Below are 53,277 nucleotides of genomic sequence, written 5' to 3'. Positions count from 1 at the left end.
AAGGGGAAGTGAGTTTCGGTTTTGGAAGAGGGAGGCACCACCTGTAAAAAAGGGTATTTTTAGTTCCTAACACGATCAAATGATGAGTTATAGGAAGAGGTCATAGGGCTACATGCCACTTGGCATCCATGCATGAGCTTGATGCATGCAAGAAGCTTTCTGAGTGTCTATAAAAGATAGCTCATATCCTTGGAAGATTTTCACATGAATCCACAACCTCACATACACGACTAGGTTAGGGTTTTCTTCAAAGAAAGATAAATGTAACCCTACTTGTTTTAAGCCTTAAAGCATAGTGTTTGTGAGGTAAGAGAGTCACAACACTAGTGTTTCTTTAAGCTAGGGTTTTGTTGAAGATGAGTTTCGGATTTAAGGGGGAAGGGTTTAAAAATTTGGAGTCTTTTTCATGGAAAGAAAAAGGTGTAAAGAGCACTACACTTAAACATTTCTTGAATAATGATCATAACTAGTATTACATGTGATTTTTCAACTTGCTTGCTATAGATATATTTCATATTTTTGTAAGTACACTTCTAACTTGTATTTGGATATTTTATGCATATGGCTTGTGAACTTGTTGTTTGTTTTGATTTTGTATGGTCATTTGTGATATTGTTGTTCTTTTATGTGCTATGAACATCTCTTAATACAATTATTTTTAAAGTATGATTAAAATAGTTTATGAAATATGTGTATGTTATGAAAAATGGAGTATGAAGTCATGCTAGGGTTTCAGTTTGCACTATGTTGATTTGAACATGGATATTTGTCAATTCACCATTTGGTATGGGGCTAAGTTCATGAAAATGTCATTCATAACCGCAAGAAAATATTTCGACCATTTATGAGAATTCTTTATTAAAGACTTTGCTCAATATATTAGAAGATTTCAAGTTCATGAAAATTGGTTGGAATGCATGTTTCCTTATATAAGAGTTTTTGGCCAACCCAATGTATGAAGTAAGGTCATTGGTGTTTTAAGATTATTGTGTTAAGGATGATTCTTGGTTATGTTAGGGTTTCTATGTTTCGGCCCTTACATGAAAAGTGTTGAATGTTTGTCTTTTTGGTTGATGTTCGATGCACTAGAATTGTTATGAAAAAACATGTTCGCATGTTCTAATATTTTCAAGCCGTAATGCGATATGTATTGTATGCATGAATGTCTCATGGTTATGACGAAACATTTTGGCATTTCATGTGTCTCATGAGAGTTTTAAGATTATTGTCATGTCACATGCATTAGGATTGTAAAAACCCTTTTTGAAAAGAAAATAGTCTTTTTTTAAAAGTAAAGTTTTTATCACAACCCGAAATGCTGGGATGAGGGAATGTCCTAGTAGAACTCATCTGTCATCTCACGAGTGTTTAAAATGGAGGGATACCCCTTTGTTGACGAAATACTGTCGGCAAATCTCGAATTGTTCCTAAAAAAAAAAAGATACCGGAGCGGGATCACACCTAAAGCTAGTGTGTACACCTAGGTGAAGGTGAAATGCTGTCGTATACGAAAGATAAGATGTAGTCACCTTGGTCAAAGTGGTCAATGGTTTATGTGGTAACTAGCGGGGAATACACGGTACATAGGGAGCCGTAAGATATCCAATTATATGTTATAAGTCAAGAAAGACCACGAGCTCATAAGTATGTTAATGAACAAGTCTGAAATGAAGAAAGAATGTTTACGAAAGCAAAAGTTATGAAATGTCATGATTTTACACATTGGCTTTTGAAAGGTCAAGTGCATAAGTATAAGTTCATGTCCATGCATTCATTGTTAAGTTTGCTTCATATGTTTATGATATCATTTCCTACTCAGAATGATAGAAGTTTTGCCAGGTACATGAGACTATTAAGTGTGGATGAAATCTGTGAAATAATAGAGGACAAGTTCACCATGGAGGCTCATCGTCAATCTACCCTAGAATTGCTTAAGGTGTCAGCTCAATGACTCAAGAAGATTGTAGCTATTATCAATGAGTCTGATGCCACTTTTTCAACACTAAACTCTCAGAAGATGTTAAGACTTAAGCAAGATATGAGTTTTGTGTCAAGACATTTGGAGTAAGCTAAGAACTCTGTTGTATAGGCTAAGGAAAGAGCCACAGAGTTGGGTTTGGATATAGACGTTCAATCGTTTAGGAGAATATTCTTGAGTTTGATTGAGAATGGGACCTTAGTTCTGACCCAGTCTACTTTTGAGAAAGGACTTTCTATTTAGCTTTAATGTTTTGGTCCTGTGTTTTTTAGAGTTCTTTGGAAACTCGTATCAATTATGATGTCACTTATGGATTATGAAGTACTATTGCAATTTTATGTTTTTGGTACCACGACTAAAGTTCCTTTAATTGATTTAAGTTGACTTTCTGTTACGATATACTGCATATTGTTAGTTATATTTAGGTGCATTGCATCTTATCTGTTATACACGAGGGGCAGGTAACCCTAGTGTTGCATGTCTTTGCATTTCAGTTTTCGTCAAATCCCAAGTGGAAGCTGGAGGCGCCACACCAATAGTTGTCCAATCACTTGATGTGAAAAGGGACTCATTTCGCCCTTAAGAAGATGACGAAGAAATGTTTTGTCCTAAAGTACCATATCTAAGTGCGATTGATGCTTTGATGTATCCTGCAAATTCAGTTAATATACAAGCAAAATATAGTTTTGCACCAATCCGAAGTCATTGAAATGAGGTCAAATATATTCTATGCTACCTTCTGGAACAGATGACATGAGATTATTTTATCTAAAAGGGTAGAATCCTCAATTACTTCGTTATGCAGACTCGGGTTACTTTTCTGATCCATATAAAAAAAGATCACAAACATGATACCTATTCACTTATAGAGGTATTACTTTTTCATGGAAAATTGTCAAACAAACATTAGTTGCTATTTCTTCCAGTCACTCATAGATTACTACAATTCATGAAGCAAGCAAATAATGCATTTGCTTAAGATCAGTAATTTAACACATTTGAGAAAAGTGTAGTTTATCCACAATCAAAGAGAGCTCAACAACATCATATGAAGAAAATGTTGCTCGTATCACACAAATTAGGGGAGGTTAAATCAAATGCAATAGAACCAAACATATTTTTATCAAAAGTTCCTTTATACACATGAGTTTCAGAAGAGCGATGATAATAATGTTAAGAAATACAATCATGTAATAATATGACAGATCTATTTACTAAAGCATTACAAACTGAAACATTTAAGAAGTTGGTACACAATATTGAAATACGTCAACTCAAGGATATTCCATTATAAATGATTGAACCACTACATACTTTTGAGGGGGAGAAAATAATTAAAAGGATTGGACTCTTTTTCCTTCGCCTAGGTTTTTTCTCCATTGGGTTTTCCTTTACAAAGTTTTAACAAGGCAATCTTACAACTTTACAGGTACACGAGAATATTGTACTCGTTTTTCTTTTCAATTGATTTTTTTCCCATCGAGGTTTCCTTGACAAAGTTTGAATGAGATATGTTCTTTGTGTATGATCATCCAAAGGAGAGTATTATAAATGTATATATAAACTTGGTGGATGACCATTTATATTCTACCTCTTAGCATTCTAGCCTATTCATATATCAACTCTTAGAATTTCTAAATTCATGAACGTATCTTATGAATACATGTATCACCATTATATTCTTTGTCCTTTTATGCCTATAAAATGGTGTCTTGAAAATCATTTGTACAATATAAGAAATTAAAAGTGAATGATATTGAGCACTTGAAGAGCAAGTCTATATTGCAACCTTTCTATTCTCTTACTACTTCTTCTTAATTTCACAATAGCATTATTTTTTTATTTGAATTAAAGAAATCTCAGAAGCTCCAAAAATTTAAAATTATAAGTACGTTTTGAAGCTCATTTAAATAAAATTTGGAAAAATAAATTTTGCATGTGTTCATGAAAATTGTGTGAGTGGCTAACCATGATATAATTATTACTATTATTTAATTTCTGTTACAAATAGAATGGATGTTTTTTGGAAAAAAAAATGCTCATATATTGTAGAAATTTTAATCTAGTTCCCATCAATACATAATGCATTAACAACAGTGAATAAGAATGCTCATTCCACATATTAAATATATCTTTGGAGTGTTAAGCTGACAAAAAAATCGATGAAACATAAACATTATTGTAAGGGATTTTCCTCTCTTATTGGTCCGTATATTGAGCCCATAAGGGATCTCTGTGGGAGGGAGAAAGAGCTCGATCAGGTCTAACATCCCTGCTTTAAAAGGAGTCAATGAGCCTCTACGAAGTAGCCCATGAGCAAAACCAACCTATGAAGCAACCCTGATGTGGAAAAAATGGACGGTAGGGTAGATGAGACTCGCCACCCTAATACCCCCCCAATGACACCTAGCCCTCGGGAACCTGTGCAGGCAGGTGGGCGAGAGATGCAGATGACCTTCGATCTCCTAACAGCATGTATGGAGGGGCTTGACAATGAGCATACGCCAGATAAAGTAAGTCAGGGAGCCACGCCGCATTAATGGCGTCACCCCAAAAGCCACGTCGTATTAAAAGATTCTGACTAGGTGAACAGTTGAAGTGACATGAACTCTCTGAGGCAAGGTATGGATTGTCTCCACCCAGAAACCTAGTATAAAAGTCGACCCTCAGGTACGAAGAAATCTCTATAATCCCTTAAGCTCTCGCATAGACTACTAAGGAGATATATTGACTTAAGCATTGGAGACTCCCCAACCTCCTCTAACCCCCACTCTCTATGTTTTCTTAAGTGTGCAGGTGCGAGAACCAAGACCCGAGTTGTTGGAATCGGCCCAAAGGTGTACGAAACACAACGTTTACAGTTGCGCCGTCTGTGGGATCCATATAGACTTCACGTATCTTTCGTATGCCTGCGACAACCCATTCTCAAACAACTCTGAGACAAAAAGAAGCAACATCAACAAACATAGAAGCAAGGCTTGCGGCGATGGAGCAATTGGTAAGAAAGCTAACTACCGAAGTGGAGACCCTCCGAAAAGAGAACGAGACACTTAGAGCAGCCACCAATGGACCAGAGAATGATGCGGGACTAAGCAATAGCGAGCATGTAGAATCCAGAAATCCAAGAGGGGGAGGTAATGTGGAGGAAGAAAGAATAAACATGCAGAACGAGTTACATAACCTCAAAGGCAAATACGAAGATATGGCGAAAAAGATGGGCAAGTTGTCATCAGTAGACCAATTGCTCATTAGCACAAACCTACCCTACAGTGAGGAGGTGATGGTTGTGCCCCTACTACTAAAATTCTGAGTTCCCCTCATAGATATGTATGATGGGGCCAGAGGTCCCCTCGAACACCTAGAAACCTTTAGAGCCCAAATGAACCTGTATGGTTTCCCTGAAGAAGTGGCTTGTAGAGCTTTCCCACTGACCTTGAAGGGACCAACGAGAGTATGGTTCAGTTCTTTGGCACCCTGGTCCATAGACAATTTTGGAGAGTTGGCTCGTCTGTTCCTCACACAGCTTATGGCGAGCAAAAGAAGAGAGTGCCCCGCGGCGTATCTCTTTATCATCAGGCAGGGGGAAGACGAAGGTTTGAAAGCATGCCTATCCATGTTTAATAAATAGCACATGACTGCAGACGACCAAGACGAAAAGATAACTTTGGCAGAGCTTTTAAAAGGGGTACGGCCCCGATCCCAATTCATGATAGAATAGGCGAGGAGAACTCTTGCCACGCTGCGGGAGTTCGTGGATCAAGTCAACGACTTCATCAATGCCAAATATACACTTCGAGCCCTGGCTGAACCAAGGAAAAAAGAATTGAAACAAGCAGACAGGAAAGGGAAGGCACCAACCAAGAGCAAGGCTCGCAAGAAGTTGGAAAAAGGACCACATGAAAACAAGAGGGAGGAAGCCCCTACGAGAGGCCTGGGGTTTTGATTTGACCGGACGACGCTCATCATCCAAAAAAAACGACTAGCCAGCCTTCCAAGAAGACGACTACAGGAGCACTAGTCGCCGCTATTGAACCTACCATCAGTCCACCACTCATAACACAAAAGACTGTGTTTCCTAGAAAGTGGAAAGAGAGTAGGTTGGGCGACCAAGGTCGCCGTATCCTCTCACCTGGAGACCATAGCGGGAGTGGAGGAAGAGATCACTAGAAAAAAGTGCAGAAAGGGTTGACAGGCCAAGGAGGGAAAGGAGCTCGAGGCAAAGGGTAGCTATGGGGGGACCCCCACACGATCGATCCTGCGCACCACATTAGGAATGACTGTCGCTGGGAGAAATCAGGACTATCGCAGGAGGATTCATTGACAGGGGCACGATTTCATCCAGTCAGAAGGCGTATGCCAGGCAAGCATGATATCAAGAAGTGTATTTGGCCGAATATCGCCCCCACCAAATACAGGAAAGATGAATCGACCCCTGTCATCTCCTTTGGAGAACAGGAGAAAGGGGTCCTCTATCCAAATGATGACGCCCTAGGGGTGAGTATGTTGGTCGCCAACTTTACTACTACGAGGATCCTTGTTGACAACAGTAGCTTCACTGATATCCTCTTCTGGGAAGCCTTCACTGGATGGGAATAGATACCATCAAACTCCAACCAGCCCCATGCCACTGAAGAATTTCTCTAGGAACATGGTTCAGCCAATCAGAACCATCATACTAACTGTCTTGGCAGGCAAAGCCCCTTGTACGGCTTCCATCATGGTTGACTTCTTGGTGGTAAATGCTTCTTCATCGTACAACGCCATACTTGGCAGACCTACCCTCAACAACCTAAGGATAGTGACATCGATCTACCACTTGAAGATGAAGTTCCCGACCCCTCAGGGAGTGGGCGAAATCCTGGGAGAGCAGCTCCAGCACGAGAGTGTTACGTAAGAGAATTAAAGCCAAGGAATGGCGGGGTGCATGTCATCCACAGCCCAGACAACGACCACATTCTCACGCCCCCGCTCGAACACACCACAACAGATGGAGAAATTCGAGATGAACAGGCACTCTGGAAGGTGGAGGCGAATGAGCCATTAGAGTTAATCCCTCTAAACCCAAGTCGCCCGAAAGCCATAGCCATGATTGGTAGTGGGATGACACTCACAACAGCTCCTCACTGAACACAAGGATTTCTTTGACTGGAATCACGAGGACATGCCTGGAATCGACCCAGAGATCATGCAACACCACCTGAGCGTGGTCCCGGAAGCCAAAGGAGTAAGGCAGAAATGCGGAAACTTTAGTGCTGATAAGAATACCTTCATCGCCGAAGAAGTCGACCGATTACTCGCAGCGGGCTTCATACGGGAGGGCCAGGAGGCACATTACCAGGGCTGGCAGTCCAAAGTGGTGTTGGTGAAGAAGCAAAACGGCAAGTGGAGAATGTGTGTTGACTTCACCAACTTAAATAAGGCTTGCCAAAAAGACAGCTTCTTGCTACCTTGCAGTGATCTGATCTTTGATTTCACGGCAGGTCATTGCATGCTCAGTTTTATGGATGCATACTCCGGGTACAAATAAATCCGCATGAACTCGGACAATGAGGAGAGGACTTCTTTAATCACCAATCGAATATTATACTGCTACTCTACCATGCCATTTGGATTAAAAAACACAGGGGCCACCTAACAACAGCTGATCAACCCCATGTTCAAGAATCAGATCAGGAAAAACATGGAGGGCTACGTGCATGATTTGCTGGTCAAAAGCAGAGCTCTCGAGCAACACCTCGACCTCCTCCGTGAAGCCTTTAAAGTATTAAGTTAGTACCAAATGAAGCTGAACCCCACAAAGTGTACCTTTAGTGTAGGCTCTGGGAAATTCTTAGGTTTCATGGTTTTCAGAACTGGGGATAAAAGCTAACTCGGAGAAACTGAAAGCCATACTCCACTTGGCCCCTCCTTAAAGCATAAACAAAGTGCAGAAACTTCCCAGACGGATAACGGCCCTTAACAGGTTCATGCCGAGGTCCACCAACAAGTGCCTACCATTTTTTAAGGTATTGCAAAAAGTGCGAGCATGGGATGAAGATTGCAACCAAGCGTTCGAGGCTCTCAAGAAATATCTCACTAGCCCCTGCTACTTAGCCAACCCAGATGCGTAGAAACTTTGGTCCTATACCTATCAGTCTCCCTGCAAGCAGCTTCCTCGGCCCTAGTACGAGACAAAGTGGGAATCCAAAAGCCTGTGTACTACACCAGCTAGACTTACTGAGGAGCAGAGGCTAGATACCCATGCATTGAGCAGCTCGCCTTCACCTTAGTGGTGACCACCTGAAGGCTCCGCACGTATTTGTAGGCTCACCTAGTAAGGGTCCTCATCGAGACCCCCTAAAGAAGATACTACAAAGACCGGGCGCCTCAGGCTGCCTTACAAAATGGGCTGTGGAACTGAGTGAGTTCAACATCGAGTACACACCACGAAATTTTGTTAAAAGGCAAGTGTTGGCAGATTTTGTGGCAAAATTCATCGGCTTCCCGAAAGGGCCCCAAATCAATGAGTTACGCCTACAGGTTGCTTTATCCATCTCATGGTGAAGTGCAGGCCAGGCCTCGGCTGCCCAACATTTACCTTCATTGTGAGTGTCAACACGCAGGAGCGGGTACTACCCGATAACTTACCTCCTCGCGAGGCCCTAAAGGGCGAGATGCGCCTTAAGGCCATATTAACCCTCTTGCGACAGAGAGTGGGTCTAGCCCCTTGACTGCCTTAACAACTTACCTCGACCTCTGTCACGACGAAGAGTGGAATCAACACCAGCCTGACCTAACACTTACCTTCCCCATGATGTTAATAGGCGGAAGAGGGTCTAGTCCCAAACTGCCCAACAACTTACCTCCCTGTGAGGGTTAATAGATGGGTAGATGGCTCAACCTCCCTCACGTGGAAAAGCAGGTCTTGCCTCTCGGGTGCCTGACAACTTACCCCGCTCCTGTCACAACGAAGAGCAGACCAGCAAACTACCTCCTCAGTGGGGATCAAAGGGGCGAGCTTACGCTGAGCAGGTTTAGTCCTTCGACTGCCTGACATTACTCCTGAGATGCCATCTCTAACAACGAAACTTCAAACGAGTAACATCTAAGATCCTCGCCGCGCTCCTCCTCCACCAAATGAGACACCGAAAGAATAAAGCCTCACTTCTCCAGCAAAACAACTCAGGTTTGCAAATTTCGCACTCGTAGTTGAAGATGAGTCACATTACCTTGTTTAGTTTTTCCAACGTTATTAAACATCTCCTACTTGCCTTATGGCAAAGAGTGGAACGACTTCTCAACTATGCAGTGACTCACCCCCTACGGGTAGACCAAAGAGGAGCCTAAGGTATCCTGGCTTCTCTCCCTGGTGAATATGGGCCCAGTCTCTACACTACACAGTGTTAACTCCCTAAGAGCCCCACCCCCCAAACTGACAGCAACAAATCGAGACAATGGCATCGCCCTTACACCCTCGCCCGGTACACTCCCCAAAGCACACAAATGGAAAGCTAATAGCAAAAAGAAGAAGAAGAAGAAGAAGAAGAAGAGAAGAATGTAAGAAGAAAGAAAAGCATGAACAAGGAATTCCATTAATGTCATTACAAAGTACAAGCACAAACAAAGAAAAATAGAAACACATTGATATAAGAGAGAAGTATTAAGTTGGTGAGGTTGTCGCTGCCAGGGTTGTCTAAGAGTACGCTCGGGATTAGTTTCTTCCCTATCGAGACACGTCGCTTCAACACTGCCAGGTCCGGAGGGAGGTCTTGTGCTTTCAATGCCCTCAAATTGCTCCGGAGATTTAGGAGTACATGGTCCCTCATTCTCTCCAAGCCCTCTAGGTAGCTGTAATTTCAAGCGTCATCGCGGACCAAACGGACGCGTGACAACTCCTCGAGCAGCCGGGGAACGATGATTTCGGCATTATCAAGGCGAGAGCGTAGGTCCTAGATAGTAGCCTCATGGGCGGCTATCACGCGGTCGGCCTCAGCAAGCCAGGTCTCCAACCTTACGGCCCAACGCTTCTTGCTGGACTCACCAGCACGGGCCAAAACATTCTCGGCCTCCAAGTCCTTCACTCTCGGGGATTTGGATTTGAGAAAGTCCTTTTCCTACAGAGACTTGGAGACCTCATCGAATCTCCTTTCCAACCATTGTATGACTGGGTATCGAAATTGTGCTATTTGCCCAACTTCAAGTTGTCAGCTCAGAACCGCTCCAACTCCTTTTGCTTTCCTAATGGTTGTCCCTCGCTTCCTTAGTGAGTGCCGCTTCAAGACGATACAAACCGGCCTCCTCCCAGGACCTCGCCAAGTCAGACTTAAGTTGGGACTTTCGTTGACAAAGCTAGAGTATCCTCTTCTACTTCCGCCACAGGCTGAATTGCACCTTGACGATGATTTCCTCTAACTCCTATTTTCTATCCCTCTCTTCCTTGGCATGACTCAAGGTCAACCGCGCCAAAGATTGGAGTGCCCGATTCTTGCCTTCCAACCCGTCCCTATCATCCACGATGAAGGCCACCAACCGCTCTATGCCCTGCCATGGAAATTTCAAGTCAATATCAAAGGAAAATGCGCCAAGAAAACTTAAGAATGAATGTAACAAGTTGATAGCTAACCTTGGAGAAGACCCCCCTGAGCTTCCTAGCCATTTCTTGGACAGGATCAGGACAGTCCCCGCCTACCGCCAACCTTGGAGCAGCATCCCCCCTCTCCTCAAAAGAATTCTTGATCAAAATGCCATCACCCTCCGATGCTTCAACGCCCCCCCCCCCCCCCCACGAACTCCGTCTGGGACTCCCTGGCCTTCACCCTCACCTTCACCTTCCGCAGCACGCTCAAGAACCTCTTCGACCTTTGGGCCCATGGGAACTATTGGAGCCTCACCAGCCGCCGACGCGTCTATACCAGGACCAACAAGGGGACCCCGGTCTCCCTCGCCGCTCTCATCCCTGCCTCGGCACTAGCCCTAGTCGACATCAAGACCAGGATGGTGTCAGTGAAGGATAAAGGGGCCCCAGCGTCCATCAAAGTAGCTGGGACCTCGCCACCGTCACCAACTTCGACCCCAGCTCCAACTTCCTCCGAGGCCAAGGCCGGAATGGTGCCAATGAAGGGCAATGGAGCCCTGGTGTCGACAGCAACAACCGAAGCTTCGTTGACCTCCACTGACACCGCCGCGATCACAGTATCGAGTGCATCCACCAAAACACCCATAGCCCATGACACAACCCTCGCTATTTCCTTCTTGGACACGACGTCGTCACCTCTACTGCCCTTCGAAACGACCTCAGTCGAGACAACCTCGACTTCGGGGGAATAAGCAATGGGAGACTCCGGGATAGAAACTCGGTCAAGAATATCCTCACCTTCAGTAAGACACTTCTCTAACAAGGGTGAGGGAACCCTCTAGAGGTCAATCTAGCACATCGCAAACTGGATGCAGAAAGGTAGCCTAAGGCCACTGGAAAACATGCTAGGGTACAAAGCCACCTTCAAGGCATACGCTTCAAAATCTATGGCGCCTTCGTTGGGGGAAGACACCTTAAACTCAACAATGTCAGGCACCTTGAAGTCCAACTTCAGCAACTCCAACTCACCAAAAGTCACCACCAACTGCCAGGAGAACCCATCAAATCTTTATGACTCCATACGGACCAGGAGGGTCTAGGCCCCTGGAAGTCGAGGAACCAAAAGGCTTGGCATGCTTAGGGCTTTTAGGAGCAGGGCGTGCAGAATTCTTGGGAGCCATGTGAATGGAAAGGTGGAAGAAGGGGAGGCAGTTACACATAGAAGGAAGATTTGAAGAGAAGGAAGGGAAGCACGTAGGACTCTGAGAAAGAAGGAGAAAGCAAAGTAGGCTCCCAACGATGATGGGGTGAGATTTAAATAGTCCCCAGTGACGGTTAGCACCCCAAATTGTGGGAACACACACGCACCCCATGAAGCTAGCAAGACAAGCACGAATCCCGCATCGTGTACTGTGCGATGTGACATGGGGAGAAAGAGCCGCCTGACACCATCAATGCTAAGGGAACTGGACAGATGCAATCAAGTGCCAAATCCAACTATAAGAAAACATGCCAATAAAGTCGGGAGAGGAACCGTCGCCTGGCACCATCAAATGGCGAAAAAGCCATACGTGTATAACCAAAAGCCCAGAGCCTAACACGTAGTAGAATCGGGAAGAGTAATTACCGTCCATTTCAAGGGCAGAGGAGCTCAACAGTTGAGACCACAGGAAGATAATAACAAGAAAATAGGGGCAAGAATAGTCCAATGGGAATTCGCGGGATATTTGTAAAGGGATTTTCCCCCTATTGGTCCGTATAGTGAGCCCATAAGGGATCTTTGGGGAAGGAGGAGAGAGAGCCTGATCAGGCCCAACAACCCTCCTCTAAAAGGAGTCAATGGGCCTTTATAGAGTAGCTCATGAGCAAAACCAACTCATGAAGCAAACCTCACATAGGAAAAATGGACAGTAGGGGCAGATGAGACTCACTGCCCTGACACCCCCAATGACACCCAGCCCTCGGGAACCTGTGTAGACAGGTGGGCGAGAGATACAAAGGACCCTCGATCTCCTGACAGTAGGCATAAAGGGGCTTGATAATGAACATATGGGGATAAAGTGAGTCAGGGAGCCACACCGCATTAATGGCGTCACTCCCCGGACTCTACGCAGCACTAATGGAGCCGCCCCAGGAGCCACGCCACATTAAAAAATTCTGACTAGGTAAACAGTTGAAGTAACATGAACTCCCTGAGGCAATGTATGTGCTATCTCCACCTATAAATCCAGTATAAAAGTCGACCTCCAAGTACGAAGAATTCTATCTGATCCCTCTAAGCTCTCGCACAAACTATTAAGGATATATACTGACTTAAGTATCGGAGACTTCCCGACCTCCACCAAGGCCCTCCACTCTCTGTGTTTTTTTAAGTGTACAAATGTGAGAACCAAGACCCGAGTTGCTGGAACTCGATCCCAATGTGTGTGAAACTCGACATTAACAATTATAATATAATCATGATCATTGAAGTTTTACACTAGTTATTCGAAAGTAAACGATAGTTGAAAAGTTCAAGCATAAATTTGTCAATTTTAAGAATTTGGGGTGTAAAATATAAAATACTCAATAATTTAAGAGAGAAATTCAGTTGGCCGTAATTAAAACTATTAAAGGCTCTTTATTGCTCCTCTGCTCTCTTTCTATGATCTTTCTAAGGCCCCATTTGGATAGTAAAAATATTTTATCTTATCTCATCTTATCTCATCACTATAATTTTCTTAAATTTTCACACAAAATATAATAAACAATTCAACTTGTTAAATCCCAAAACAATAATAATATTAAAAAATAATATTCTAATAACATTTTATTCAACTATTAACTTTAATCTCAATTCATCTCATCTAAACTCACTATCCAAACCGCACCTAACTTTACACTCTTGAAGACAATCGAGACGGCAATACATCCCTTCTGTGTGAACTCGCTAAGTTTGTTTCTTGAAATGTAGGGTTGGAATTGTTTTACACAACCCGTGAACAAAAACAATATAAAGATTATACGAGGTTAGAGAGTGAGAAATTAGTGTAATAAACGAGTAAATTTTATTCCAACCACCTTAAACCACATTGATCTACATCAATTCAAGGTTAATATTTAGTCAAAAGGCTTTTGCCATTTTATTTGTCTGAGTGTAATAACTAATATTACTGCATAGTAGGAGACTCTATCGATGTAATCTTACTTTCTTATTGTTGTAAGTTTTTGTGTAAAGAATCAAGATATCACATATGCTTATAGGATATGAAATTGTATTAACCATATTGGACTGAGCACTTGTTTTTCAACAAACTTGCGTTGAAATTAAAAAAGAGAATACAAGAGTTTAGGCCGGGAGACCCTGACAAAAACCTCTTTATAAAAATTGCAGTGCAAACGACAGATAGTCGACCTGATTATATGGTGTGAAGAAGGCTACTTCAGTTTTTTAAAAAAAAAAAAAGGGGGGCAATGGGACTAATAAATTGGACCCAAGCCCTTGTTCCTTGGCCAAGCCAAGGAGGGGACCACTACAATAGCAGTTATAAAATCCAACTAATAGATTTGTCGAATGCGGTGATGATCTGCATTCGCTCAAGAGGCACTGCAATCATCTATTCTGAGTCGTTTACAAAGATTTTTACGTCCATTTTCCCCAGATTATCTGTTAGGGAAAACATAAACATAACCAAATAAGTAGAATCGGATTGCTAGTCGCATATCAAAGGAATGCACGGTGGAGGCAACGTTTGAGCTAAATGCACCAACACGAGGCAAATGAATCGAGATCCAAAGGATCTTGAGGTGGGGAATCCAATTATGCCCTTGCATGGTGGCAATGCATGCATGTTACATGACGCCCGTTTGGTGATTCCTCCACTAGGATTTTGAAGATTGGTGACTGGCAAGCACAACGGTGGGGCGCGTGTGGCAGTCCGAAGATTGGAATACGATAGATAGGGCAGGGCAGAGGAGGAGAGGGAGGAGGGGCTCCTCTGTCCACCCTTGAGGCAAAAGCGCTTAGCAAACTCAAATGCACCAGTGTTGGAAATCAGAGATTTATTTCCAAAGATATTGGAAATAAACTTAAGCAACTTGCGCTACAGCAATCACATCATCACTGACCGGCTTAAGTGCTGCCGGCGAATGAACTCATACATATGTTGGACTAAACACTCGGGTCTAATTAACTCGTACATATTAAAGAAATTAAAACAAGTTAAATGGATCAGATCAACCCAATACGATCTATTTATTAAACAAATTATGCATGCCATATTGCATCACCGGTTCATTTAAACAAGTTGGATTGAACTGGCCTGTATAAATATATATATATATATATATATATATATATATATATATACACACACACACACACACTCTAAGAACTTGACAGAATATGAATACAATCCATCATCCCACTTTGTAAAAGATTTTCTATTCTTTCGTAAATGTTTTCTGGGTATTTTATTTTTGTAACCATTTGTGGTCTTTCGATCTCACCCAAGTTGTAAGCTATAGATTTATCGCCTATTATTCCTAATCTGATTCTGTTTCTGTTTCCATTGACCCGTATGAGGTGAGATTTATTAATGCTGAGGTTTAATTATGAGCGAGGCACGATTTTGATGCAAACGATGAAACGAATATCATGAAGACAGGAATACAATGTATTGATTCCACTTAAATTCTTATTCCGAGCAGAAATTTGGGCAGATCTCCCATACAAGTTCAGTAAACATCACAAATGTATTGATTCCACTTAAATTCTTATTCCAAGCAGAACTTGGGCAGATCTCCCATACAAGTTAGGTAAACATCACAAAGATGTGTTCTACAGAGTAAAATCTATCCAACCGAACGCCTTAAAGACTGCCGCCTCATACTTAAATGAACTCCTCTAGGGATGGTGACGCCAAAGTCACTTAATATAGTTTGATGGAGGATCGAAGACAATGGGGAGGGGAAAAACTGAATAAAATAACGCACTAACTTTCCCACACAAGACCAAGATTTGGCTGGTGACTTGATGCTCCCAAGTCTCTCCTATATTTGAAGTGCACCAGCTATAGAACCAGCAAGGCTAAGAACTTCAAATGGTGGTTTGTTCTTCACCGCCTTTACTGTCTTTGGACACGAGTCTGTTATCCAGAAGTAGGTCAGCCCATTCTCAGGATTCCCTGTTTAGAACATGAAAATAACAGAACAAATGGATTATACCATTACCCTCTAGAGATGATGTCATTTCTATCATCTCAATTTCAAAGGAAAGAGTAAAATAAAATATGATCAATTGAATTTAAACGGATTAGGATGAAAAGAAAAAGGATGGAAACAAAAGGAACCATGTCAGTTTTTTTCATTAAAATATCAGTTTTAAAATTTCTTGCTATGAGACATGTTTGGATTCCAAGAATATTTGGGAGTATTTGAGAATTGTGAGAATTTGTTTGAGATTAGGTTTTGGGAAAGGATAGAGTAAAAGTTGAATAAAAATATTTTTTAAAATAAGTATTTTATTGGAGTTTGTAAAAGTAAATAGATCAAGTTAAAAAGCTGTTTGAATATAATTTTTTAATATTATTTTGGTTTTAAAGTTTGTAAAAGTAGTATTGATTTTTGTGTTTATACATGAAATGTTCAAAATTTAAAATAGAAAAGTATTTTGTTTAAGTGATGTTAGGGAATGAAGTTAAGAGAAATTTTGGAAATTTTGGTGCTTTTGGGAGCTTATTTTCGATAAATAGGTATTTTTATGGAGTTGGTTCTCTTTACCAAGCACGGTTACAAAGTATGTAACATCCCTAACCTATGGGAAAGAGGTGTTACAATTTGGTATCAGAGTCAAGATTGAGAGATTCTATAGACTTTTTGAAAAGAGAAGCACTGTTTTTGTTTAGATTAAAGCATTTTTCAGAAAGAGAATCACATCCAGATGCAAATTTAATAAGCTTTAAAAGTTTGGACAATGGGCCCAATTTTGTTCAGGTTGAAAAGAAGATTATTTTATTGGGCCCATTAACCCGTATGTATTATATGAGGATCTAGCAGTGAGGAGATAGGATTGAATATGAAATTATGGACCTAGATTAAAAATGGAGTTGGTTTGGCCCTTTAGGCCAAGATATGGATGTATAGGCCCAAGTATTTTCGGGCCAAAGCCGATTTTATTTTTTGGCTGTTAAATTCGTGATAATTAGATATCAGCCCCATTTATGACTCCTAAATGGATCCAAAGAATAGCAACATATTTACCCTAGAACTCCTAGCCATTAGGATTCTTAGAACCCCTTTATCAAAACAAAAGGTGTTAAATTCGTACAGCCCTATTATTAGGTTTTTCAGGTCTCATTAAAAGGACTGTATGGCCTGAAAACTTGAAAAAACAGAGGCTGCTGTGACTCTGGAAAGCTTTTATAGCAATCCCATGTGATGTTCTTCAAGAAGACCAATACCTAACCCTAGATAACTACTGCAATTTCTGGAGGCACGGACCTAAGCGTGATCCACCAAAATATGTTATGATAAGTTAAACGGTTTCCCTTGTGGCCACAGGCAGTGAAACCAGTGCATAACCCTACACGGGGGTTAAGGTGTGCTGGCCATTAAATAAATGAAAAGACAAGTTTAATGAGTTATGCATAGTACATTACATGTTTATGTTAGTATAAGTATTGAGTATGCACGCTATTCAATAAAATCCTATGTTTATTATATTTATTGTATGATGTACTACTTATTGAGTATTCGACTCATTTTATTTGTTTGTTTTTATGTTTTACAATGTCCAGGTAAAGAAGATGGTGTTGACAAGCTCACAGCCAGGCATAGTTCAAGTGTCAAGGAATTTTCAGACTTAGGCCTCGTTTGATTTCACAAACCTTTCAAACCATCTCATCTCATCTTATCTCATCTCAATATCCAAACACCATTCAAATATAAAAAAATTTCAATCTCAAATTTTCAACTTTTCAACTTTTCATCTAATCATTACCTAATCATTACAAATTTCTCAAACTTCTATACAAAACACAAAAAACAATTCAACTTTTTCAAATCTCAAAACAAAAATAATATTAAAAAAATTATATTCTAACAATATTTTAACTTTATAATTTTTTATTCAAACTTTTCTCCCCTTTCCCAAAATCCCATAAAAATCTTAACTCAAATCATTTCACTACTATTTACAAATTATCTCACTATTATTCACAGATTTCTCATATCATCTCATCTGTGTAAACAAACGAGGCCTTGTTAATAAGTTTTTTTTTTTTTTTTTCCCATTAAAAGATCAGTTTTAATTTTTCTTGTTATGAGTCTATATTTTTATGTTATGTTTTTGGGAACTTATTTCCCATAAACTAGGTATATTTATGAAGTTGGGTCTCTTTACCGGGCACAGTTACAAACGTACATAACATTTCTTACCTACGGGAAAGAGGTGTTACAGTTACTTTTTGGTAATATGAGCAGCTCAATATTGGTGAAAACGCTAGGCGCAGCTAACTACAAATGGCGTCTAAAGCCTAGGTGCAAACCGCAAACTCTTAGGCGCACATTTTTAAAAAATATGTATAAGAACAAAAAAATCCATAAAGGACAATAAAAAAGGTTTAAAAAGTACGATGGCAATATGTTTAGCCTATTAACTCAATTTATGAGAGTATTATGCAACATGACAATCAAGTAATAATCTAATTACATAAAATTTAAGAATAGCATTTTATATAACTCTCTTGGGTTTTACTAAATATGTGTATCTAAGATATTTGATAACTATAATCAAATTAAAGGCCATGGTTGAATCAAAATATACTATAAAGATTGGAAACAAACATTCACAAATTGCAGGTATTGACTTCTATGCTAACATAAGCAATAAAATATCAATCCATCTAGAAAGTCAGCTTGGACTATTATATCCGATGCAAAGCATATATATCACATAGGAAAACATGTGGCACAATTTTTTTTTTTTGATAAGTAAGAGATCAATATTATATATATGAGAGAAATAAACATAGTCCTTGTATACAGGAAGTATACAGAAGGACCCCTAATTACATTCTAAGAGCGATAAATTAAAGACAAGAAATCATGCACATTATCACCATGCAATACAATAGCAGAAAACCAGCACATTAAAGTGTGGAGAAAAAAATTCTTCAACTCAGCCATTGTGCGTTCCTTATCTTCAAAGCATCGCGCATTCCTTTCTGACCAAATGCACCACATAATGCACAACAGAATCATTTTCCACACTGCAACCACTTGATGACAACCTTGCATCTTCCTCCAACAACCCAACAAATCCACCACCCTCCTAGGCATAACCCATGCAACATCAACCCTTTGAAAAGTCTCATCCCACAACACCCTAGTTACCTCACAGTGTAATAAGAGGTGGTCCACAGATTCTCCATTCTTTTTACACATATAACATCAATCCATCACTACACATCCTCTCTTCCTCAGATTATCCATGGTCAATATCTTCCCAAGAGCAGCATTCCAAACAAAAAAAGCTACTTTAGAAAGCACACGAGTCCTCCAAATATTCTTCCAGGGAAACTGAGTATGCTCTTGTGTTGTCAAGATGTTATAATACGCCTTCATTGTACATATCTTGTGATCATAAGCCCTCCACATCAATCTATCTCTCGGCGCCCTATAAGTCCCCATAGAATGTAATAGGCTAAAAAAATCTGAAACAATAGATAATTCACAATCATGGAAATCCCTAATAAAAAGAATGTTCCACTGATGCGCCCCATGAGCAAATGACCGCACATCCGCCACTGAAGCCTCCCTATTACCTGCAATGCGATATAGAGCTGGAAAAGCCATTTCCAATGCTTGATCTCCACACCACACATCCCTCCAAAAACTGATTCGATTGCCCTCACCAACAACAAAGCGAATTTGATTTACAAAACTTGGTCATCCCTTCCTTATAAATTTCCATACACCCACACCATACCCCCCTCTCACTTCATTAGAACACCAACCACCCCCAGCGACACCATATCTAGCGTCAATAATTTCCTTCCACAAAGATCCCTCCTCCAAATGATATCTCCAAAGCCATTTCCCCAATAAAGCTTTATTAAAAGTTCTCAAATTACACACTCCCAACCCCCCCTTCTCAACTGAGACACATACTGTCTTTCATCTCACCAGATGAAATTTCTTCTCCTCCCTCATGCCTCCCCATAAGAATGCCTTGAAGAGTTTTTCCATCCTGTTCACCACCCCTATAGGCATAGGAAATAGCGATAAAAAATATGTAGGAAGGTTAGTGAGAGTGCTCTTGATGAGAGTGAAGCGGCCCCCTTTTGATAAATACACTCGTTTCCAACTAGCCAACATTTTCTCTACCTTCTCCACCACCCCATTCCAAATAGCTCTAATCTTGAAAGTTGCTCCCAACGGAAGGCCCAAATATTTCATTGGAAGAGAGGACACCTTACAATTCAGAAGACTTGCTAAACTACGGATATTAGAAACCTCACCCACGGGAACCATCTCAAACTTGCCAAGGTTCACCTTAAGCCCTGACACTGCTTCAAAATATAGTAAGAGTGCTCGTAGAGATTGTACCTGGCCAGCATTCGCTTCACAAAAGACTAAGGTATCATCTGCAAAAAGAAGGTGTGAGATGATAGTAGGGCTATCAGAACCATTGCCCACCTGAAAACCAAATAAGAAACCTCCCCCAACAGCCGCCTGCACCATCCTACTTAAAGCCTCCATAACTATAACAAATAAAAGAGGAGATAGAGAATCTCCCTGTCGCAAACCCCTCGAACTATCAAAAAAGCCAGCGGATGTGCCATTAACCAGAATTGAGAACCGTGCAGTTGAAATACAATGATGCATCCATGAAATCTACCTAGCCCCAAAACCGCACCTCTCAAGCAGGTATAAGAGAAATTCTCAATTCACATGATCATAAGCCTTCTCCATATCAAGCTTACAAAGAACACTAGAACCACCCTCCTGCAGTCTGTGGTCCAAGCACTCATTTGCAATGAGTACCAAATCAAGAATTTGTCTCCCACGAACGAAAGCGTTTTGGGACTTAGAAATAATAAGCTCCATCACTAGACTAAGCCAGTTAGCAAGAACCTTCGAAATACTTTTATAAACACTACTAACCAGGCTTATTGGACGAAAGTATTCAATAATCGAAGCCCCTTGTTTCTTGGGAATGAGAGCAATGAAGGTCGCATTAAGGGATTTTTCAAACTTTTGAAAAGAGTGAAATTCACTAAAAACCTGCATAACATCACCTTTCACAATATCCCAACAAGTTTGAAAGAAACCCATTGAGAACCCATCTGGACCAGGCGCTTTATCCTTAGCCATGCCAAAGATGACCTTGTAAATTTCTCTTCAACGAACAGTCTCTCTAGAACACTCGCACTTCGCAAGTCAATTGCCTCAAAGGGCAAGTCATCAAGCTTCGGCCTCCAAGAAACCGATTCTGTGAGAAGGGTCTCATAATAATGTACAATATGGTTTTCTAGCTCAAGAGGAGAAGATAGCACCTGCGAGCCTGATAGAAGTGACTCAATATCATTGTTGCGCCGATGTGAATTCGCCACTTTGTGAAAAAACCTCGTACACCTATCTCCTTCTTTCAACCAAAGGGCCCTGGATTTTTGACGCCATGAAGTCTCCTCTGACAACAAAAACCCTCTCCAGATCTGCCATAACCCTACCCTTCCTCAAATACACCTCCTCCGAGGTATCTCCCACTACTTCTTTCCCCTCTAACTCTTGCAATTCCTCCAACAGTGTAGACTTCTGGTTGTCAATGTGGCCAAAAACTTCCAAATTCCACTTCTTCAAGTCTTGTTTCAGAGCTTTCAATTTACTTACAAGAATGTAACTTGGAGTACCAATAAATTGATATGAAGACCACCAAACACCCACCCTCTCTACAAACCCTTCCGTTGTTAACCACATATTTTCAAACTTAAAATACCGACGCCCCCTGTGAATACCCCCACAATCCAGAAGGATAGGGAAATGATCTAAACTAAACCGAGCTAATCGTTTCTGACTCACTTCTAGATAGTGAGCTTCCCACGAAGGCGATACAAGGAATCTATCCAATCTCGACCAAACCCACCCGTTTGATCACGTGTACTCGCCCCCCACAAGGGGGAGATCCATGAGATCCAGATCAAAAATAAACTCGGAGAATTCTTCCATAGCCACCGAATACCAATGATATCCTGATCGTTCGCTAGGAAAATGAATGATGTTAAAATCGCCTCCCATACACCAAGGCACATCCCATAAGGAATACAAACCCGCCAACTCCTCCCACAACCCTCTCCTACCCTTGTCCGCGTTAGGACCATAGGAGCCTGCAAATGCCCATTCCCATCCATCATCTACATTTTTAAATAGAGTCGCAACTGAGAAATCACCAATGCACTCCTCAATCGACTCAACCATTTTTTTATCCCACATAAGTAACACTCCACCTGAAGCTCCCAAAGAGGCCAAATAAGTCCATCCCACATGCATGCACCCCCATAAACTTCACACAGTTTTCCTATCAATAAATCCCAACTTTGTTTCTTGAATACACACTACATCTCCCTTCCATATCCGCAATAATGATTTGATACAAAAGCGTTTATTGCAATCATTGAGCCCCCGTACGTTCCATGATAAAATCTTAGGCTTCATAAAAAACTACATTGCCCCTTCCTCTCGATCCCGTTTAGAGGCTAACTTCGAATGGCTAGCTTCAAGAGCAATGAGGAGAGCCTTAAATTGTTCTTCATACCCTCCAAACGAAATCTCAATGGCAACTTGAATCTCCTCTACTTTCTTGAAGACCAAATTTGACGAACTACTCCCTTAATTAGAGCTGGGAGGGAGTGTACACAAAGGAGTTAAAATGGCCCCCTCCTCGCCAGAACTAGCAGGAACACATAACGCCAATTTCGAACCACACACCTTCTCTAGCTCAAAACTGCAATTTTCAAGCCCAACCCTGGGTTCAACAGTGGATTCAACACTCGATAAAACCCTCAGTGCCAATTCCTAGCCACACACTCTCTGGTTGAACATTGAAATTATCAAACCCAACCCCAACCTTATTCCCTTCAAAAGAACCCATTTCCAGAGAAAACAAACTTGTCAAAGACCTCAGTACTTGGTCCGACGAGTTTGAAAGCACTGGAAGCACTGTTGTGCCTCCTTCCGCCACACATGATTGATTTTGCCCCTTCAACAACGGCAGCCCACACGTCGACGACAGAAAATCAGTCGTCGAAAGCCCATACATATCCGACTCCTCTTCCATCTCACCCTCCTCGAAATCCTCCCGTCTAGGTGACAACGCCGACACACCATGAAGGTCGACCGGGACCCGCGTCCCTTTCTGTGCCAGAACGGAGTCCGTCAAAAGACTTAACGGCGTCGCAGATGCGCGACTCAGTTCTGGGTTCAAGATATCGGCAGGCATCTCCTGAACCGATATCTCGGTAGGTTGACCCTGCAAAGCCCTCCAGGCCTTCTTTGGACCTACGGCCTGGCCTGGCCCATGACTCTTCACCAGCCCGACCTGCCACGCGTTACTAGGTTTTGAGCTAGAGCCCTTCTGCCTCTGGTCCGAATCCTGGCCCATAACTTTTGAACCCAAAACCAAGCCCATGTCCAACACTTCCTTCCCCTTAACGCATCGTTTAAGTCCTAGAATTTCTTCCAATAACATCCCACTTTAATCTCCATGTCACCCAAAACCCTTAACAGATATTCTTCATTTGGCCCCAACGATTTCCTGCCATCACCCCCGCACCTCTGCACATCCTCAAACACACCAGACACTGCTCCACTCACTTCACACTGCCATACCTTCTGTGCTTGGAGCACCTCGCTGTACGTCCTTGAGGCATCTACCTTCAGCAATGGAACACCACCATCTCCCCTAAAAACCTTCAACTTATCTGCCTGGGAGGACCATGAGACTCTGTTTTTCCCACTCAAACTAGAGGAATTAGCTGTAAGTTCCTTCAAAATGGCTCCAAATTTCCTCCATCCCTCCCCCTTCTTACCTTCTGGAACAACTATCATCCCTCTCCTCTTTCCATGCCCTAACTCCGAAAGGGAAAAAAAAACTACCATAGAGATTACAGCCCCTCTGCACCATTAACATAGAATTTCCTGTTCTACGTGTTCTAAGAAACTTTGAAGAACCCAACGACCCCGCACATTCCTTCACTATAAAGCCCAACCACCCCAAAGCTTCATGATCCAAGGAGATGTATTTCACCACTCTACGGCTACTCTCAGTGATTCTCCACCACCTATCATTCTCCTTTCTAAACGCAAATGACTTCTGTTCAATAAAAACCTCACTGTGCATTCCCATCAAAAACCAACCAATACACTAACACTCTAATCACCAACTGTACTACACTGCAAACTGGACTACACACTAATCACCACAAGGAATTATTGCCATTGAAGATAAGCTAAATATATATGCTACCAATTATATGCAAATGTTCTTCAATCTAAGCTAAATAATTAAGAAAGTTTGTGCACACCATTTTCTAAGCCTTCAACTGTGACAACTGATATTTCTTTTTATTTTTTAAATTATTAAAGAGCAATCTTTTGCATCAGATTCAAAGCATATACATCACATATGAAACATGTGGCACCATGATATGTAAATGATCTTCAATATAAGCTAAATAATTATGAATTTTCGTTTACATCATTTTCTGGGTCTTCAAATAATATTTTATTCTCTTTTTCAATCAAAAAGCATGCTTTTGTAAGAGATGTAAGAGAAACACTTCAGCCTTTGCTTTTGCCAACACTAAATAAGCACTAAAAAAGTAAAAATGTAACAGAGCAGAGCATGCAGTACCTCCATTGTCATGTTCAAAGCGTTTCCACGACCTATTAGGAAATATCCCATGCGTCACATAAGCACTAATTTTTGTTGCTCCATGTGCAGCCAATACTCTCTGAAAAAAGATAAAATTATGCATTTCATAAGAACAATCTAAAATTCATGGCAACCATTTATTTGTCCATGTTAAAATGCAAGTTAGTAATGGTCTAGAAAACAATTCAAGCACATATACCACTTGGTCCTGGTGGCAGCTATAACACATACGTCTCAGTTGATGTACACAAATGCTACATGAAGCAGCAGGTAAGAACACTTATGGAAATACTAACCATGAGTTTTTATCAGTTACCATTTTTTGTAATAACCAATTCAGCAGCAGCAACCTTCAAGCAGTTTTAGAGACAATACAAGTAAATCAGAAGTTATCACCCCCTTAAAGCTTTACCTTTTCGGAGATCAGCCACACAAAACAGCATTATTTATCCAACTCCCCAAGTTGCTGTTCACAAACCAGTAAGACCTTACCCCAAAGATTTTTTTTAAAGTAAATCTTACCCCAAAGATCCACGGCCATCTAGCCAAATCTAGTTTTTTTGGCAATATCAATATATAACTATTCATTAGCATTATAGGCCTCTATATCAGTGCCTCATCTCACATCCCTTTCGACCCACTTCTTGTACTTAAAATACCTTCAAATGATCAATTCAATTCATCAGCTGTTTCTCCTGACCAAAAAATTGATATAATAAGATTCCCGATCAGTATTCGAATTGGTTTAACTTCTATTGTGCAGGTCTAAATGGAGACATTACAAACCATGGAAATACAAGAGAAATACCAGACGAAAAAAAGGAATCATGTGCATGAATTGCTTACCTGACATTCAACAAGAGTACCACCTGATTGGACTAAATCATCAACGATCACGACATGCCGTCCCGCAGGATCTCCTTCCTTGATACGAACTATTCGTTTGTCTCCTTCCCGAACTTTAGCACAAACAATCTGCAAAACAAATGTATGATATAGGCAACTAGAACACAATTAAAGGTGTGTAGACAGAACCAGAAAACAGACACAAGCATCTGTGTAAAAGAAATTAAGGAGTTGAAATGCGTGTTTCTATATTTACTCCTGTACCAAGATCTCAAAAACCATTACATGCATATGATATAGGATTCAAGTAGATTTAACAGACATTATTCCCTTGGGTAAGCTGGGATGAAGGAAGAGGATAGAGAATTTCCATTTGCTCCTAGCTAAATGGGCAAACTGCACAATCATATCCATCACTTTCTTTCTTATTTTTATATACACATTAGAAATTCAGAGAAACACAACTTTTATGAACATAACCAATTTACCTTTTCATGGATGGACTCTCAAACTCTTAACCATATGTCACTAGGGAACCCTGCAGGATAAAGCCTGAGCTATAGCCCATTGGCATATCTATTCCACATATGCATTTTATACACGGTTAGAGAAGGTGTCTTGGAAGCAAATAATTGCTGTCAACACAAACCTCAAGCAGCCATAGCCGCTAGAATAAAAAAATTATAAAAAATGGTCAAATGTATTTCTCTGGTCTTCTCTGGAAAATGATAAAAAAAAAAAAGGGACCTCAATTCTTTTTTATGCCTCACATGCATGAGAAGCCCATAAAAATAATTCATTCACATAGTTTCATTCTAGATGGATTTTCCTCAATCATTGTATCCATAACTGGGGGATTTGGAGTGTCCAACGTAGTTATCAGATCCACAGACTTGACATAAACAAACAAAAGTAAACAATGAAAAATCCTACAAGTGGTTAAAAATAACATATTTATTTCTTTAGTGCACTAACTTATCAAAACAAAAAATAAAAAATAAAAATTCTTTGGTGCACTATATCAGGTTAACTGAAGTAAAAAAAAAAAAAAAAAAAAAAAAAAAAAAAAAAAAAAAAAGCATCAAATTTATATATAAAAATGGCAAGCAGAAGTAGTTAATATATGCTTATGCATGATTATAGGCAAAATACAGCATCCACGTTAAACAGGTACATATATAATACCATTGGGAAATGGTGCAGCTGCTTATGAAATCGTTTCCAAGCACCATCATCTGGAAAAGCAATGGCAATCTGAAAAATGAAGAAATCAGCATTCATTGTCACAAAATTGCTCCAAATTAATTACACTCATCAACATCTTATCTCTAGGATTCCGCAATTTCCAAGTGAATTTCAATTTCAGAACAAATTCACCTAAGACGATTGATTCTAGATCCAATCTTTTAGAGAGAGAGAGAGAGAGAGGAGAATTCTATTGTGAAAGAATAAAGGCAAAAAAGTCCAAATCAGTATTTTTCAGCAAAAGAACATCACAGGAGGAATATTTGTAATATAGCTTGGCCACTAGTATCAATGTTTGGGAGAGGGTTGAAACCATCAGAGCAAAGTACAACATTCTAGGGACCTTTCCAGCATAGAAATAATAAAATTTGCTATGAGCCCAACATCCTAATTGTTTGTGTGGATAGCTCAGAAAACGTTGTCTCTGGGTTATATACATGTGTAGCCTTCACCATCTTGGTAACATCATAAATAACAACCCTGTAAACAGGGAAAAAATCAATCCCACTAATATGAAGTCTAATATTAATCTCATACAAGCCCAAAAATAAAAGAGACTAAAAAAAAATCTTACATTGTTGGAATCAGGGAGCTCTTGGAGCCTATTTTTAAGCAAAGGTATCCCGCTCTCAAAGCAAGGAAGAATATTATCACCAAAGTAGAACCTCTCCTATAGTACAACAGTATAAAGACAGCAGGTGGTCAGCCATATCTAAAAAACTAAAGCAGCTAAAATAGCCGAACAAAAATAAAAAGGAACCCAAAACACCATATCACTCATTGACTGAAAATAATTTTCGTACGCATTAACATTGACAACTATTCTCTACCTAAAATAGCCCATTGGCCCCTCCCCCCCTTTATAACAACATCGTATAGAGCGTGATCGTGGGATCAAGAGCCACTGGACTAGTAGTTACTTACTGACAAAAACTAAAACTAAAATCTGTAACTATATAGTAGAAACCTGCAAAGCATGGATATCGAAGGTCACAAGGCTAGTAGGGCCTCCCCTCGAAATTGGTATGTTTGACAAAATCCTAGCAAGAGTGAAAGCTGTTGCAACATCTCCTTCGTCCTCCATACGCTCGGAAGTTCCAGTGGGGAAGAAAGGAAGGACGAGGGTGAAAGACGAGATGAATAATTTCGGCAACGCATAGACGACAGAGAGCTGCTCAAAAATAACTCTGGGAGAACTGAACGAGGCCAGAAACGCGACATGCTGTCCACGGATACCTTGAGCATTAGGTATGAACAAGTTGGGGAATCCATCGTCAAATGTTCTGAACCATAAATTGCCAAAGGAAAACAAAAAGAAAACATGTCAGACACAAAAAGCCAGAGCCCACTCCAATGTCTTGTTGTGGGTCTGTCCCACAAGAGGGACTCACGAAAGCTAAAATCTTCGAGGCGGAGCAATAATGTAGTACCAAAATTGTTCCCCAAAAAATTGTTCCGAAATGGAAACGAAAGCCTTACCTCCAGTTAATGCCACGGAGCTCAATCGCATCTGACTCGGCGGCGACTCGCTCGGCCAGGGCCTTGGTCTCGGCGCAGTAAAAGAGGCAGACCTTCTTCACACCCTTCGCAGGGGGATCGCGGGCAGCAGCGGCAGCCATTGGCACCGAAGAGGAAGAATGGGAAGAAGGAGAAGAGTTTCCGATCACATGAAACGGATCGGTCCAATTCCGGGGCTTGTCGAATTCGAAGCTGGTGATGTCGCATCTAATGCCGTGGCTCACAATCTTCTTCGAGAATTTGAGTCCCGAGGATCGAGGAAGAAAATCGATCGGGCGGGTGGGGCGAGAGAGTTTAGGGTTTTGGAGAGAGGGCCCGGACGAAAGGAGTCGAGTGGCCGCCATATGGCAGTCAATGCTGCGGTGGAAATGTTACGAGGGAGACACAGAAGCACACTCTGCTGCTTGTTCCGTTGCGTATCCGTCCCTGAAGGTGATGATTATTTGTGTCCTGATTCCGAAAATATCCCTGTCTTTGAAGTTAAACGTTTTCCGCGCTTCAACATCCAGAAAGTAGACAAGGGCTGGTTTAGTTGGGTGAAAAAAATGTTAAAAATGCGAAGTTGCTCGTAGTATGTTTTGGTTTTTTTTTTTTTAAATGTTAAATAATAGTTACTATTAATAAATTTATGTACGTGTTTTGTTAATATTTAAGAAAATTTTCAAAATGCACTAGGGGAAACTTGGGGGACATCATGGTATTTTAACCCTTGTCGGATTGGATTAACGTGCTTCCCATGGTCTGTTGGGTTTGGATACAAAAATAATTTTAACTCATCTCAACTTATCTATCTGTTTTAATCATTACAATTTTTTCAAATTTTAAAATAATAATAAAATTAAAAAATAATATTTTATTTAATTTTTATCTCAATTCAACTCATCTCAACTTACTTTCAAACCTCACCTACTCATCTACATCTCCCTTCATTGTCTATCGTCAAATTAAATCAAATTCAATGATCTAATTTGAAGAGATAACCATATCTAATGTTAATATAGTAATATTATTTGAAAGTTTTTACACAACACATCATTTACGTGATATAAAATTATTCAAATAAAACTATTTATATTAATATACAACTCATTTTTAAAAATTTTATATAGATAACATTTAATACTATAAACCTAAATGATATATTTATATCTCTCCAGAATTAGACTATTTAATTTTGATTATGCAGTTAGAGAATTTATATAAGAAAAGATCTATTCGTTATCTTTTTTTTTTTATTCTCTCATCATTTCATGATGTGGCATTAGATGATAAGTTTATAATTGAAATATAATAAATAGTCTTCAATCATTTAATATCATATCATGTGATGATGAGATAATAATGAGAATTTAGATAATGAGTAGTATTACTTTATATAATGTATCTATTTAAACCCAAAGTGCCACTTCTATCACAATTCGCCTTGTCCTTGAGATAATGAAATGCCACCACTTTTTTCGTCCATCTTAATCAAAGAGGTCAAATTTAAACTGAGAGTTTGGAAGTCTTATGCAAAAAATGGTATATAGTTTGAGGAAGTAAAATTTGTTTTTTCCAATATATAATATTATGACATCCGAAAAGACAATAATACATTTTGCACCTCAAAAAATATCATCACGTTTTCAATTTGCAAACCAATCAACCAATTAAGGCCATCACTTTCGCACACCAAACCAGTTTTTTGTCAAATTTGCAACATCAATCAAGACGTGATCACGTGATCATTAAGATTGGAGATGGCCCCACTTGTTAGTTTTCTCACAAGGAAAATTACGTGAAAAATAATAAATACACAACACTTTATACAATAATATTTTAAAATAAGATGCATTTTTATAAAATATATTATAAAACTAACATCATTTTATAAAAATATCTTTATTTTATAACATGTGTTGTAAAATATGTTGTAAAATATATTGTATAGATATCACTATTCTGAGTCAGAATTCACGTGATGTCTAAGGACCATGGTTTTCTTTCCATGGTATTTGGCCAGATGTGCACTCTGGGAAGAGGTGAGTCAGGGAGCCTCCCAAGCATTTTTAATTTTCAGAGGGCTTGTTCGGCCAGTCAGTTTTGTGCAGTGGGGAATCCATTGGTGGTCTCGAAAGTGTATCGATCTTGTATGCTGACTTGACTCATGTGAACTTGCTAGCGGGATCATTGAGCCTAAATGGGCAACCACTTTCTTGTATTCTATGGAGAGGGATTTGGAGAATTTATTCTTACAGTCTTGGGTTCAAAATCTTGTCTGTAATCTTTGAGACGTTCCATCTTTTTGGACATTGGAGTATGTATTCACTCATGACCGTTTGTCCTACATTGGGGGTAGTGGTGGGGGTGCAGGTGAGGGTTTATAGCTAGGTAGGAGGGGATTTCATTCAATCTAGAATTTTGTATTTGGAGCTGTAGAGATAGATTTGCGTGCTCATACCTTTGTTGATGAGGCCATTCGTTCTAAGAATGCTTTTCAATGCCCAGGAGTTTCCTTTGCAGGAAGGTGGAGGTGATGGAGGTATTTTTTTTTTTTAAAACAAGTAGTATTCATAATTCGGAAGCAAATTACACAACACAATCCTTATAGTATCTGACATAATTATAGACTAGCAAGAGGTAGTCTTTCCCACTATGAAAATCTAAGGGGCAAGGGGGATAAAAATGAGGGGAATGCTTTCATAGAGATTATTGGAAGCTGTCCATTGCCTAATGGAATACGAGCATCGATTGTGATCTCGATGTATTTTCCTAATGTTCCAACTCTCAAACGATTGCAATATGATTCTTGTATTTATGGTGATTGGTTCTATGGTCCAATCTGAATTGCCACTTGTAAATCCCCTCCAACTGTGATTTTTTTGATTTACTGATCTTTTGCTTCTTTGATACCTATATACATTGCTATTGCCTCACCATGATTTGGATTTTGACTTTTTAAAAAAATGATGTTTTGGTATAGTCTTCCAATTATGAAGGTTGCTCAATTGTTTATTGCCCTATGCATTGCAATGTTCTCTAAAATTCTTGAGTACTCCATCTACAAAGTTTCCAAAGGTTGGACTGATGGAATCATGCACAATTTTATTTCTCAAAACCAGATATCATCCATGGCAAGAATCACAAACATTTGAAATTGATGCTCTTCTATGGAATAGATATTAAGAAGTTTGGATAAGATGCATTTTATCCAATTTTGATCTCAAGATCTACAAAATAAGAAATGTTTAAAGGCCAAGGAGATTGTCTCCAAAGAATTCTGGTGAAAGGGCATTTCAGAAACAAATGATTAGGAGTTTCTTCTTTAGAGTTGCATATAGGGTAGTGTGATTGATCATCATTCAAGGAAAGGACATTTTTCAGCGCAGACTTTGTAGGAATGATGTTATTTAAGATTTTCCAAGTTAGAAGCTTTAATCTATCTTGAACCCTTAGTTTCCAAACTACCCGATGTGGGAACACCTAGCCTAAGAGCTGACTTAGAAGATGTCACTCCCCTTGAAAGCTCTAGCTCATAACTATTAACTCTAGGAAAATTAGCTACCTGGCAAATAACCGATGCAGGAACTCCTTTACAAAAAGTACTAGTTTGAAAGGCTCGTTGGAATTGATCCGTTATGGGATTTACATTGTACGCAACAGAAGCACTTGAAGTACTAAACAGAATAGGTATTAGTTTGGTAATGGTTGAGTGAGTTCGCTTGATCTTTGCTAATTGGCTTACATTGTTATTACTGTATACTGGTATATATAGGTAGGAATGGCAGGACTCGTTAAGGTATTTAGTTTGATCGATCAGATTGATTATACTATACGAGTTCAACCAAGATCCAAAAAGTAAAGTGACTAGGAGTCATTATGCTATCAGGGTTAGCTTGGTAGAGTTCTTGGTAGAAAGAGAATTTGATTATAGCTTCAACGACATAATCAATGAGAATTAAAAAAAAGGAGAATATCAATTGGAGTAAACGATTGATCTCTATCCATAGACCTGCTAAAGACCCATACTATAAAGTACTTACTACCGGTGCCACGAAGATATATGTTTCTAGATCTCGCATTTTAAATAAGGAAAGGACGAAGATAGTTACTAAGCCGAGTGGAAAGAAGACTCACTACTCAATTCGAAGGCGACACCCCTTACTGCCTTTACGAAGATTTTCCTTCTTTGCTTCTTTTGTTTGAAATAGGACCGGACGGGGTATAATCTAGTTGTAAAGTTATGTAATAAGTAAGAAAGAGAAAATCGTGAATCAAAAAGTAGGAAACTGATACTCACCAAAACAAAGCATCTATCTTGCTCTGGCTTTTTCTCTTCCGTTACTTTAGGAATAGAAAAATTTGTGTATCCAAAGGAATAGATTGAAGAAGCCTTCTTAAAGTAGGGCGTTAAATTCTTCCTAAATGCTAAATGGAGGAAGAAAGAGAGCTCTTTTTAGCTAAAGATAGTACACCTCCCCACATATAGCTAGATTTGACATTCATCTTTGTCATATTGACTATCTTCTTTACATATAATCTTTGTGGCACATATGCACTAACAAGGAACAATCAATGTGGTTGAGTTGGATCCGCACTCATCTGATCAGTATCAGTATAACTCTGTGGTGAAGACCACATGGTCATATTACTGTCTTTTATGTAAGGGTGCTAACTGCTACCCACACCATACTGTGCGGGGTAGCCTCCTCCCCATCCCTCACCTCGCATGGGCCAGGGGTGGTGTTTTCACTACATATGGAATTAATGCTTATTGTTTTCTAGTTGCGGTACATGGTGCAATATCAAAGCATGTGGTAACCCTTGATTTGGTCTTAGATAGTAGATATTAGAGTTCTTTTGCAATATGTTGTATGTATGCTTGATAGAGAGGATTTGTAGTGAGGTAGGTAGCTTCTAAGAAGCAAGTTATGTTAGATGCAGTCGTGGAGTACGCAAGCGTCGCACAATCTTTTTGGAAAAGAGTGAGATCTACTATTAAAAATAAGTTTTTTTTTTTCATATGAGTCTCGTATTTACTCACTTTTTTTTCAAAGGAATTATGAGGCACTTACACGCTGTACGACTACAAATATCATTTCTTTAATAATAGATGCAATGTTGAAACGAATATTAGAAACATATTGCAAGAAGCCCACTATGCTTGTGTATTATGATCAGAATAAAAAACATCTAAGAAAAATAACTCGATAGAGATCAAGGTTAGACAATTGTTATGATTTGAGAGTTGTTGCATGTTTATCTTTTTCGCATTGAAGATTGTATGAAAGTTTTGTAGAAAGTGGTTTTACCATTGCTTATATTTCATTCAAATCCTTCTCTTCATGCCCCATCCCTCCAAAAATAAAAAAACCCTTTTGATTTATTCTTGAAACTCTCATAGTTAGGGGTGTCAAATCGTATTAACGGGTCATGTTCGTATAGTGTCAAGGTATGTACATTACACTTAACAGGTCAACACGAACACGACTCGTTAAGAATTTCATGTCAAAATTTCAAACTCGAACACGATACGGTAAGATAACGGGTTGACATGACACGACCCGTTAATGAATAAGAAATAAATTGACACGACATGATGACACGACCCGTTTCGTTTCAACCCGTTTACGTTAATGGGTAGAACAAATACGATACGACACGACACGACCCGTTTGATTTAATTGATTTTATATAAATATTTAAATATAAATAATATCTATAAAAAAATAAAAAATTAACTATAAGTCTAAAATTACAATCCAAACAAATATGATCCACATAATTTGTAATAATATTCATTATTAAAATTACATTCCAAATATAATAAACAAAACATACAATGTAAATATAATAAACAAAACATACAATGTAAATATAATAAAAAATTAAAAACACAGATCTGAACAAATTTAAAACTTGAAAAAAGAAGTGGAGCGTCCTCCTTGCCCTTTAGGTCTAAGAGTATAAAGGTAAATTTAATTTTCTTAATGGGTCATAACGGGTTGACCCGTTAGTGACCAGTTAAGCGATCGTGTCTTAACGGGTCAACCCGTTAAGGCTAAATCTTAACCCGCTTTTATCGTGTCGTATTCGTATTGGGTTAACGGGTCGTGTCGCATATTGCCACCCCTACCCCTAGTGAATACTGATAGAAGCAACCAGTTTAGGTGCTGCAGAAGCCCATATAAGAGGGGATGAAGCCCTCGGATTGCATCTGCATATTGGGTTATTCTTGAATGGAAAATGATTTATCTACAATATTTTGTACAACACATTGTACAACAATGTGTTAAATGAGGAATACTTTTATAAAACATCTTATAAAAGTAACATAATTTTATAAAAATACCCATTATTTAACACATTATTTGTTGTACAATGTGTTATATAAAATATCGTGGGTAGATCATTTATCCATGAAATCCTTAACTCTATGGATTTCCAATGGCCAATGGCCAATGGGGTTACTTCTCAAATTAATTTAATAGGCGAGAAATAATATTATCAATCATAAAATTCGTAAGTTCTGTGTATTTATTTGAAAAAAGAATAAATATAATATCTGTATGAAAAAGTCTTTTAATAATATACTCTTATCTTTTTTTAAAAAGAATAAACGACGCTTGAACCATCATAGATTATCGGGTATCTCCTCAAGTAATGTCGTATCCGAAACGAGAGGAAGAAGCATCTCATCGACATCAATAAGCTTTTCAGGAAAAAAAAAAAAAAAAGAAAAAGAAAAAAGATTTGCTTGCCTAATTTAGTGGACCACGCCTTTTCGTAGTGTTGTCAATTGTCATTCTCATTTCTTTTATTTTCTGTCTTGACTCTTCGTCTCCCGAGTGATTCCATCATGAATTAATAATAGAGTTGTGCTACTCCGCCCGCCTTGTATGCATTCTGTGTCTCGCTTGTATTTTTTTTTTAATTTTTTTAAAATATTTTTTTAACATGTTTAAACATTTTTAAAAAATAAAAAAAATATAAATACACTAATAATCACTTCTTTAACTATTAAATTTTTTTTAAAAAAATAAATATTAAATACATGAGCAGTCAAAATGAGAGACAAATTGAGGAGACATAATAACATTATTCTTACTGAATGAGTGGTGCTACTCTGCTGCCTGTATATGCTCACTCTGTATGCCGCTTAGTACAAATTATATATATTTTTTTTCAACTTGTTTTTTCAACATTTTTTAAACATGTTTAAGCATTTTTTTTTTTTAAAAAATTACAAATACACAAGGCCGTTTGAACTTTGAACTATTCTACAAAAGAGGATTACCGAACAAAAGCATCCAACTTGAAGATGGTTTCTTGCAATTCTAGGCCCCTTTGGATGATGAGATAGAGATAATTTTAGATGAAAATTAGAAGTTAAATAAAATATTATTAAGATATTATTTTTAATATTATTATTATTTTGAGATTTGAAAAAATTAAATTAATTATTATATTTTATATGAAAATTTGAAAAAATTATAATAATAAAATGAGATAAAACTGTTTTTAAATCAACCGGGGCTACTCTACAATATCGATCTCTCTTTTTCTTTTTCTTTTTTTTTTTTTTTTTTTTTTATTCCTTTCCTCGGTTTTCCGGTGAGTTTTTTTTAATTTTTTTTCTCTCTTTTCCCTTTAAAGATCAGACCTTAGAATGCGCCCATTTCTTGTGATGAATAAAGATCCTATTTGATCCAAAAGACGTCAACGTGAGCTGTCTGAAGAAGATAATACAAACGTATACACAAATTATAAAGGGCCTAATGGCCACACGAGAGTTGATAGAGATTTTGACATATTTGAGATGATACAGGAAGCTGGGAAGAGCAAGAATTGTCTTCAACATGTCGGACTAGTGTATATCCTGGAAAGCTAGGAAGAGATGAAATGGCTTGTGACAGCATAAAAAATATGATACAACTTGGAGATTTGATGAAGCTTCTTCATCCTTTACATCCTCGAATAACCTCTATGGTCTTCATATTGCTCCATAAACTCATCATTGAATTTCTTGTAACTGTCCATGATTGCAGGCATTTCCTCCTCAGCAGGTAAGATGGTTGTCCTCAAGTGGAAGACCCTATTATATGGAAAAGTACAGTTTAATTCAAAGAATCTATTAGAAACATTTTAAAGATAGGGAGACCTTTATTCAAGGTTACAAAAGATGATATACAAAAAGGCGAGATTCCATCGGAATGTAACTAAATAAGAAACAAGCCCAACAGGGATTAGAAAAAGAGTAGTTACCCTTCTCTCTGTCCAAATCCTGAGCCAGGGACAGTTGAAATGCCAGTGGCTTCCAAGAGTTTGAGACAATAGAAAACATCAGGAACCTTTCCGGCCCTTTTGGCAGCTTCTATTGCTCTTTGTGGCAAGCGTATTTGAGGGAACGAATACATGGCACCTAAAGACAATTTTCTCAATTCTCAACAATAACCGACCGTTTAATATAGAAAAATCTCGAACATATATGTCCAGAAACATTTTACCTTCTGTAAAATTACAAACCACATTTCTGCAGCTATTAAATCCATCAGTCATTATCCTTGCTCTTCTCCTTAGTGATTCAATAATTCCTTTGCTGCATGTTTTCATGGTACATAAATTACTATTATTCACCACTCAAAGAGGTAAGAGGTCATCTCTTGACACCACAGAGCAGACAAACATTCCAAACATCAATCAGTTCTTACCCACACGAGGGAAAAAAATAAAGATTTCACTCTTTCTATCCAATGATCTTGTGTTTAATGTAACGATGTAGTAGACCAACAAATTATGAATAACCACAGCGAGTAGCAAAACCATATACTTCTTAGCTATACCTTTCCCGAACAAATTGCTCATATGAGATATCTCCAGGTTTGGGTGGGTTCACCATCAGCCCCATCTATAATCAAAGAAATAAAAGTAATCTTCACATTGAGATGATAGGTTATGAATGCAGAACTTGGTGTGCCTTGTTCAACGCAGAATACCACAACACAAAAAATAAAGTTCGAACTCACAAATATCTGTGCAGGCACATTTGGGCTGAGTGAAATGGAAGCAACTTTATAGATCTCATCAACTGTCTGCAACATTAAGTATTGAAATAAAAAAGAGAAGCTAATACCATTTGGAATGAAGAACTAATTGTGCTGGGATTCCATTCCACAAGTTTTAGAAGACTATTTTAATTAAACCAGCATGGTAAAAACCAGTTCTTTATGTCTGAGACAGGCATGAATTGGTATTTGCCGACTAACAATAACTATGAATTCAGAGGCTTCTAGTAGACCACATCCTAACATCGTTTTCTTGTCTTCCTCTCAGTGATTTACAAAACCTCACTGTTGTGTCCTTTGTTATTAATTTCAATGCATTTTGATTTCAAATACTCGTGTAAAGTAATATATGCAAACCTTGTCCCTTATCTCAAAAAATTCTGTACATGCAAAAGTTCCCAGTTTGCAACTTAAAAACATGCTCGCGCGCGCATAAAGAGACTCAATCAGAGAAAAGTTATAGAGAGAAAAACCTTTGGAGGAATGTTAGTCATCTCAAAGTATCCACCCCGCTGCCCACATTCACCCCAATATCCTTTGGACACAGTGTGGAAAGAGACAAGCTGGAGTTCCTTCCTTATGGGTGGTCCCATTTCCATTAAAACCTTCAGTGTTATTAGGAAACTATATTATATTTATAATTTGATAGCCCATGCTGAAACTAAGACAAAGATAGATCTAACAGCACAAGAATGTATACCTTTCTAGCACTAATAAAGGGGCGTTCATCCTGGTATATGTTCTGCTGATAAACCTCATCTCCAAGCAAGACTAAGTCTTCTTGGTAGCAGAACTTAAGTATTTCCCTCAAATTAGCTTCACTAAGACACTGACCTGTGGGGTTTCCAGGGTTTATAATCACCATTGCCCTTACCTGATCATATTCCAATACATTAGATATTTAGTTGCCGTAACCATGCATTACAAGAAGCAAAGTAAACAGCTTAATTATTTCAAAGTACACACCAGAAGGGAATATGATATTCCAGTATTATATATAAATGGAAGACTAAACAAATCTTCACAAGGTGAATATATGTACATGGTAATGAAATTACTCTCCCAAGAACCTGCCAAGAAAATTGAGATTTGTATATGCAGACAAGGGCAATTGGAAGTTAAACAGCCAACTTATTTCTGGATCTCTCAAATATCAGCTCATATTCAGGTCCTACGACCCATCTATTTTTATCAACTTATCAACTCCCAAAATGGTTGCAACAACATTTCACAGAAATTGCTGAGCATATGAATACTAACAGTTATTCCTTTAGAGCGAGCCACAGCAACTGACTGGCGAAGGTCATTAATGTCGAGGCCCCAATTAGCTGTCTCCTCTAGGTAATATGGAACAAGAGAACCACCGAATAGAGATATTGCAGCCGAGTAAAGAGGGTACTGGGGTACTGGAACCAAAACCTGGCGATTCACAAAAACTGATGAAAGAAGTTGTCTGGGTGGAAGAATTGGGAATCAAAAGCCCTTGATTAATATCAAGAAATTAAAAAAAAAAAAAAAAGAATTAAGGGAAAAGAAAAGAGGAAATGGAAGAAGAAATGTGTCAGATAAAGGAGGACAACTATGTTTGCAAATTTATTTGAAATTTGTTATTACCCCATCCCCTTCACCACGGATGATGGTATTCAAGATCTGCATCACACCTTTGCTAGCACCATCCGTGAGAAATATGAGCTCTGGGTCACTGTCAATGGAGTACAAAACAAGTAACCCCTTCAGCTAATAACTGGGTAGCAAAATAAAAAATTTTGTTTGTAAAACATAAATCGAGACCTGTACAAGGATTTATATGGGGCATTGGTACCTTGGATAACCATCACGCCTTTCAATGAACTCTGCCACTTCCTTCCTTATTCCTGGAATACCTCGGGAGTCACTGTAGGCACCTATATTTAACGATTATATGGTTTTTGTTATAGTTCATTAATGAAGTACATGCAAACCAGCAATAAGATGTAAACCAGAGGACTGAGGACTTGAGTGGAAAAATTTTGAAGGGGGAGGAGAAATCTAATAGGAGCATAAGAACTGGAGATAAAAAGGATTTGATAACTAAACTGAAAGTGCAGCTTTTAATATTGAGATGATGATGCAGGCCAAAATTTTTTGCACAAGTCTTTTAAGTAGATTACTCCCCACAAATAACAGACAGAGGAGCCCTTTTTTTCCTTTCAGGGGGCAGCGGGTGCAAAACCATAAGTTGAAATCTAAAGACATTGCAATTTGAGTTGTGTTATCTAAGATAGTTCATTATTTTTCTTGTATGAACAAAGAACAGAAAATGAAGGGCAGATCAAAGAGAATACCAAGACCACCCGAAGTTAATGAAAGATAATGTTTTGCTTTTGCAATTGCATCAGCAGGAAAAAGCAGACCAACATTTGGGTCATCTAGTAGAAATGGAGCTTGGCACAGAGCAACCACCTGCAACAGAGCAATTCTTTGGTTCAACAGAAACTATGCTGAGAAGAATTCCAAAAGAATTAAATTTAACCAGAATGGGATGTTAAAAGAGAAAGAATTCCAAAACTGGGAAAGAACCAAAACTGCACTAAGACATAAGGCAATTGTGAAAACCTGGCGAGCAAATGTCAGTGGCTTCTGTCCTAGTGCATGAGGATTACCAACATTTGTGAAAATAATCTGTGGAAACAAATGAGAATAATGATGACTAGAATAGCACTTAAGATAGTTGCAACTTGCAGTACTACAATATTAAACTCTTGCCCAGAATACAAGATCTTAAAGATACTGTGCAATACAAAATCATTTTGAATTACTTGTAATTTCCTTTTCCGCAGTTGCGGGATAAGCATATGGATGTGCATACACAGCAAACATCTACAGGATTTATGAACACAGATCTAATACAGATAGTAGGATATAAAGAGGATATAAATTTCTTGCACCTTGTTCTAGAATAAAGAGGATATAAATTTCTATAAAATACTTTGGTGCCCCTGTAATTACGTCGTATAAAAAGCACTCCTACCCGAATCTCTAGAACAAGGTGCAAGAAAGCTAAAACCTTATGACCAAGTACTAGCCAAAGAGAGTGAGTATGCACACCTTTTTCCCTTCTTTCTGAAGCTCAGAAGCTCGAAGATACAGTTCGCCTCTTACAGCATATTGGACCTTCTTCACATTTTCATTCAGTGACTCGTAGTCTAATGCCTTTGGAGACATGATGAATCAGCAGCCTTCTTACAAATCTCACCCCAACACAAAAGAGGTAAAACAGTACCTGTAAACTCAGTTTCTTAGATGAAACTTCAATGGAATCATGAGTTAGTAACAAGCCAACCTAAAAATGTCCAGGAGAAAAACTAACACTGTAACTCTATGAATTAAATAGGATGAACACTTCGAGTAAGGCTCGAATTAAATCACCACTTCTTTCAAAAGCGATGAGAAGGAGTAAAAGTACTCCTTTAATTATATCTAAAATATGCCACCCAAACATGAAATCCCAAGGATAAGTAATAAGGGAGAATAGAAAATTAACAGAACGGATGTTTAAGAACGATACAAACTGAACCAGTATAAGCTATCCATGACTAAAGAGGCAAGAAAATCATAGATCCTCATCAAAGAAAATCATAGTTAATGAAGAAGGATCAATCCATAAACCCCATTTCTAAACCAAACAGAAATGAGCGGATTCTCTAATCGTTACAGAAGGAAAAAAAAAATGAAAACTTGAAAACCCCATTAACAGACACTAATCTCCCAAACAAAACCCAATTTTTTAGCACAAATGATGAATTAAAACTCGTATTCGAGGTGATTTTAATATGGGGATCATTATAGTCGAAGAAGGTACCTGTGAACTAGGCTTTGAGTTTTCCGTACGAGAGGCCGGCTAGCTCGTAGAGTCACTGCATGTGCTGTTCCTAAGGAACACAGAGATACGCACGCACAAGTTTGGAATGCTACTGTGTTCCCTCTGACAAAAACCCTTTTTTTTTTTTTTCTTTTCTTTTTTTTGTCGAGAAGGGATATGATATCATGTGGCACAAGGTGAACACAGTGGACGATGGATTCGCTGGGGTGCCTATATATATGGAATATCAAGTCAAAAGGGATAAAGCTCATGCAACAAGTGTGGCCTAGCTTCAAACTTTGAGTTCCCGGTGGATAAAGAAGCTCGTTTATCACACACCCACTGTCTCACTCTCTCAAGTTTGTTGACTATTGTTAATCAATTTTTCTTCTTCCTCTGGGTTGCAGTTTTTGTTGAGAAGTTTTACACAACTAAGAAACAAATTCATCCTAATTTTTATAAGGAGTTACTTCACTCCTCCTATTAGAAATTTTATGGAGAGAAAATGAATGTTTCTATATGGTATCAGAGTAGGTTAATCTATGACTAATGATGAGCTCTTGCAACTTACCCACTATGATAGTACTAGAAATACCGGCCCACACATGAGGGGTTATGTTGAAAAGTCCCCATACGGCTTATGAACAATGACGCGGAGAGGCCTGTAGGAGGAGGAATCTTGAGAGGCCTGTAAAAACATGGAGAGTAGGGGTTAATTTTAAACCTGAAAACCGGACCGGACCGGACCGGGTTTACCAGTTTTGAACCGGTCCGGTTCGGTCCGGTTCCGGTTTTAGAATTTTTGGGACCGGACCGGTTCATAAAAAAATATACAAAAAAAAAAATATTTTTATATATAAGTTATTAAGTTTTATACAAAATATTATATATATATATATATATATTAATATATAAAATTATAAATTTATATGTGAAATTTTTATATATAATATATATAATTATATATATTCATATATGAAATAATTTCATATTATAATTTATAAATTATTACATTAAATGTTAATACTAATATATAAGTTTATAAATAATACTAATAGTCTAATATAGACTATAAACTATAGTTATACTTATAATTAATACTAAAAGATTTTACTAAAAGTTTATAACTAATACTAATATTAAATATATAGTTTATAACTAATACTAATATATAACTTATAACTATACCAATAGTCTTATATTAATACTATTATATAGTCTAATATATTATTTAGCTATACTAATATTAATATTATAATATATAAGTCTATAACTATTTAACTAATACTAATAGTCTAATATAAACTATAGACTATAGTTATAATTAATACTAAAAGTTTATAAGTAATACTAATATTAAATATATAGTTTATAACTAATACTAATATATAACTTATAACTATACTAATAGTCTAATATTAATACTATTATATAGTCTAATATATTATTTAGCTTTACTAATATATAAGCCTATAACTATTTAACTAATAGTCTAATACTAATAGTTTAATATAGACTATAGTTATACTTATACTAATATAGTTATACTAAATCACTATAGACTATAGTTATACTTATACTAATATAGCTATACTAAATCACTAAAAGTTTATAACTAATACTAATATATAGTTTATAACTAATACTAATATATAACTATACTAATAGGCTAATATTAATACTATTATATAGTCTAATATATTATATAGCTATACTAATATACAAGTCTATAACTATTTAACTAATAGTCTAATACTAATAGTTTAATATAGACTATAGTTATACTTATACTAATATAGTTATGCTAAATCACTATAGACTATAGTTATACTTATACTAATATAGCTATACTAAATCACTAAAAGTTTATAACTAATACTAATATATAGTTTATAACTAATACTAATATATAACTATACTAATAGGCTAATATTAATACTATTATATAGTCTAATATATTATATAGCTATACTAATATACAAGTCTATAACGATTTAACTAATAGTCTAATACTAATAGTTTAATATAGACTATAATTATAGTTATACTAATATAGTTATACTAAATCACTATAACTAATACTAATATATATAATATAACTATACTAATAGACTAATATTAATACTATTAATCTATTATATAGTCTAATATATTATATAGCTATACTAATATATAAGTCTATAACTATTTAACTAATATTAATAGTTTAATATAGACTATAATTATAGTTATACTAATATAGTTATACTAAATCACTATAACTAATACTAATATATAACTATACTAGTAGGCTAAATGTATATTACAAATATTTATATACAGTGACAAATATTTATATATATAACTATACTAATATTAAATTTATTACAAATATTTATATATAGTTATATTAAATTACTATAGTCTATTAAATGTATTACATTGAAAATATATTAAATGTATTACAAATGTTTATATATAGTTATATTAAATTACTATAGTCTATTAGAATTAATTGCTTGATTGTTGAAAGGACTATTGGAGTTGGTGGCTTGGTGCATAGTTATTGAAGTTTTTTGTTGGATGTTCTAAGTTATTGTAATTTGGACTTGTAATTTGTTGGATTTTTAGACTTGTAATTCAGACTTTTTAAGTGTTTGGACTTGTAATTTTTTGGACTTGTAATTTAGACTTTTGGACTTGTAATTTGTTGGACTTTTGGACTTCTAATTTAGACTTTTGAACTTATTTTCTACCATAGGCTCATAGGCTTGTTGATATCCATTCTTGAATTTCTTGTGATTGCTCTAAAAAATATATGTGCAAGTACTAAGTTATTTCCTTTAACATGCAAGGATTTATTGTAGATAAGGCAGCTTATTGCAGATTTTTTTTTTCAGTTTTTGTAGTAGTTATATTTATAAGTTTGTAAAACAGGTTTTTTTCCAATTTTTTTTCAGATTTTTTTCCAGTTTTTTAGTAAAACAATTTTTTGGAGTGAATCAGATTTTTGTAGTGAATCAGATTTTTTGTAGTAAAACAGATTTTTTATTGAAGTAATTTTTAGTAAAGCAGATTTTTTTATTTAAAGTTAAAACAGATTTTTTGTAATAACAGTTTGTAAAACATATTTTTTTAAATCAGTTTTTTTATTTTATAAACAAATTTTTAATGACAAACTATGAAATTTACATTTTAAAAAAAACTGAAAAACCGGACCGGACCGGACCGAAAACCGGTAAAACCGGAAGTACCGGTTTAAGAGGGTAACCGGTGCGTAATCGGTTTTGGAAAATACAAAACCGGTACATACCAGTACGGTCTTAGATTTTGTCCAAAACCGGACCGGACCGGACCGGTTACACCCCTAATGGAGAGAGTTGAAAGCTATAATGAGGCGGTGATTTGTACCTGGCCACTATTATAAATACCTCTACCAAAACCTACAAAATCTTACACAGGGGTCTAGGAGTGTAGATGATTACCATAAGGAGATAGAGTTGGCTATGATTCGGGCTAATGTAGTGGAGGATCGAGAGGTCATGATAGTTAGATTTTTTAGTGGGTTGAATATGGAGATAACCAATGTAGTTGAGTTGCAACATTATGTGGAGGCAGAGGACATGGTGCACATGGCTATGAAGGTGGAGAGATAATCAAAGAGAAATGGTACAACAAGGTATACTTCGGTTTCTAACACTCATTGGAAACCAAAGTGGGACAAAAATGATCAAGTTGTAACAAAGGGGAAGACCGAACTACCTAAAGGGAAAGATAAGAGAACTAGCAATGTCCAAATATGCGGATGATGATTATGTGTGACAATGGAGAAGTGATGATTGAAAGTAAGGGTGATAGTGAGGAGAAGCCCGGGTTGGTTGATACTAGTGATGATAATGGAGTGGAGTATCCCGTGACAAGTGAATCTCTTAATGTCAGACGTGCTCTCAATACACAAATCAAGGTGGATGATATGGAGCAGCAGAGAGAGAACATTTTTCATACTAAATGTCACATCAACAACAAGGTATGTAGTGTGATCATTGATGGGGAGAGTTGTACTAATGTTACTAGCACTATTTTAATTGAGAAATTGAATTTACCTACCTTGAAACACTTTAAACTATACAAATTGCAATGATTGAATGATTGTGGGGAGGTTAGGGTAAATAGGCAAGTGTTAGTTTCTTTTTCAATTAGAAAATACATGGATGAAGTGCTTTGTAATGTAGTGCCTATGCATGCTAACCATATTTTGTTGGGAAGACCATGACAGTATGATAGGAAAGTGATTCATGACGGATTCAAGAATAGGTATACTTTGGTAAAAGAAAATAAGACCATTACTTTTGTACCATTGACTCGAAGACAAGTATATGAATATCAAGTGAAATTGAAAAGAGAGAATGAGTTAAAAAACACTTGTGAGACCGAGAGTTCAAAAAAAGAAGATGAAAATGAGATTGAAAGAAAAAAAAAAAGAGTGAAAGAAAAAAGAGGGTGAAAAGAAAAAAAAAGAGTGAAAAGAAAAGAGAGAGTGAAGAAAATGAGAGAAAAACAAAGAGAAAATTGAGTTTTTATGATAAGACAAATTTTACTACTAACGAACTTGACAAACCATTGCCTAGTATGGTTGTTTCTTTGTTGTAGGGATATGAGGTCATGATTCCTAGTGGTGTATTTAGTGGATTGCCATCTATCAGAGAGATAGAACATTACATTGATTTTGTGTCGGATGTGACAATTCCTACCCGACATTTCTTTGACGAACATGAGTCCTTGACGTACTTGAAGGGACAAGGTAAGTTGAATAGAATGCATGCCAAGTGGGAGGAATTCATTAATACATTTCCTCCTGTAATCAAATACACACAAGGTAAAGAAAATTTTGTGGTTGATGCTTTAACAAGAAAGTATGTCCTTGTCTTCATTTCAGATGCAAAGTTATTGAGATTTGAATATGATAAGGAATTGCATGCTATGATGATAACTTTGCTAGTGTGTATGGAGCGTGTGAAAATGCATCGTTTGGTAAGTGCTATAAACTAGATTGATATTTGTTTAGAGAGAACAAGTTTTGTGAGCCTACTAGTCTTATGCGTGAGATGCTAGTGCATGGATGTGATTTGTATGGTCATTATGGTGTAAAAAGGATTTTAAACATGTTGCGTGACCATGGGTGGGAATATTGCTTGCCATTCATTGACTTTGCATATACTTGGAGTGGTCATTTTGGTGCAAGGAAGACTTTAAATGTGTTTCATGAACGTTTGTGTGAGTATCATTTGTCATTCATTGACTTGTTGTATGAACGTTTGCGGGAGTATCATTTGCTCTTATTAGAGTTTGCATATAATAGAACCATACATACTACTATTTCTTATTCTTCTTTTGAAGTTGTTTATGATTTTAATCCACTTATTCGTTTAGCTTTGATGCTTTTGCTTGTTGATGACATGAGTAACTTGGATGGACTTTTCCAAATTCTTGAAAAAATAAATGAAAATTCATATCAAGTGGATCTTCCATGTAAGTACCATATTTCTGTTACTTTCAATATTTCTGATCATTTTCCCTTTGATGTAGGTGGAGATTCGAGGTCGAATCATTTTAAGGAAAGGGGGAATGATAGACACCAAGTTGGATCAAATCTTAAAGATCCTTTGCAAATTTCAGATGTGGCAGTAACAAGATCGAGAGCTAAGAACTGTAAGGAAGCAATGTAATGATTGGTACAATTTACTTGGGACGAATCTAGCAAGAGCCGAATATTCAAGATAGGTTTGAGAGAAGAAGATTCAGTGATCATCCACGTGATACAAGCTATGGAAGAGTGTAACATAAATTAGGGCCTATTATTATGTTTATATAATTGAAGGCATTGGACTTGTTTATTTCATTAAAGAGACTTATTTAATTAGTTATAGGAATTAGTCTAGAATAATTGGGCTTGAGGATGCTTGGCCCACATATTTTTTATTTTGTTGAACTAGGGTTTCAAGGAGTTACTGTAGCCTCATTTTAATCAACTTATGAAATTTGCTGAATTTATTCATTGTGAGCTGAGTTTATCTCCTTTTGTTATTGAATGAACTTTTGAACTTATCAAAAGAAAATCACAACCTTTGTAGCGTTTTTCCTTATAATTTAAGTTCTTGAGACAGGTTCTTCAATGGGTCTAGATTTTCATATAATCTAGGTTCTTGAAACAAGTTCTTCAATGGGTATAAATTTTCCATTGGCTTTCTTGGGAGAGTTTTCAAATTGATTGTGGGTTCAAGAGATTCTATTCCCACGAGTTCATATCAAACAAACTCATCCTGGTCTTTATAAGGAGTTACCTCACTCCTTATTAGGCCTTTTATGGGGGAGAAAATGAGTGTTTCTATAATTTTAATGGTCGTATTTCAGCTATATTTGTCAGGCGTCACATTTTCCAAATTTTGGAACCGGAATTGAACTGGTTGGAGTCTCCAACTAAATTTTGGCTTATTTGATAAAGGAGTCGTGCCAGCGTGCCCAGCTTAGGCATGCTCGCTAGCACAAAATTGCTTTTTTATTTTTATATTTTTTAATATATTTAAATATTTTTAAAAAATAAAAAATACCAATATACTAAACATCACTTTCTTAATTATTAAGTAAAAGAGTTTAAAAAAATATTTTTACATGAGCGATCAAAATGAAGGGGAAAGTCAAGCGACATACTAACATTTTTCTTTGATAAAGGGTGATGCTACTCCCACAAAGGGAGGCCACCGTGAGAGTCACCGAATAGGTAAAATTTTATCAATTTTTTGTTTTTAACTCATTAAACATTTTCAAAAAGAAAAAGAAAAAAATACAAATTCATTAAAAAATACTTATTTTACTATTAAGTAAAAAATTAAAAAAACTCAATCGGTGGCCACCATGTGGGATAAGCATTTCTCTTTGATAAATGATGCTTATGATAATATTATTAAGAATAATGCTACTATGCCTCCTTAATTTGTCCCATCATTTTGACAGCTCATGCATTTATTTATTTTTAATGTTTTTCTTAATAGTTAAGGAAGTGACTATTAGTGTATTTGTATTTTTTTATTTTTTAAAAATATTTAAACATATTTAAAAAATATATGAAATAAAAAGCAAAAAAAAAAAAAAAAATGAAAAGTACAATTTGCACTAGGCGGAAAAGAGTGGGCACATGCAAACGGCAGAGTGGCAACACTCATTCAATAATATAGGACCATTTTCTTTTTCAGCACTAGACAAAACAAGTACGGGTGGCCGAAAAGACAGTTTGTTTGTCGCGTTTATAAGCTGATAATAATTTAATAAACTAACAGCATGTTTTAATATAAAATGATATTTATTGAGTTTAATTTTGTGAGATATTTTTTTTAAATTAATTATTTCACAATTCGGTAATTTTTATTTATTTATTTATTCTTACAAGAGTCTACATGAAATCTGGTAAAAAATTGGTTTTACTATCTTAAGTTTTGGACCAAAAACATCAAAAAAATAAAATAGCATTGAAGATTTTTTTTTTTAAATGGGTTTTTAAATAAAAATAAAACACCACTAAGAAAATTTGAGAAGTCATAAAAATAAATTGGGAAATTAAAAAAAAAATGAAAATGTCATTTAAAAATTAAAAATGGTTAGGAAAAAAGAGGACTACCTACTGATAAGGTGACCACAAAAATGCAGCCGAATATCTTCTACTTTTCTTTATGCAAGTTAAAGTGAAAATGTAGTAAACATAAACTCATAAGAGAGACACCAAGAATTTTTTACATTGAAAGAAGGGAAAAACCACAGGCTTAGTCCCGTTAAAACTTCCACTATCAATAATAATGGGTTGATAGATTGTCTTCTCTAGAATAATATCTAAAGGCTACCAATACATCATGAAGAATATCTATATTCTCAGTTCAACATAAAATCATCACCATACATATAGAAAACTACAAGAATGACGAGAATGATTTCACCAAGTGAATATTTGCGGAAAACGAATGAAGAGAAATCTCAGTGATCAGCAGTAGTCAAAATGAAGTTGTCGCCATCAGGAACAACATATTGAAATTTCTACAGAATCGAACCACATATGATCTCTCAAGTCTTTGATGGAAGTGTGAGGAGAAATCCTCGTACATGGTGCACATCATCTCTTCTTTTCTATCTTTTTCTCCTCTCTTTTTGTTCTTCTTATTGTTTTTTCCACGGCTCACTAACATACACCGTTTATCACTTTATATATATAAGACAAAATGAAAATTACAAAGGTGCCATCAGAGTGGCTTAGGCAGTTTGGCTCACATGGAGGCACCGACCACATCAAATCTCCCCTTCCCGACTATGTGAAGGGCTCCACCAAGCCCATTTTTGTTCTACATACTTCGAGTTTTTGCATAGGCAGCAACCTTGTCATCGTATATGACTCATTTTCATTAGTATAAATTTTCTCATTCTATAACAACTTCATCTCCAATACATCATGAATCTAGTGATATCTCACATCAATATGCTTGAGTCTTGAATGAAAGGTTGAGTTCTTGCTGAGATGGATAACACTCTGACTGTCACAGTAGAGAATATACTTATCTTATTTTTGACCCAGTTCTTCTATGAATTTATTCAACCATAGCAACTCTTTACTAGTTTCAGTTATGGCAATATACTCAGCCTCTATGGTAGACAAAGCAACACATTTCTATAGTTTGGATTGCCATGACACAACTCCTCCTGAATAAGTAATCAAGTACGCTTATGTAGACTTTCTAGAATTAATGCCACCAGCCATATTTGCATCCATAAACCCATCAAGCACATGCTTACTAGTCCCAAAGCACAAACACACCCTAGAAGTACCTCTAAGATACATGAGAATCAATTTCACAGCCATCCAATGTTCTTTTCCAAGATTAGAGAGGAATCGACTGACAACTCCAACAACATGAGCCATATCAGATCTTGTGTACACCATGGCATAGATTAAGCCATATCAGGTCTTGTGAACTTAGCTTCGAATGACTTGCAAGTGGAGAACTCACTGGTTTTGCCTTGCCCATGTTAAACCTTTTTAGTACCTTCTCAATATAAGTCTCTTGAGATAGCCACAACTTGCATTCTTTGAGATCTTCATACCAAGAATCTATTTTGCGGATCCTAAGTCTTACTAAACTCTCTTTTCAATTTATTAATTTTTTTTTTAGAATTATGACAACCTATTAATATTTCATCCACTATAGCAAGAGAATAATAAAGTCATCTTTAGATAACTTTTTAATAAATACACATTGATCATAAGTAGTTTTTATCATACTCGTGCTCACCCATAAAGGAATCAAACTTCTTGTACCATTGTCGAAGTGTCTATTTGAGTCCATATAAACTCTTTTCCAGTCGATACATAAGATGCTCTTTGCCCTTTATTGTGAATCCCAATGGTTGCTCTATATGTATTTCCTCATCCAAATCACCGTGGAGGAAAGCAGTCTTTACATCAAGCTGCTCCATTTCTAAATTCATACTAGTAGCAAAGCCTAAGACAACTCTGATAGAAGATATTTTTATCACGGGCAAAAACATTTCTTCAAAATCAATGTCTTTCTTCTAACTAAACCCTTTCACAATAAAACGTGCCTTGTACCTTTGTTGTGATTTGTTTGCCTCAATCTTCAATCTGAAAACCCTTTTATTATTTAGTACTCTTTTAGCCTTCTGTAGTTCTACCAACTTATAGGTATGGTTCGCATGCCGCAGTTTGATCTTTTTTTGCATGGCTCTTAACTATTCATTTTTCTGATTATGTTGCATAGTCTTTTGAAAACATTTTGGCTCTCTCCCATCTGAAAGTAAAACATACTCAGCAGCAGACAATTTGGTGGAAGGCTGATGCTTTCTAGTAGATCTTTGTAACTAATTTTTTGCAGGTGGTTCTAAAGGCGGTTGGTCTACTTGTTGTTTTGATCTCATATCATCAATTTCAGGTTCACCACTTTCAACAGTATCAACATGTTCTTCTCATACATCTCCCCCGTGCTCATCATGCGTTAGAGAAGAAGGAAAGACTGAATCCATATCAACAAGTTTTTCATTGAAAGATGTAGGCCTTTTATTTTGATTCACATCTTCAATAGTTTGATTCATGTGCATAATCCAGGAAGATGCACTGCTTGGATGTGCTATCAAGCTTGTACCTCTCATTTTTTAGGAATATGAACAAAAAGCCCTGCAGCCGAACACCCTCAAATGCTCGAGAGAAATATCTTTTCATGTCGTAAACCCTTTTAGGAATGTCAAAATCCAAAGGAATCGAAGAAGAAAGGTTGATCAAATCAACTGTTGTCCCTATTGCCTCACCCCAAAAGGGATTAGGCAATTTCGCATGAGAGAGCATACACCTGATTTTTTTCAAAAATGGTTCTATCCATTCTCTCTGCTACACCTTTCTGTTGTGGTGTTTTAGGAACTGCTTTCTCAAGCCTGATGCCATGACTTCTGTAGTATTCTTCAAATGGTCCTCTCACCACCATTATTCGCCCGAACACACTTCAAATATCTTCCGGTTTTTCTGTCAACTTTCACATGTAGTGTCTTGAACATATCTAGCACTTGGTCTTTAGTTTTTAGTGGAAAAACCCGCATTTTTCTAGAATGGTCATCAATAAAAGTAACATAATACAATGCACCACCAACACATTTGATATCCATAGTACAAACATCAGTGTGAAACAAATCAAGAATATCACTATTTTTAGAAGGAGAAAATTTCTTAAAAGAAATTTTTCGTTGCTTTCCCATAAGACAATGAGTACAGGGGATTAGTTGCATACCTTTGATATTAGATAGGAACTACTTCTTTGCAAGAATTTAAAGTCTTTTCTCCCTAATGTGTCCAAGCCTCTTATGCCATAGTTTAGTGGAGATTTCATTCTCAACAACAATAACGTATCCCTTGATGAAGCTGGCATATGTCTTATAGGGAGTGTTGACCTTCCTTTCCATGGCTAGAATAAGAGAACCCTTATTAACTTTCCATTTTCCATCTCTAAGATGATTATGTTAGCCTTCATAATCCAATTCTCCAATTGAAATCAAATTAAAATGTATATTAGGAATATGCTTAACATCTTTGAGAATCAATTTGCACCCAATGCTGGTTTCCAATCACACATCTCCTATGCCCACAATCTGACACTTCGCTTCATTTCCCATCCTAGCCCAACCAAAGTCACCACTTCTATAGGAAGAAAAGAAGCCTTTATGTGCGGTAATTTGAAAAGAACCTGTTGTATTAATTACTCAAGTGGAATCCTGATAAGCGACATTAACATGAGCATTATTGACAATGAACAAATCAATATCAAATGCAATTGCTGTGATTTCTTTTTCTTCTTTCTGCTCCTTACTTTTTTCTTTCAACTATTCCTTTTAAACTTCTTGCACTTTTTCTTCATATGCCCAAGGTTAACATAGTAGAAATATTTTATCCATTTTCTTCAAGTGGACCTTCCTCTTGACTTGTCACCACTTTTATCACCATTAGGTTTTCTGCTTTTACACCTCCCTAGCTTTTGTGCAATCCAAAACAAGTTTTATGGTAGACAACTGATTGAGCTGAGTTATTACATATTTTATACATTTAGAACCAATATATTTTATTTATTTCATTACATTATTATTGGTTTTAGATGGAAAAATGGTTAAGATGAATAAATCTGAGTTGTGATTTAAATTGGTTAATAGCATGGTTTATACTTAATTTTATAACTTGTGATTTAATTGGATAATGTTCATTCACATGCACAATATATTTTTGAGATTCTATTATTTTTTTTTTTATTTTTTTTCTAATTTCTATTATTTTTATAGGTCAAGAAATGAAAAACTTGAGAAAAGTCAAGGTACCAAAAGGTTAAGAAATGAAAAGCTTGAGAAAAGTTAAGGCATCAAAAGGCACAAACATTTTTTTTAGTGTTTAAATTTTGGACGGAAGTAAGAATAAAAGGAAACTTTTGGGATTTCTCTAAAGGAGGACACGCGGCACGCACAAAAGAAAAGAAAAAAATCGAGGATTCTTTGTTTTAATAGATTGGGACGCAACATGCAAGGAAAGGGTTTTTATTTTTATTTTTATGGAAGCAATGAAAGTTTTTTTTCTTTAAGGGGAAAGAGCACAAGGTAACCCCTCAAGTAGAGACATTGAAGAACTTTGAGCAGTCCAACATCTACCACTGCCCAGCCTCCTTCGCTGCTTTCCATCTTCATCTCTATCTATTTGGCTTGTTTTTTTTTCCTTTCCCTAATCTCTATTTAATTTTAGAATCATTTGATTTTGAATATTTTATTTTCAGTATGTTT

At 37.2% G+C, this 53,277-nt stretch overlaps 2 protein-coding genes and 2 long non-coding RNA genes across 7 annotated transcripts; 2 read left to right on the top strand and 2 right to left on the bottom strand.

The window, feature by feature from the left end:
- Positions 1 to 15,181: 15,181 nt before the first annotated feature.
- Positions 15,182 to 28,552, bottom strand: LOC121258593 (ribose-phosphate pyrophosphokinase 4). 4 transcript variants are annotated; one of them, XR_005939432.1, is made up of 8 exons: positions 28,015 to 28,546; positions 27,503 to 27,818; positions 27,110 to 27,205; positions 26,476 to 26,544; positions 25,291 to 25,419; positions 24,644 to 25,139; positions 24,424 to 24,523; positions 15,583 to 15,697 (listed from the first exon to the last, which is right to left on the bottom strand). XR_005939432.1 is itself a non-coding variant. In XM_041160136.1 (7 exons), the coding sequence occupies exons 1-7, from the start codon at positions 28,395 to 28,397 to the stop codon at positions 15,564 to 15,566; spliced, it is 1,227 nt and encodes a 408-aa protein (XP_041016070.1). In that variant the 5' UTR covers positions 28,398 to 28,552; the 3' UTR covers positions 15,182 to 15,563. The 4 variants fall into 4 exon arrangements, 2 of the variants coding, with proteins under 2 accessions (XP_041016070.1, XP_041016071.1); XR_005939433.1 differs by having other exon boundaries at positions 25,104 to 25,139; XM_041160136.1 differs by lacking the exon at positions 24,644 to 25,139 and having other exon boundaries at positions 15,182 to 15,697; positions 28,015 to 28,552.
- Positions 28,553 to 31,605: 3,053 nt separating this feature from the next.
- LOC121258621 lies at positions 31,606 to 51,295 on the top strand. Its single transcript, XR_005939436.1, has 3 exons — positions 31,606 to 31,748; positions 49,327 to 49,337; positions 51,285 to 51,295. It is a non-coding gene; the product is annotated as an uncharacterized LOC121258621 (long non-coding RNA).
- On the bottom strand, positions 35,767 to 40,325 carry LOC121258587 (glutamate--glyoxylate aminotransferase 2-like). The gene is made up of 13 exons (XM_041160128.1): positions 40,185 to 40,325; positions 39,693 to 39,758; positions 39,422 to 39,539; positions 38,920 to 39,001; positions 38,712 to 38,799; positions 38,358 to 38,516; positions 37,798 to 37,971; positions 37,571 to 37,702; positions 37,059 to 37,124; positions 36,876 to 36,940; positions 36,540 to 36,631; positions 36,298 to 36,454; positions 35,767 to 36,127 (listed from the first exon to the last, which is right to left on the bottom strand). Exons 1-13 carry the CDS (start codon positions 40,299 to 40,301, stop codon positions 35,998 to 36,000), a joined length of 1,446 nt encoding a protein of 481 aa, XP_041016062.1. The 5' UTR covers positions 40,302 to 40,325; the 3' UTR covers positions 35,767 to 35,997.
- Positions 40,226 to 41,065, top strand: LOC121258619. Its single transcript, XR_005939434.1, has 2 exons — positions 40,226 to 40,355; positions 40,935 to 41,065. It is a non-coding gene; the product is annotated as an uncharacterized LOC121258619 (long non-coding RNA).
- Positions 51,296 to 53,277: the final 1,982 nt, after the last annotated feature.

The sequence above is a fragment of the Juglans microcarpa x Juglans regia genome, chromosome 3S (assembly GCF_004785595.1).
Source record: "Juglans microcarpa x Juglans regia isolate MS1-56 chromosome 3S, Jm3101_v1.0, whole genome shotgun sequence".
In the NCBI taxonomy this organism is placed as follows: Eukaryota; Viridiplantae; Streptophyta; class Magnoliopsida; order Fagales; family Juglandaceae; genus Juglans; species Juglans microcarpa x Juglans regia.
Note: the sequence above shows the minus strand (reverse complement) of the source record. Positions and strands in the feature narration are given on the sequence as shown.

Bases quoted from the DNA above. Each gene is read 5' to 3' on its own strand.
- LOC121258593 (XM_041160136.1), bottom strand. From the start codon at position 28,397: ATGGCGGCCACTCGACTCCTTTCGTCCGGGCCCTCTCTCCAAAACCCT. The intron at 24,524-25,290 runs GTAAGCAATTCA...ATCTTTTTTCAG, and splicing joins GTACTCTTGTTGAATGTCAG to AGAGTATTGGCTGCACATGG. The intron at 15,698-24,423 runs GTACTGCATGCT...TGTTCTAAACAG, and splicing joins CTTTGAACATGACAATGGAG to GGAATCCTGAGAATGGGCTG.
- LOC121258587 (XM_041160128.1), bottom strand. From the start codon at position 40,301: ATGTCTCCAAAGGCATTAGACTACGAGTCACTGAATGAAAATGTGAAG. The intron at 38,517-38,711 runs GTAATAACAAAT...GTGAATCGCCAG, and splicing joins TCCGTGGTGAAGGGGATGGG to GTTTTGGTTCCAGTACCCCA. The intron at 36,455-36,539 runs GTAAAATGTTTC...AATTGTCTTTAG, and splicing joins GGTTTGTAATTTTACAGAAG to GTGCCATGTATTCGTTCCCT.